This window comes from Corvus kubaryi, unplaced genomic scaffold, assembly GCF_017639235.1.
Source record: "Corvus kubaryi isolate FWS band 111438036 unplaced genomic scaffold, C.kubaryi_AGA036_p1.0 65278, whole genome shotgun sequence".
Lineage (NCBI taxonomy): Eukaryota > Metazoa > Chordata > Aves > Passeriformes > Corvidae > Corvus > Corvus kubaryi.
Window position 1 is genome coordinate 59,100 of NW_024581885.1, and position 69,777 is coordinate 128,876.

Sequence of the window (69,777 nt, forward strand, 5' to 3'; positions counted from 1 at the left end):
TGCCCAGGGAGGTGGTGGAGTCCCCATCCCTGGAGGTGTCCAAGGAAGGACTGGACATGGCTCTCAGTGCTCTGGGCTGGGTGACAAGGTGGGGATCAGGCACAGGTTGGAGCTGGTGATCCTGGAGGGCTTTTCCACCCTCAGTGATTCTGTGAAACTTGGATTGGGCCCACAATGTTGTGTGGATGCTCAGTAAATTCCTGCCCTCTGGGGCCAGGGGCAATGGGAGATGTCACCTGCTCGCCCCTGCAAATGTAGAAGTTCCACGTTGCACAACAGGCAGTGCAAGGAGCTGCCAGGGAGTTCTGCTGGGTTATTTCAGTCCTTGGTCATGGTCAAGCAGGAATTTGGCTAAGGAAGGGCTGGAGCCAGGTGAAGCTGTGGCACCACAGGAGCATCCCTAAGCCTGATGCTGCTGGGATGGGATTCAAAGCAGCCTGAGATGGGCTCTGGCAGGTGCAGGTCTGCAACCATGTGGGAATGAATAATTTGGGAATGACCGAGGCAGGAGGTGATGGAATGGTGGGGGGACAACCCTTCCCTGACCTTGCCCCAGTGAAAATCCAAGCCATGGATCAGGGGTTTCAGTCAGCCTGGTCTGCTTGAGGGTTCCCTGCCCATTGCAGGGAGCTGGAATGAGATGGTCTGGAAGGTCCCTTCCAGCGCTGGGGACCTGCTGCAGGGAGTGGGTGAGCAGGACACAGCCCTGACTCCCTCATCCCAGCCTGAGGAACTCCTGTTGCTCTTGGCAGCTCCCAGATCCGCCAGCATTTTAGGAAGTGCTGGATCAGCTGGATCACCTGTGCTATAAATACCTGTCCTCTGCCAGAGCAGGGCTTGGAGTCAGCAAAACATTCCAGCACGTGCTCAGTCACACCCAGCCCTTGGCAGAAGTTGAGCATCTGCTTATTTTTAAGCCTGCACTTCTAAATTTGGGGGGTTGGGGTGGTGCTGCCTTGGGATGGCCAAGCTGGATGTCGGTCGTGATGGGTTTTGTTGCCTACCTGGAGCTCCAGGGAATGCTGGCTGCCCTCAGCTCTAACACTTTTAAAGAAAAAAAACTAGTGCAAAGCTGTAAATGTGGGAATAGACATTCCCACAAGTCATCTGCTGTTAATTTAAAGTTGAATCGATTCATTTTAATCCAAAAGCAGCAGAGCAGCTTTCAGCCTCTGAAGACCATTGAATATTACACTTGATATCATCAGCAAAAGGATTGCAGGGCATGTTTTATTTCACCAAGAGCACTGAGTGCTTTGCCAAACTCTGTCTCCTGAGGGTCACTGCAAATGTGCTCTCCTGCTTTTCATACAATGTGGTTGTGCAACTCCTTAACTATTCCTGCAATTTTAGCTTGGAGGACTCTCTAACACAAACGTGTAGCTTGGTCTCACGGACGTATCTCCCCCTAAATTAATAAATGTATGAGCAACCTTCCTTCCAGGGCCTGAAGGGGCTCCAAGAGAGCTGGAGAGAGACTTTGGGTGAGGGATGGAGGGACAGGACATAGGGGAATGGTTTTAAGACGAAGAAAGTTAGATTTAAGTTGGATATCAGGAAGAAATTCTTGGCTGTGAGGGTGGGGAAGCCCTGGAGCAGGTTCCCCAGAGAAGTTGTGGTTGCCCCTGGATCCCTGGAACTGTCCAAGGCCAGGCTGGATGGGGCTTGGAGCAATCTGGGATAGGGGAAGGCGTCCCTGCCCATGGCAGGGGGTTGGAAATGGATAATCTTTCAGGTCACTCCCCATCCAAACCGTTCCATGATCCCATATCTTCACCTGTGCCGTGGTGCCACAGGAGATTTTTACCTGAAATATGGGAACCAGTCACTTCTCAGCAGAGACGGTGCAAAGCAAAGAGCTCACCCAAACTCCTGGACAAGTTGGACTGTGCCAGGTCCACGCTAAATTAAATCAGGAAACAGCAAATGGACATTGCTTGCTTTAGATCTTCATTTACCTCTTCTTCTGCTTCATGTGGAGCAAAGGCCTCCGTGGGAAGCAGGAACATTGGGCAGCTGCCTCCGAGCACTGGGTGTCTTTGCCATGTTTGATACCCTGCAGCTGCTCGGGGTGGGTTCATTATCTCCTTAAAGCAGGAATTCCTGGTTTTACAGGGTGATTAGCAGGCTGATGGAAACACGGGGAGAGCAGAAACCCAAATACTTATGCAGAGCCATAAAGCGCTTCCCAGAGCTGGCCCCACAGCTGCAGCAAACACTGGTGGTTTTCCGGGTGATACATTTTTCCTAAGGGATAAATTGCTGGAATAGCTTGAAGAGAGCATTGCCTTGTGCTTGCACGTCACTGTGCAGGGCAGAGCTGCACTGACAACCAGCAGTGGGGTGGTTTGGCCTCACTGAGCTGCTCCCAGTCAGTTGTTGTTGTCCGGGTGTTGGCTCCCTGTAGGAGTGACGGATGTGGCGGAGCCGCGCCGGAACACAACAGCTTGGCTGGGACAAGGGACAACCTCCTGGGGGCAGAGAGCTCTCAGATTTTGGGTGGCTGTAGGTCTCAGCCCATGGATGTACTCCAGGGCTGGGGTGATTCCGTGCATCCTTCTCCGGCACATGGATGCTCATCCTGCCCACGGCAGTGGAGCAGGTGCCAGCCCAGCTCACGCACTCTGGATTTAATAAAGATCCATAGTGTTGCTGCTGAAAAGTCTGAATCAGTCTAGTCCTGCTTGATCTCTCCCTCCCTTTCAGCCTTCCCAGCTAATAACGGGCACATGGAAGTGATTAACGAAGCCTTGTGCGGCTGGTCCTTGTTGTTTGTGCTCCCTCAACGTGAGCTTTATCTCCCAGCACGAGGGGAACGTGTTTGGCACGTTGGACCCGCCGGCTTTGCCAGCTGCAGGGAGAGCACCAGCTCCTCTCCACACCCCTGGAGCTGGGAATTAGGGATTTTTGCCTGGTGATAAATGTGTGGCTTTAATAACCAAGATAAGCACAGTCTTTGCCTGCTCTGTGCAGTCTTTGTGTGACTTCTCGTTCGCTGAGCGATGCCCGGGGTGGCTTTGGTCTTGAGCACGTTCTTTGTGACCCTCCATGTCCTGCCATCCATCAGCAAGTCCTGGTGGATCCATGTCAGATGCCAAAATTGAGGGGAAAATCAATGAAAATCTTAGAAGAACTTTCCACATCTCTTAAGAAATCTCATTTTCTTTGACAAACATTTACTAGAAAGTTGGAGCTCGGCTCCATGTTCTGTCCCGCTGGCAGCCAGTTCACAAAGTCATCCAGAAATTGTTTGGAAACCCTGTTATTGACAACAGTAACCATTAACACACCCAATGAGCTGAAAAATAACGCACATCTGGGAGAAAATAAATGCAGAGCATGCACGTGCTTTATGGAAATAAAAGGAAATTAAGAATCATGGAATCACAGAATGGTTTGGGTTGGAAGGGAACTTAAAGCTCATCCAGTGCCACCCTCTGCCATGGGCAGGGACACCTTCCACTATCCCAGGTTGTGCAAAGCCCTGTCCAAACTGGGTTTGTAAGACTGAAAATATGGAATTATGAAGATGGTGAGGAATCCTGCTGGGAGCTTGAGGATCTCACCCAGTTTCAGGTCTTGAACCGCGATTAAGTTCTACCAACTTTTTTCCTTTTCTACCTCTTTTTGACCCAACTTACCCCAAACCCTTCTCAGCTGAAGAGCACCCCCCTGGCAGGGCTGCTAGCATGGCTGGATCTCCTTGGAATTGTTTGCATAACTTTGGATGTGCTCTTTAAGTCTGGAGTGCTTGTTTTGATCTTTGTTTCAATAATACTTGGAGTGTTGATCCATTACGTGGTTTCCTACAGCCTCCGAAGAGGTACAAGATAATAAAAAAGATATTGTTGAGTTTAGGGGTTTCTTTAATGAATTCTCTAATTGCCATCATTAACCCAGCGCTGCCAAGGCCACCACTAAACCATGTCCCCAGGTGCCACACGTCTTCTAAACACACAAAGGGCATTTTGTGGCAATTACAACTTAAAGGATTTTTTATCTTTCTTTGTGGCTGGAAGTCTAGGAGCTTTTGGGCACTTCCTAAATGCATTAATTTATGGGAAGAGCACCACTGAGTGATTGGGAGCTGGGGAAAATCCTCTCAATGTGAAAAGCTAAACCTAAATGCAGAGACTGAAGCAAATCTCCATGTGCTGGCAAAATGAGATGGTTCTGTTTTCCTTTCTAATTCCTGGGTTTACAGGAAATAAGTTAGGAACTGTCAGTTAATAATCCACAAAATGGTAGCAGAGGTCAAAGCACAGAGTACCCATGGCCATCACATCCATCCTCTTTCCCTGTTCTGTGCTATGCACCTTGGAGACACCCCCATTTCCTTGGCGTTTAACCAAGCCCAGCTTCACCCCCTGGGAATGTTGTGGGGGTTCTCCCTCCAGGGATGCACCTGCTAAGAGGTACAAGGAAATGTGGTAGGACCCCATAACATGGGAAGAAGAGGTGAGCCAGCTTCTCAGCATGAAAGGGGGACACACATTGAGTACAGAGTCACACAGGTGTGTGAGGACTTAGGGGATCTCCCCACCAAAAACCCCATGTCTGTTGGACCACAAAACCCAGGCAGAAGAAACACCTGGCGCTCCAGGTGTTGTTTTTCAGGTTGATAAAAGAGGAAAGGAGCAGTTTTACCACACAGACAACACATCTCAGCAGCACCCAGGGCAGCACACACCTCTTAAGTTCCACTCTTTGTGCAAAATCAGCCTAAAGTGGGCTGAAGTTGTACTTTTGTTTAGAAATAATAAATGGCAGAGAAATGCACCCAGCAGAGATGGTCTCATCTTTGGGCTGTTCCACTTTACCCTCATCCACAAAGTACAGGAGCTGATGCCTTTGGAATATTCCCTTGGGATTGCCTGGAGTGGTCTTATCCAAGGCAGACCCATGGTTCATTTACTGGGCCAGCAATGAGCCACAGAGATCCTTTCCATTAATAAAAAAATTCCCATTTCTTCATCAGCATAAGATTTAGTCCCTCTCCTTGTTCTGAGCAACTGTTTGACTCTTTGGAAGGAAGTGGTCAGGTGTTCTGGAAATTCAATTAATTCCCTGGGTCACAGGGTAGTTCTAAGACAAGGAGTTAAACTTGTTTCCTTTTCCTTTGTTTTTAAGCTCATTTTCATTGTGTCCAGAGCATAGCTGAGATAAGCTCTGCAGTAAACACACACCAGGACCAAATTCTTCAAGGAAACATATTTTTGTCCTATTTTTTTCCTTAAACCAGAGCTTTAACTGGATCCTTGTCTAATTCTCAAGGTCACTGTTAAATATTTTAAATACTTGGTGAAATGCCAAAATATTTTCATTGCCTGAAGTTTTCTCTTTGGAGAATGCTTGCAGACAAGGAAATGTGTCATCTTCAGCAGTTGTGTCAAAGAGAAACCTGCCTTGACAAGCACTTTTGTGGCTCAGGAACTTGACTAAAGTTTTGTTTATGATGAGTAGGACCAAGTGTCTCAGGATGTGTTTAATCACCAGCAGCAGTATTTAATTTACTTTAATTTAATGGATCTAATCTCTGCAGCAGGACTGTGATTATTATAGGTTTTAATTATTAGGGAAAAATGGTTTTATTGCTGAGGTTTGTATTAAATCTGGGCTGAAACCATCTGTAGGCCTTAGACAGGCCTGGATGAAGCAGGGGAAGGCCTGATGGCCCCTCGTGCTTAGGGCACGTTCCCTCTCTGGGAACATCCACAGGGCTGGGGAAGGCAAATGGGACAAATTGAGAGAAAAGTGGATTTTTCCTTTCTTCACACCCAGCTGTGGGGAATCACTTTGCAGTGAAAGCCTCTCCAAGGCAGGGCAAGAGCTCCTTGGTGGTTTGGGTCAGGCCTTAATCTACAGTGGAATAATAATGCCTGAGCACGCCTGGATCTTGCCACAGCTTGGTTTTATCTTTTCTCAATTTCATACTCAACAAAAAAGGAATTAAGATCTTTCTATGATACCCTTTCACCATCACTTTGCTTGAGGAAGGAGCTGAGGGAGCTTAAATGAGGTTGGAGTTTGCATCAGGCCTGTGCCAGCTCTGCACTGAGGGTGGAGATTGATGAAAAATGCTCAAAGGATGAACTTATGGTTTGTCTGATTGGGAATTCTGATTTGCTCAGAGGAAGGAGCAAACAGAACTTTCCAAAGTTGGATTTTGAACAGATGAGACATTTGTGCTCCATTTGTGAGAGCAAGGGAGCATTAACAGAAAAGAATTGAATCTGACCAAACCCGGTCATTTTTATTTCCTTCCAAGCCCTAATTTTGATTTCTGCAGGTGATTTACAGTGAAACTCCAAAGCCTCTGGAAGCATTGGGCATTATCCCCATTATAGGGCTGGGCTGGGTTTCATTCCCCTTGGGTTTTCCATGAAAAAAGGTGGTCAGGCATTGGCAGAGGCTGCTCAGGGCAGAGGTGGAGTCCCCATTCCTGAGGGATTTAACAGCCATGTGCATGTGGCACCTGGGGACGTGGCTCAGGGGTGGGCTTGGCAGTGCTGGGGGAATGGTTGGACTTGATTATCTCAGAGGGCTTCTCCAGCTTAAATGATTCCATGAGTCTGGGCTGGGGTTTAGAGGGCAACGTGCCCCATCCTAATGGACCACTGGCTGTGGGGACAATGTGGGGACAATTTCCTCCCAAGTGTGGGCATTCCCGGTTGGCTCTGTGACAGGGAGAAGGGCACTGAGCAGGGGAGAAGGGCAGGACGCGGTGTGGGCGTGACATCTGCCACTGTCACCACCAGAGTGGCCTCTGATGATGGGCAGGGAAGGGCTGCCTGGAGGTGTCTGCTCATAATTAATCAACAGCAGCAATAATCTTGAGGGATTTAATGAGAAAGGTTACAAAACATGGCTTGCTTTGTAGAGAAAACAAAGATTTTTTATTTTGCAACTAATTAATCCCTTCTTTCCCCCTTTCTGGCTTTTTTCTGCTTCCCAGGAAAGAAAAGAGTAGAAGTTGGGATTCTTTTCTTCTTTCATTTCCTTGCCCTTAATGAAAATTCAGGGAGGCCATAATTCACATGAGCACATCCCATGGAGTGAGGGGAGAAGAGCGAGGGGAGAGGGTGAGATTCCCAAGATTTAGCAGGTAGAGCCATCACCCAGCCCCAGAGGAGGATGGAGATCTGATGCCTTTTGGGGCTCTTGGCAGTTTTGGGGTATTGATGTGGCGACAAACTGGCAGAGCTTTAGGAGAGAGGCAAAAACCTAAAAACCTGACTGCCTAAAAACCTGACTGGATAAAAACTTGTCTGCCTAGAAACCTGTCTGCCTAAAAACCTGACTGGATAAAAAAATGACTGGATTAAAAACCTGTCTGCCTAAAAACCTGACTGACTGCCTAAAAACCTGGCTGGATAAAAACCTGACTGGATTAAAACCTGTCTGCCAAAAAACCTTCTCTAACCAGCAATAGAGATGGTTCTGGGGAAGCATCACGGGGGATATTATTTCTTTATGATCTCTTCTCTGGCCTCCTCAATATTTGTTTTACGCAGCTGCCTCCAACATCTGCTTTTCATCTCTGCTCTCTGTCCATGTAGGTATTCAAAAATGCCTTCCTTCTTTCAGCTGCTTTCTGGGCCTCCTGCCTTGTCAATGAAACGTGCAGATAATTGAATTCAAAAATCACTTTAAAACAGGTTATTGAGTCTTTTACACCCAAATAATTAAAGGACTAATGTCAGCTGCCTTCTACACAAAGGAAGATGGTGAAAAAGAGCAAGATGAGCCTGAAATTTCTCAGGAACCTGAAAGGAGGCTGAAGCCATTCTGTAGTTCCAATTTGAGGTGTTTTCCCACCTTTCTAGCTGATGGACTTTAAGCATTTTCCCAGCCCCTCCTCTGTGCACACAGAGCAATCAGATCCCAAGCTGTGGTTCAGCCTTTGAGCCCTGGATCCACCTCTGGAGCATTGGGATTCCCAGGAGAGCAGCTCCTTGTGGTCAAGCATCCAGCCTTGGTGTCACAAATCCCTGATTCCTTGGCCTTTGGCACCGGTTGGCATGAAAACGTCTCAGTCCTGGCACGGCAGGTCCTGGCAGCTGCCTCTGAGCCCTGGCACAGCAGGTCCTGGCAGCTTCACCCCGCTGGGAGGGGGGGTTGCATGAGTGGGGGTTTGCAGTTATTCCATCCCACTTTCGGCCTGAAATGCTCTCCCTCCTCCTCCTCCCCGGGACATGCGGGGTTGTTGCTCTTGGATTAAGGAGCTGCAGCTCCGAGGGTTTTCTCAAAAGCAAATACAACTTTTGACCTCAGTGAGGAGCAGATTTTGCCTGGATGCAAGGCCAGCAGCTCCACGAGGCTCCTGGTGCCTCCTCCCTCTCATTCTCACTGCAGCCTCATCGGAGAAAAGCCCACTTTCTTCACAGAAAATCCCTCTCCTTTTGATGTTTTTCCCATTCTTTGTTGTTTTATCTCTTGGGCAAAACTCGCCCTTGGAATAACACCCCTCCACACAGCAGTATCTCTGTGTTCCTGGGGCTGAGCTTCTCCTGCATCTTGGATCAGCCATGGAACAGGCAAATCTGCATTTTCTCATGTAGGTGATCAGCAGTGAGGTTTGGAGCCCTAAGACTGAAAACTGGGTAGAAAATACTCCCAGGCTCAGGTGGGGTGGTCTGAAGTGTAACCCACCTTCCAGCCCAGAGGGAAAATGGGATTTGCATCCCTTCCTTCTCCTCCTCCTCCTCCTCCTTCTCCTCCTCCTCCTCCTCTTCCTCGGAGTTACCTGGGCAAACAGCCCATCATAAGGAAAGGAGACTGGAAAAAAGCTGCCAGGTCATGGCTCTGATGTCTACAAAGTGTAGGGGATTTTAAGGAAAGTAACAAGGAGCAGAATTGGGGCAAGGTGGGATCAAGGCCTGCAAATCCTGGAGGTCCCCAAGCCCTGGAGATCCCCAAACCAGCCCTGAGTGGAGCCCTGAGGTCAGTGTCCACTGGGATTCACATCCCCTGGTTTTGTTTAGCAGGCAGAGGAAAATCTCTTGTGCTTCTGCATCTTCCTCCATCTGAAAATGTAAACCATGGTAAAGTATCTGCTTATAGTGTGACCTCTTCACTTCAGCAGGGGCTCTGTTCTGGGGTGAATTCCAGCAAACCACGGTGTTTACAAGGAAAATGCCTTTTTTCAGTGTTCTCATGCCCATGAGAACATCCTTGGGGGAGAAACTGGAGAGTTTTCATGGCTCACCCAGGAAAGTTGAGGGAAAATATATTCCTACCCCACTGTTTTAAAAAATAAAAGAAAAAAAGAAATTCACTAAAATCAGTTTTAAGTAATTGTTTGGTATCTCCTGTGGTGATGCATCTGCTCTGAGTTTTAAACAGTGAGGTGCTGGGTTTTCCACCAAACTCAGCCTTGCAGCAAACAGGAACAAACTCAGCCCTGCCAGGGCTTGGAGCTGGCAAGAGGTCGGGTGCCCCAGGTCATCATTTCTGAATTCCAGGAGGGATTTAGCCCACTCTGGGGACAGGGCTGTGCTGGGCAGACAAAGCCCTTCCTGAAGGATTCTGGCTCCCCACCGTGGCAACAGCACGAGTTGGGCTGGGGAATGTGCCAGAGGAGGCAGCCCGGGGTGATGAGGTTGGAGCTGCACGGGAAGGTGATGGACGGCCCTTGGAGCAGCCTGGTCTCGTGGAAGGTGTCTCAGCCCATGGAGGGGGGTTGGATTAGGCGACCTTTAAAGTCCTTTCCAACAGAACCATTCCGTGGTGGCCAGTGGCAACTGGGCACTGGGAGTCGCAGCCCCTGGGAGCTCCAGCTGCTGTTCCAGGAGCTGCTTCTGCAAAGGGCTGAGGGAAACCCTGCCTGTCCCTGACAGTTCCTGTGAGGGACAGGCAGGGTCCCACACTTCCCCATGGTCACCCGGCTCTGTAAACAAACTTCAGTGTGCCTGGAGACAGATCACAGCCTGGGACTCCATCCCTCTGCTCCTCAGCACGCTCAGGGAGAAGCCAAGAGCAATAGATTTATGGAATCCAAACATCACAAATGCAATTTATTTACACTGCTAAGGCCGAAAGGAGAAGCAGATGCTTCTGGTTTGGATGCCTGTCCAGCCTAGTTTCAGGAAAGCATGGGGGTCAGTGTGAGGGAAAGGATGGACTCAAAATGTTCAATGTGTCACCCCCAGTGACAGTCCTTGTCCATCCCTGTCACATCCTCACAGTCCTGTGTGCCTGAACACAAAGTTCAGCTCTCCAGCAGCAGCCTCCAGAGCCACCCCTGCACCCACAATCCCGTTTTCCCTAATTATGCTGTAAGATATGCATCCAGGATACCTCCAGCAGGGCCAGAGGCTGGGCCAGAGGGTTGCAGAGCAGTGCAGGGCTCTGGCTGACTCCGTGTGGCAATGGCTTGTCCTGGCTCAAACCGTCCTGGGGGCAGAGGAGTGGACAAACAGCCCCTGGGGGGTTTATTTGGCACAGCTGCACCGTGCAAGGGAGAGGTCCCAAAACCAGGTCTGAATAAAGGGGAATTGTGTGGCCACTGAAAGGTGTATTTGGAGATCAGATGTGGAGCTGGCCATGACTTGCTGCCTCCTGTGCCACATTGTGGGGTCACAGATTGATCCCTTGGGAAGGGACCTTAAATCCCATCCAGTCCCACCCCTGCCATGGGCAGGGACACCTTCCACTGTCCCAGGTTGCTCCAAACCCCGTCCAGCCTGGCCTTGGACACTCCCAGGGATCCAGGGGCAGCCACAGCTTCTCTGGGCACCGTGTGCCAGGGCCTCCCCACTCTCACAGGGGAGAATTCGTTCCCAATATCCCATCTAACCCTGTTCTCCTTCATCCCAAAACCGCTCCCCCCGTCCTGTGCCCGCCTGCTTTTGTCCGAAGTCTCCGGCAGGTGCCCCAGCAAAGCAGGACTTTCCTCAGGGCTGGTTTGCTCCATCTCTGGCCCAGCAGAGGGCACGATGTGCAAGCGAGAGCGGCGATCCCCGGCCAGGAGCGGTGCCAGGAGTGATGCAGCGAACAGGACCCAAAGCCAGAACGCCCCAGACGGGACGCGCCAGACACGGCGTGTCCTTGGGGTGGCCGGGGCCGCTCACTGCTGCCAGCCAGGGGCCAAACACCTTCTTGCACTTTCGAGAGCGCTTGGTTTCGTTATTCAACAGCCCCGAAGGTCCTTTAAATGGCTTTTGGAGAAACAGCTGTGAATTCGAGCAAATGGAGCCAACATCTGTTAGAAGAAACCAAACTGCCCCTAATTTTCCGGAATTTTGATCTCAAAAGAGGAACGTTTCCCAAAAACATTCAATGTCTTCTAACACCGTCATTTACTGCAGGGAGCGAACCCATCTCCTCAGTTCAGTCTGCTCTGTGAGTTGTGTGAGGTCTAAATCCAAGTGTTTGGATTATTGGTGCTTCAGAAAACTCATCTCTAAGAATGACTCAGTCGTAGAAAAACACCTTCCTGTCCCAATCTTTCCTTCTCCCTGGATTATTATCAAACTTCCTTTGAAAGAAGCTTCCCAGCAAAAGTAGGAGAAAAGTTCCCTTCTTGCCTTAATCATTAAGTAAGGTAAACATGCTGTGTAACCTCAGCCATGTAATTTAAGGATTTTGGTCATCCCTATGACACGGGAATTCCCCTCTCATGGGCACCATTATGTATCTGTTCCGAAAATTCTTTCATTTCACCTTTCTGCTCACATGGTGCTGCTGCAGTGATGCAAGTCCTGGCTGGCGCTCACTTACAAGCAGTGAAATCTAAACAACTTTTCTTCCAAGAGGCAAAGTTTACACAAATCCAGTTCACACAAATGTCCTGGGAGAGCCTCTTGTGATAGGGAAGTGCCTTCCTGCAGCTGCCCCATGCCAGCCGTGTCCTGCCCATCCGTGCTTCCATTGGAAATCCCTGTTGCAGCGATGGGTCCCTCTCCCTGCACCCCAGAAAAGGCTTTTGTGGTTCTGGAGAGGATGGACTGGGGGGTTTGGCGCAGGAAATAGCTCCAAGATAAACACACGGTGCCCAGAGAAACTGTGCCTGCCCCATCCCTGGAAGTGTCCAAGGCCAGGTTGGACAGGACTTGGAACACCCTGGGATTGTGGAAAGTGTCCCTGCCCTTGACAGGGGGTGGGTTAGAGGAACTTTAAGGATCCTTTCCCACCCAAACCATTCCATGATTTTGTGATTTCAAGCTCTTGGCAAAAGCAGACTATGAACTCTTTTTCAGAGAATGACCTAACTCCCCAACCACAGCTACATCAAGCACCAGGAGCCAGCCAAAACCACTCAGGGAATCGTATCCAAGTGGAAAATAAAAATAGCTTGTGTGTTTTAGCTGAACTGTAGAGAAGCCCTCTTTATTTCAGGGATTTGGAAACTTCCGATGAGGATGTGAACAAAGGGCATGGAGGGTCTGTCCTTGACTGCAAAGTGCTTTGGGTGTCCCAGATGAGCAGATCTCTCCAAGCCTGCTGTTCTTACCCAGAATTTCCTTGTGGAGCATCTCCTTCCCTTTCAGCCTGGCCACTGCCACAAACCCCAGCTGCTCCCAGCAGGACACTGGGTCATCAGAGAATCGCCAAGGTTGAAGGGATCTCCAAGATCACCGAGTCCAACCCGAGCTGTTCCATGCGCAGAGGTGGCACCAGCCCAGGGAAAAGCCAAAGGCTGCTCACTCTCCAGGGAAATCACTTCCTCCCCTTGCTGCTGGGTGTGCACAGAGCAACTCTTGGCCCTGGAGGAGAGCAGGAAGGGCTTCCCACCACAGCATGTGCTCCCATGAGGAGCACAGCGAAACCACCAGCGGCCCCTGGGTCTTCTCTGGTGGCTGTCTGCTGACAGGGGGAACTCTTCCATTTATCAGTTTGATCATCCTGTGCAGGGTTTTGTTTCCTCTCCATCTGCAAAGGTGACCAGAAGTGGGGCTGATGGGGACCAGCTGCCAGGAACTGCACCACAGCAAAACTGTGAATTTGCTGAGATAGGACAGGAGATAGAACATCCCCCAGTGTCACTGGGTTCTCTCTGTCCCTCTTTGCCAACCAAGGAGTCACATGTGGTCTAAATGTTCACTACAAAAATCTTGCCAGCAGGGGCTGTAACAAAATAATCATCTCCTCTAGATCTCTCTAGCAGAACCTCAGCAAAAATACATAAATAATGCCCAGGCTTTAACAAAATAGATTTTTATTAATTACAGCACTTCAAGTAACATTTCATCTCTCCTGGGAGTGTCTCACTTCAGGCTTCAGGAGCGAGAACAGGTTATCTCAGTGCATCAAGTTATTAGGACATCCTTCCTGCTGACGGGATCAGCTTTGTTTGGGAATGTTCCTCCAAGGGTTTAATTGACTTGCTTACATTTCTGCTCTGCTTTTACTGATCCCCAGCCCTTGGCAGAGCTTCCTTTGGAGTCTCCTGAGAGGCAAAGTCAGCACTCAGCACTCGCTGCTGGTGCCACAGCCATGAGCTGAGGATGGCAAAAAGATTTGGGGATGGCATGAGGATTTGGGGATGGCAGAATGACCTGGGGATGGCAGAACGATCTGGGGGTGGCAGAACGATCTGGGGGTGGCAGAATGACCTGGGGGTGGCAGAACGACCTGGGGGTGGCAGAACGTCTGGCAGAAGTTCAGTCTGTCCTCATCGCAGTCTGTACCTGGAGTTGGGAGGTGTCTCCCACATGAAGTCAGGAGGATTTGGAAGTGCCCACAGCCACGTGTGCTTTGGGCAGTGTCAGAGGTATCTGAAGCACTTTGTGCTTTGCTGACAAAATCCCAGAGTGCTGAGGAAATTCCAGGAATTACCAGCTGGGAACAGCTCTCACACATCCACCCAAGCCCTGGTGTGGTCAGAGGGAAATCTGTGGCCGTGATCTTCCACACCACTGCCACGAGAGGTGGGGCAGCTCTGCTAATCCCAGCAAATCCCTCCCTGCCTCTAAACCCATGGCCATGGAATCACTGGAGATGCCTCTGGATGCAGCATATGCAACTCTCCACCTCGAAGGGCTGCAGCAAACAGCTGCATTCCAGCTTTCCACCTCTTTATTCCTGGAAAAGGATGTGAGAGAAGCTGTTTCCTGCTTTGCTGTGACAACCTCCCAAGAACAGCTCTGGGAATGTTCCAAGGTATGGCAGCTCAGCCCCGCTCTGTCCCAGGAATTCTCCAGGTGGGGCTGATGCCACGAGCCCACCTTGGGCATCTTGGTGCTCACCTTGTCTCTCCATCCCAACTGCTGAGCCTGGGGGCCACCTGAGTTAGGAATATTTTAGGACATAGATCCTGTCTTTAGTAAACAACTACACAACTCTTGGCTCAACAGATCCCTGAGGAAGCCATTAAGCAGCCTTATTATAGAAAAAACCATGGCGTTGATTTACATCCATGAAATCTCTTTTGCTTCACCTGTACAGTGAATAAAGTCTAAATAAAGACACAGCAGCTGTGGTTTCTCGATGCCAAGGGGCTCCTCAGCCCCAAACTCTTCTCAACTGAACAGCACCAGGAATCACAAAGGTTTAAACTCCCTGGTGAGCCTTGTTCCTGGTTATTGAGCAATTTCCAAATGGTTTGGAATTGCCTTGAAGAGTCTTGAGTTGTTCCAGCATTCCCAGAGGGAACACGCCCTACTTGGATTTCAGTCTAGACCTGGGAGACATGCTGAAAAATATCTTGTAGTAGATATACACGTTGATAATCCTTAGCAGAATTCCCAGGATGTAGCTGAGGGACCTGAGCAGGTCTGCGGCCACGCTGGAGAGCTGGAACAGGAGCCCCAAAGGGCCACGGGAGGGAGCGGAGGCGCCACTGGCCCTCAGGTGGTCATCCATGAGGAACAGGGCGCACTCTGCGGCCACCAGCGTCCAGATCACCCTGCATATCATCCTGGCATTCCTGACTGTCCGTAGGGGCCGTGACTCCGAGGGCAGGAAGGTGATCAGATAGGCCTCGAAGGCCACGCAGCTGAGCAGGACACAGCTCACGTGGGCGTTGGCCGTGAGGAGGATCTGCACCAGGGCCAAGGCTCCAGGAGAGACACTGGCACCAAAACTGCCCAAAACCATGTCAGAAACAAGGCTAAGGAAAACCAGGATGTCTGCCTGGGCCAGGCTGGAAATGAGGACTGCAGTGGACTTGGAGGAGACCTTGGCAGACTGCAGGAGGATCATGGTGTACGTGCTGCCCAGCAGCCCCAGGAGGGTGCTGACAGCGTTGGAGGAAGACAGGACGAGGTATTGGATATATTTCAGTGCCAGGTACCTCCTGAGATCTTTCATGTGGTCTCTCTCCATTGAAATGCCAGTTAGGGAAGAATACCTGGAATACACATAAAAAAACCCCGATGATTAAATGTCAAATTAGCAGGATGGATTCCAGGCAAATTATGATGGACCTGCACTTGTACAGGCACATTCCGGCGTCAAGAACTGCTTGGAGATGATGCCAGCTCAGGATCTGAGCTTGTGTTTACACACTCATATCTTAAACAGGAATGAAGTTTGTAAAGCACCTGGGTATTTTCAGGTAGCAGCATAATTTGTGTAATAGTGCACCGAAGGGTGTGAGTTACCCCTGTCCCTGAAAGGGAGGAGCCAGAAAATGATAAGCTGCAGTTCCTAGAAAACACTAAAATCATCTACAAATTCAGTTCTAATAAATAAACAAGGAAATTGTTATCTAAATGGGAGAGAGGAGATAAGGAAGAACAACGTGGGTTTCTCACAGATAAAGCAAATTGATTGAGCCCAGCTTCCTCCTGCAGCAGGGTGATCAACCCTGGTGGGAACCAGCCAGTGTCACATAGCTTGGATTTTCTGAAGAGTTTCAATATTGTTTCACGAGGCATTTTTAGGGAGGAGCAAGGTAAGAAATGTGGCCTAGGTGAAACTATGGTTAAGTCATACACAGCTGGATGGGAAACCACTGGAAGGCTCATTCTCAGGAATTTGAGGAATGATGTGTCAGGTGGGGCTCTGCAGAGATCTCGTGTTCTGTGGTTTTCATGAACTGCAAGAAGGAACCCAGCAGAATTTAGGCCTTGGCTGAGGTGTGCGACCAGTTTTGAGGCCAACAGCTCAAGAAAGGTGTCACTGAAGAAGTTTCAAGGAGGCTGAGCCTCAGAGATTGAGCCGAGTGTAACAATTCCATTTCTCTCCTATGGAGCAATTATCTCCTTATGTAAATTCCCAGAATTCCCAAAGTCAGCACTTTGGAGCTGGCGTTACAGAGCTTTTCCAGCACATTACCCTGCAGGTCAGGGTGTTTGCTTAAATCATCACCTGGGTTTAATTTTGCTGGGATGATGGGGAAATGATAATCTCGCGTGGTTCCCGTGAAAGGTATGGAGCCAGCTTTTTGAGACTGGGATTCCCATTGTTTGTAGAGACTTGACTGGTGCCAGGTTGACTCATCTGAGATTCACATGTGCCTGTTCTCCTTTGTCTTTGAAGTGTCTGATACAACTTGCTGATGAAATACTTTGGGGAAGAAGTAGGAAAAGATCTCTCCCTGTATTTCAGCTGAGTCAGCTCACCCTACCCTCACTTCCCACAGTGATTAAGTGGAAAAATTATTCTGCATTTTGTGGCAAAAGCAAATGATCTTAGAGGTCTCCTCCAGTCTTAATGACTCCATGATTGGTTTGACCCTTTGTTTTGATGCAGAGCACCAAAGAAATTCTGATCTAATGCACAAACCCTGAATCCACAGAGCGGAACTGATGCAAGTCCCCAGCTCCAAGTGGAGGAGAACCAAGCCATGACAAGTACACCCGAATCCTGATTTGTTGTGTTACCTTCAAGCAAGTTATTCCTTTGAAAGGTACATTAAGAATCTCCTGACATTATTTTTTTGCTTGCAACCTGTTCCTGTGTCTACTTTCATCAATTACATTATTGAGGAGGTAAATGACATGCCTTGATAAAGACCTTTGCTTGTTTTAAGACCACCATCCAAGGGCTGGATTTACAGCTGGTCTTGCCCATGGGGAGCATTTGAACTCAGAGCTTCTGCACTTCAGGTCCTACCTTACCCCAGGGTTTGGTGATGAGTCCAAGGAGGAGCGTTAGGAATCAGGAGCAGCCGGAGAAGTCGGAGGAGGTGCCTGGGGCGGGACCCTGAGGAGTTCAAAATGTGTCTCCCATCCTCTCTTCTTGAAACTTCAGGATTTTCCATAGTGCTACCAGCACTTTTCTGAACACCACAGTGTCCTTTGGAAAGGAACTGGAGCTTCTGGCTGGAAGATCCTTCCTGCTTTCTGTGGGACTTGTCAGAGGTGTCTGTCTCTTCATTCCACGGCGCCCCTCGAGGCAGGATCGCTGTCAGGCTCCCTCCTGCTCCCTCCACCTCTTCCACACTATAATTTAGGGGTTAAAACTGGCATCCAGAATGCAGCAGAGCGAGGTTTGATTTCCTCCTTCACCTCAGGGGATCGAGATGTTTATCTCGGGGATTGTCCTCGTGCCTCCAAAGGAATCTGGGCACAGTGTGAGAAAACAGGTGACAGCCCGGCCGAGGGGCAGGGATCAGGAACAGCCCCGTGGGTCACCACACAGGCACTTGCACGTGATAGGGAAGAGACATCCCAGTTCCTGACACTTGCTCCAGGTGCTGCTTGGATACATCTGCTTCTGTGAATGAAGCAGAGCTGGGAGATGTTCCCAGGTGCTGGAGCTCCCTCCATGGAGAGCTCCAGGGGCCCCTGGCAGAGTTTTGGCACTGCAAATGCACACCCTCCATGGGGACACGGGCTGGGCTGTGGCAGGAGGAGGCCAGGAGTGCTGCCTACCCCACAAGGATGCTGTGAAGGCACAGTCCCTGCTCCTGTAGCCAAATCAGTGCCAGAGACACCCTGGGCATGGCACTGGTCAGACACAGCCTCTGCACAGGCAAGAGAAAGGTAATTTGGGGTGAAGAGCAGGTGCATGAAGAAAGCACCAGCAGGGGCTGAAGCCACAGGCTCCTCCTGTGTGGCTCACCTGAGCTCCCACTGCCAGGATCCCCATCCATGGCTTCCTCCAGTGGGAAATCCCACCAGCCCACAAAGAGATTTCGTGAGGAGAGAGCAAACCCTTCCCTCTGCCTGCACCTGGGGTGGCAGGTGGGATCACACCTGGGATGGGAATAGGAGTGGGGAGCTGTTTCCTGAATTTTCTGAATGTTTCCAGAATGGCCACACTCAGTGAAGGAGGAAACCTGAGCTTCACCCCTTTATTTACAGTTTTCAAAGCAGCTCTTGTGGCCTGGGGTTCAGGTCACCCACAGGAGGATTCCTGCACACGGACAGGGACGCTTGGACAGTTTTTGACCAGATGAGATCTCAGTTCAAGATCACAGAAGGTTTCCTGAACCAACACTTGGTGTTTCCAGTGCATTATTTTTTTATCTCCACAGAAATCTCTCTGGACACACTTCCCAAATTCCAGTTAATAATAACTCCTCATTTATCGTCAGTGCACTGTTGTAGTCTGAGGAGTACCCAAAAATACCTCCTGCTCTTAAACAAGTAATTCCTTTCAAAATTCCTCCTGGAATGGTGTCAAAGAATACACAGAAGAGGAGAACAAATTAGAAATGCAGATTAGCCCTGAATATCCCGACTAATGAAGTGCTATTCCGTAGTTGAAAAGGAAAAATACTTACATTTGCTGGAAGAAGCAGCCAGGGATAGTTTTCTGCATGCCTGCACTCTGTGTGATGTCTCAGCAGAGCCGAAAAGTGCCGTTTCCCTTGGATGGATTCCTGGTTTTTATACAGAGCACCCCGTGTTCGGCTCCACGTCAGAGCTGGGGCCGCGGGATTTGTTTTGCTGGGCAACTTCCTCCAGAGCTGGTTTCACAAGGATTACTCACTTGAATCATGGCACCCATTAACTTTCAGCTGTCTGGAAAAACTGATGGGCTGCGTGGAAAAGGAGCCCCAGACACTTCCTCAGACACAGGGAGCGATCCCGGGCTTGTCTGGGCGCCACGAGAGCCAGCGCAGGTTAGCCATGAGAAAAACCCTCTGAGCACAGAAAGGATGTCCCTGGCACGGCTGCACTGGGCTATCCCGGGAGTGTTTGTGTTGGCGTTGCCGGGGATACCCAGGTTTGGCGCTGCTGACGCTGCACGCCCTCTCCTCATTGTTCTCCGGGCGGGACGTGGGGCTGGAGCCCAGTTCTTCCCTGTTTTGGGAAGTTTCCTCGCGAGGCATCGGTGAGGAGCAGAGGAGCATCGCACAGCCGCCGTGGGGAGCAGCAAACGGGTGCATCCCCAGCCACGGGAACACCGAGCACAGCTCCAGGCGTGCGGTGCCCATCCCATGCCTGCAGCCAGGACAGGGAAGCAGGGATGAAAGGCAGTGAGGCTGCCTCGGTTTCTGATCAGCCAGGAGGGTTCACTGCCTGTCCCGCACCAGCCCTGCCATCCCCCCCAGCGCTCCCTGAAGCCATGGAGAGCTGCGGAAGGATAAAGCAGCTGAAATTCCGGGCGCTGCAGAGCTCTGGCGCTCACCTGAGGATGGGGCAGGGAAGGCAGCCCGGTGCTCTGCTCCCCACCTGGAGACACTGGGGGAACATCTGCCACAGCCAGAGAAAGCCCTTGGAAACAGGGATTGGGCTGAGTGGCAATTCGTATAATTTGTGCTCGGATTTAATGTGTAAATATTCATTTCTGTATCTGATTTTAAGGAGTGTGTTTTGCCAGGGACTCTCTGTAGCAGTTTTGTGCTTCAAAAGTTCTGCTATACTACACAACTTCCATTATCTTTTACAACTCCTGTTCTATTTCACAACTCCTGTTGTATTTGCTTATTTTTCTTGCCTGCCACGATGATACAACAGAACAAGTGGCTGCAAGAGCACAAATTCTGCAAACTCTCCACACTTTTCTCAGCAGCTCAAAATTTCACAATGACTTGGGGACAGATAAGATGAACCCTCCACTTCCCAGGGCACCACTCTTCTGGTGAGAGCTTCCCCTGTGTCACCCACTCCGTGAAAACATCAGGGAACTCCTCTTTTGGGGGAGGTGGGAGGCTGAGATGGGCGGTCTGAGCTTGGCTGTGCCCAGTTTCACCGGCCATGGGGAAGGTGCTGGAATCTTTAATCAGCTCTCTCATTTAATCTGTTCATCTTTACCTCCCCATGGCTGGTGGCTCCTCTTCGAAGCCCCTGGTGCCTCCACAAACAGAACTAACACAGCTTTCCCCATTAATTTCTGTTTGCTGGGAGCTGGCTCCCAGTGTTTTTCCATAAGCTGTTTATTTTGTGCTACACCTTTGTTTAAAGGCCGTGCCCAGCTCCCCACAGTGATTACAGTGCCCTTTACAGCTGAGGAATTTCTCTTCCCTTTTTTACCCCTCAGCAACTGAATTTAATTGGAATTCAGCAATATGTAAGAAAATTTCACGTTTCTTCTGCCTAAAGCACTTCACTTTTGATCCATGAGGGTTTCCAGCACTCTTCTCATGCCATCTCATAGAACCACAGAATAATGGAATCACAGACTGGTGTGGGTTGGGAGGGATTTTAAAGCTCATCTCATCCCAACCATGGGCAGGACACCTTCCACTATCCCAGGGTGCTCCAAGCCCTGTCCAACCTGGCCTTGGACACTTCTAGGAATGGGGCAGCCACAGCTTCTCTGGGCCCAGGGAAATTACACCATCTGAATATCTTGTATTTTTAGGAAGTTTTCTAACACGCTTGAAGATTTCAAGGAAATCGAGGGAGGACACTTTTCTTTGCAAATAACTCTGCAGTTTGGTCCTACAAGCCAGGCCCTGGTTCCTGTTCCTTGGGGGTTATCCTGTTATCTGGTCCTGCTGGTGCCAGCTGCCATCCTGATCCCTGGGCTGATTGATGGCTCTGCTACTGACAGTCTGGGCTGCTCTTCTCATGCTTTACCTTGGTTTTATTTTCTCTTGGGTTGTTTGAGAAACCAGAACAATTCTTGTCAGATCTTCACCCAAGGTGTCCTGATTTTCCCCTCATGAGGGGTCTCCTGTCTGGACATCTGACTTGACATCATTTCCCATCTTTATTATCCTCAGAGAACGTGCATTTCTTCAGCACTTTTTGTGATTCCTCTCTGAAGTTCTCCACAACTCCACAATTCCTCCTCTCCCTCGCCTCTCAGAGTTCAAGAAGCTCCTTTTCAAAGTCAAGCCCAGCCAAATGATTGTCTCTTGTGTCTGGAAAAGGGAGAAGGAGATGCTGGTCAAGGATTTGCAGGTACGAGGAGGGGTTGGGTGACAAAGGGCAGACTCTGGAGGGCAGGAGTGACCTGTCACAGCTCCCACTGCCACCGAGCCATGGCCAGAGCTCCACTGGCAGCAAAGCATCAGGAGGCTGCCCAGAAGTGCTGAGCTGACCTTCTCAATGCCCTTCCTGATGGGAAAACAGCAGATTCTGCATGCTGGAGAAGCAGGAATTGGCAGGGTCAGCCCTGTCCCTGTTGGCTCAGGTGTGGATGTGTGACCTGGGTGTACCCTGCCCCTCTCTCAAGAACATGAGTTTCCCCTTTTCACCTTCCCAAAGAGCTCATCAGCAGAGGAAATCATCATCCCGCTTGTTTTATTGCCATTATTCTCCATTTTCAGGGTAGAAAAGGAAATTACCTTTTAACGAGAGCAAATGAGGGATAAAGCATTACTAATAGAATGTTTATTCCTTGTGGACGGGAATTTCAGCCATAAAACAGGATTTCATCAGCCCCTTTTGCAGAGCTGGCAGGAAAGATTTCCTTAGAGGGAGACAGGGACAAGGTTGATGGCACAATCCTTTTTGGTAAGGCGCAGAATGGATCAAGATCACAGAAACAATGCATAAAGAAGTGGTGGTGATTCATAAAACTGGGGGGAAGAACTCAGTACAACGAGTTTAGTGCAAATATCGGCGTGTTCTAGCTTCCTCCTTCACTAATTCACATTCCCAGTGTGGAAATTATCATGCAACAGCACTTTGGGACACGCCCTTCATCCAGGAGCTGAGGTGAAAATTCCCCATTGCTGCCCTTAGCTGAAATTTTGGGAATACATTGAACAAGTTTGGGAGTTGTCAGCTGACAGCTCTTCCAAGGAACAGTGTGGGGAGTGCCCCGCTCAACGCCTCGGGGCTCTCATCCGGCAGAGATCTGCCCCTGCCTGCTCCTGCCCCTCCTTGCTGGGAGGGAGCTCCTGGATTTCTCCCTGTGCTGTGCCATGGACAGACCTTTGTGGGGTTTATTCTGCTCCTGTCGGGGTTTCCCCTCAGCCTCTCACTCGTGTCCGAATGCTCCCGCTCGGATCCGCCTGGTTCCAGTTAAACTCTGCGCTGTCCTTTAGTCACAACATTCCTCTGCTCAGCTCATCTCCAGGGATGAGGCTGGCAGGAATTTCCCTGGAAGACACAGATTTCCTCTGTTTTCTGCTGAACTCGCCCTCCTTCCCCACCCTCACATCAACACACGCTCACCCCATCGTGGCTGGGCCCTCTCCGTTCCCATCACGGACCAACAGCAGGAAATCATTTCCATGCAGGGTTTTCCTCAACCACAGATTTCGTCACTTTTACCATTCCAGTGCTCTCCCCCATCCCACCAGGAGGGAGCCAGAGGCCATGTGGGGCTGGGATTAATCCAGGACACGGTGCCAGGGCCAGTCCCACAAGGAGGTACCAGCCTAGGGAAGCTCAAGCAGAAGTGATGTCATCCCATGGCTCATCCAATGCAGATTTACCTGGAGTAGGGTTTCTCCAACCTTTACACCGTGTTGTAAAGTGAGAGCAGAGCAAACACTCGTTGCAGTGGTGGGGGGTAAATGCAAAGTCATTGGAAAAGCCCAAAGGAGCTTTTGGGATTGGAAAAGGACAGTGAAGGAGTGGCTGGAGCGTGGCAGGATTGGAGCAGGTGAAGCCTGGGCTGAGCAGGGATCTCTGAGAGCTCCCTCAGAGCCCAGCTGGGAATTGCAAACCACCAGGGACAGCTCCAATGCCACGATCCATCTCCGTCCGGATCATCACACAAAGCAGCCCTTCCTCCACAGGCAGCTGAAAGAAGTGCATGAGGAATTAATTCCTGGTTGTGCCTCAGTGTGTCCCAGAAATCTCTCCTGGATGAACACTGGTTACCTTCAGCTGGTGGGGGGGAGGGAAGTTGTCAGAAAGAAAAATTTATTATTTCTTTAAGAAACAACTTAGGAGATATTTCAAGTGTTATTGTTGCCTGAAAGAATAAAAGAGGAAATAAATTCTGTGCTATTCCATGCAATTCCTGTATTAGTGAATGTGTTTGCTTTGGACAGATGACAGGAATTAGGAAAATGTTTCCTAGTGGGACCACACAGATGGATAAAAATAACTTCCATAGAAAACCAGATAATTGAGTGAGTGACCCAAGTGTGCTGCTGCCAAACTTCAGGAGATCTGAGCTGCCAACCTGGGAAAATCCTGTTGGAAACACAGCCTCAGGAAAATCCTCCATTCCCTGCAAAGGCCAGTTAGGATTTGGGGTTTTATGGCAAAGATGGAGTTTTTATGGCAAAGACATAGAGTTTTGGGAAAATTGCTTGAGCCAAGGTAGACCAGCCAAGGCGTTGGTGGGAGTGGAAAAGAGCTGGGACATCTGTAGCTCCTGTGGTCCAGGGGAATGGGAGGAAATAGAGGAAAATGTTGGTTTCTGCTCAAGGAAATTCTGGTCTTCAGAGCAAGCTGGTATCAGGATTTCTGGGCCTTATCACTTGGTGGGTCACAAACTCTGCTGAAGCTGATAAGAGATCTGGGGGCAGGGGGAGAAGCATATCTGTTCAATGGGGCATTGCCACAGGTTTGGTGGGGTTTCTTAGGGCCTCATGAGAGCTTTTCAGAAGAAAACTGCCTTTCCCTGCCAGCTGAAGCTGCAGGTGGTGTCACCCAGTGTCCCTACAAACCCAGGACAGTGCCAGTGGTCCACAACGTGCACAGGGAAGGCTGAAGGATTCCCAGCTTTCTGTAGCTTTTTGGGATTTGTTCTTCCCTTTCTTTGGAAGAGAGCAGTGGGATGTGGAAAATAGGACCTGTGAGCCACCTGTTGCTCCTGGCAGTGGCTGTGGAGAGCCAGAAGTTCTGGGAGCAGATCCATGGCAGGGATGAGCCAGGTGCTCGTGCTGACACAGCCTGGTGGATTCGCTGGACCAGCTACTCCTTCCCAAATCTGTCTGGAAAACAAAAATAAAATCTAAATACTGATGCTCCCTTTCCATGGAGCCCTGCTGTGCTTCAGGAAAAAGCATTGTGGGAAAAATCAGAAGGAAAACACAGCAGAGAAAGAATAATGGGAATAAAGCACAACTAAATAAATAACGAGGAAAGCCAAGCCTTCAGCTGAACTAATGGCTTGTGGTTCTTGCAGGGAAAGGTTGGGAGCCAGGAAAACATCTGCCTGATGCTTCTATAATGCTGTTCTAATATTTGAAGGCAGGGATGAGAGGCTGAAATTTGATTTCTGAAGCAATGGAGAGACTTGAATGCAGATGGATAAATTACAAGATAAGGCAGAAATCAGTTGTCAGCCTGGAAGCTCAACAGAAGCAGGGCTCGTGTGACTCAGAGGGCCTCAGATGGCCAAGAAAGGCAATTTTGATGATATAGGGTCTGCAGGGAGCAGGAGGCAGCCAGAAATCTCCGAGACTGCAGAGAGTTTGCACAGAATCTGAACTCTCCCAAGAAGGGGCAGGGGGTGGGGGTCAGTCCAAGGCCTGACCTTGCAAAGCCAACGGGGTTTTGAGACACAGACAAGACACAGACTAAACAGAGCGAGCTGTGCTGGGGTGATTTATATCTGTGAGTCCTCAGAGTGTGGCCAAAAGGAAACAAAATCTCATAAACATTATTTCAGGGAGCTTGAAGAAAGTTGGGGAAAGACCCGAATCCACCAGTGGCACTGACTGGAGTGAGCTGCACCTCTCTAACTCACAAAATGATGGCTCAGAAGCAGCACAAAGAGGGGTTTCAGGTGTTTTTTGGCAATGGGCGATGAGCTCCAGGCTGTACCAGGTGATGGATGCAGGAATCCTTCAGCTCCCTGCTTCTCAGCACTTGGAAGTCCATTGGAAAGGGCTAAAAAGTCATTAATTCCAACAGAATCACGTGCCAGTTTTGCAAAAGCTCCACCGATATCAGGGTGAGTTATTTATGATGCCCCCCATCAGAGTTGTTCTTTGCTGGCAGTATTTTTGTGTTCTGTGGCATCTCCAGATGGATGGGAACAGCCACGTTCTCTTTGGTCTTGAACTTGCCTGAACTCAGCCTCAACATGGTCATAAATCTTTAAGTTATTGTATTTACATACAAATATTTGAGTTATTAATATTAAGTTATGCATTTAATTGCTGCTGGACTGAACTGGAGATCAATACTCATGGAATGTTGGTCCCAGTCCTGACTGTCCCCAGCAGGGACACCATGGACACCAGCCTGGGCTGGGATCGTCCCCAGCCTCCACCACCTCCTGGAGCACCTTTGAGACATCACTGATGTCAAGGGAGACGATCTTCCGTGTGATAGAATTTTATATATACTATATTTTTAGGAAGAAAGCTTTCCCTCAGGCTGCCTTGGCTACTCCCCTGTCCTTTCCCAACCCAGGTGAATATTCCATTCTAAAGCCTACTCCTGGCATTTTATGGGCCTGGGCTGCACAGAGCAGTGGAATCCTGGCAGAAAAAGAGTAAAAACCTTCTCCAGTGAGAAACCCCAAACAGCCATTCTTGGCACAGGAGATAAGAGCAGGCACTTATGTAACTGAGGGATGATTCAAAGCCCAGAGGAAGCGTTTTTGGGCCAATCAGGAGCTGATAGCTGGCCTAGCCTGAGAGCACACAGCATGAAATCCAAGCAGAAAGGATGGGACAGAAGTTTTGGAGCAAAAAATGGAAGCACAAGCAGCTCAGTGTGGTGGTGTAGGGTGGTGCAGACCACACAATTCCTCGATCTGATGGAAAATGTGAATTATTTTCAGGCAGCTCTATTGGTGACATTCAGGAAATGAGAGGTTGTAACGATTAAAACCAAAACTTCGATTTCATGAAGATTTCTGGTGATATCTGCCGCAATCTGCTGTAGAAGCAGAGCTGCAGGAGGGCTGGAGGTGGGCACTGGAACATCTTTTCACAAATTCCTGGTGCGTGGGGTGTCCTTATCTGCCCTCAGCTCTGCACAAAGGGCCTGGTTAAGTCATCACCCATCAGGGGCTTTCTCTTTGCATTTTTCCTTTCAAGTCAACAAGGAAACAAAAAAAACCCTAAACCATCAAGATGAGAGCTTGAATGCTAAAAGAACAGGAAGCTTCTGACACTCCTTCGTGTGGTGCTCTCAACCAAACACTTTGCATATCTGATGCTCCAGATCCGTCATTCTGGAGGGCTCAGTTCTAGTCTCCAACTCTCATGCTGCAATTGCAAACCCTGCCCTCGAAGAGCTGGTGGAGGAACCAGAATGTTGTTGCTGCTGCTGTGTGCTCCAGCTCATTCTGCTCCAAAGTTGAATTTTCAGGTTGGCCTTGGCTGCCCTGACACTTCCCTTGGCTGAAGAAGCCGGGTGTGTCCAGCCCCAGGTTCCACCATGCCTTCTCCTTTCTCAGAGAGCTTGATTAGGCTTTTCCCATGTTACTTTGGCTGGTTTTTAATGATATCCTTCCAAGATCTTATCTCTCTCCCCATTCACACAGGGTCCACCCGATACCTGTTGTATTTCTTTGGGAATTAGAAGCCCAGGACTGAGCTCCAAGGCTGCTCCAAGTGATCTCAGTTTGGATGTGGACATGGGGCTTTCCCTGTCAGTCAGGAACAGAATCATCCCCCTGGTGCAGATCATTTTACCACATAAATACAGCCAGAAATCCAGGGATGTCACCCTAAAAAGAAATAAAATGGCACTTGGGCACATGGTCTTGGCTTGGCTAAGATAAATGATCTTCAGGGTGTTTTCCAACCTGAATCATTCCGTGATTCCAGGTCTCCTGGTGGTTAATGCGTAGCAACTGAAAAATGAGATTTCTCCTGAGAAGTTGGTCTTGTCCTTGTGTTCCCCATGTCTTCCCAGGGTAAAACTGGGAATGAGAACAGAAAGCAAAGGTGCAAATAAAATAAAATGGGAATAATTAAAAGGTTCATCCCGTGGCAAAACATGTTTGATCATCAAAGATTAATTATGGAGGTTTAGCTGACCAGGCATTTCTTCTTAATACTTTTAAGGAAAATCTGATTTCCACATGGATGTTTCCCCACAACTAACATGGAGCTGCTCTAGTGAAAGACAGGATTTGCATCCTGATGGATTTTTCCTGAGAAAAAGCCTCTGGCAGGGGCTGCAGTTTTATTCCAACGCGAGATGCTGAACATGATCTCTGGGATTCTGTGGAAAATACTGGGTGTGTGCTATGTCCCAGATAATTCTCTGGCCATCCTCAAAGCCTGAGCAGCAATGTTCTATCACAAGATACAGTAAATAAATACAGGTGTCAACTGCCACCAGTGACAGCTGGACTCTGGGGATCTTCGAGCTCTTTTCCAGCCTTGGCTATTCCATGATTCATGAGTTCACATGAAGATGAATTTGCCTCTCTGTTTAGATTTGAACAAATTTCCAAGTGCTACAAGCCCTGAAAATAATATTGATGCCAAAAATCCTCATATATTCATGCTGTTTATTCCAATGCCTTTCCCAAAAGGGAATGCCAACTGGCACAGGCTATTTCTGGCTTTTCAGTTTACTTTCCAAAAGAAGATTAAAGCAAATTTTCTCCATGAGGAATGTTTGTTTTTGTACTGTTGAGATTTCCGGGGGGGATGTTTGCGTTCTCATCTTCCAGTGACAAAGAATTCTGTGGGGTTTGTGGCGAGAAAACTCTGCTGTCAAAGGATGAACATCAGAGAGTTAAAATGTTGCTTTTGTGGGTGAGAAAGGCTCCCATTAGCCCCGTCGGGAGGGTTAAAGTCACTGGTGACTTGCAAGGACCCTCACACCCAGTTCCAGCCTGAGGGTCAATAATGCACCTTTAGGTCTGTCCCATTCTGGAAAAAAATACTAGGGTGAAAGAGTAATTTGGAGAGATTTGGACATAATACAGATTTTCCATCAGTTCTACAAAACCAGGAGCATTCATAGAATTTCCCAGCTCCTCATAAAGGAACCATCAGGAATGGGAAAACGTTTTCAGGCTGTTTTTCCTTGACTGTTCCATCTGAGAGGGCTGCTGCACATTCCCTGAGCCGTTGGGACTTGTGAAAGGCTGGAGGCAGAGCTCAAACCCAGCCCTATCTGCCCCATCTGCTGCAGCTCTCGTGTAAAAAAACAGGAAGGGGAAGCAGCAATGGGCTCTATCAGAACAGCATCTCCTGCCAGAGTGGCTCTTTGTTCTCACAGGCTGACACATTGGAACCACAAAAAAACCCCAATCAAGGAAATGCAGCTTTTCAAGTCAGCAGTTCAAAGGCTTTTGTGAAGGCTTTAACATTTTTCTGAGGTGGTCGATCAGGGACTTGGGATGCTTTTCCTGGCACCCAGCACTGCTGGACTCGGAGGTGTTCAATGCCCGGTGCAGCCCATCCCATAATGACGCTGGAGAGGTACAAATTCAAGCCTTCTCTTTCACGAATCCACATGTAGAGTGTGACCAGCTGGTTGCACATGGGTCAGTTCCCGTGCTATGCCGGGTCCTTCACCAACCCAACCACAGCAGAAGGATGGCTCAGGGTCCTTGTCTGGAGGTTGGCCTCACGAATCATCCTTTGATTGCAACATCCTCTCCATTTGCACAAGGTGACAGGATCGGAGCAGGTTTGAGGGTCCCTAAAAGCCCTATTTCCAGAAGTTTTCTTTGGCAGAAGAACCTGAAATGTCTGTCCTCTGTCCCAAAGCTCCCTCCAAACTTGGAGGGGATCAGTTTAGGGTGGAGTGGAACTGCAGCACCAGGAGCTGTGGCAGCGGGGGCAGCCCTGTCCCTGTCCCCACACCCTGTCAGCTCCACTTCCCAGAAAATGCAAACTCTCCCTGTTGGGTTTGCATTTTGAGAGAAAACCCTGTCAGGGAAACAGAAACAATCAGTTATCCCTGATGGATGCCCTTGTCCTTTCCCAGACTTGTCATCCATCCCCATCCCCACCTCTTTTCCTGGGGAGAAATCAGTGCCTGTGACAGAAGAGCATCATTCTCCAAATGTTTGGGATAACAAGGGTGGGACTGCTGAATGTGGTCTTTGCACTCAGTCTTGGGAACAATTTATTTTATTCATCTCAGTAGAGCAAGAGCTTTATCCCAGAAAATGTTGATTGGAGACCATGCTGAGGGTGTCCAACCATCTCCCCATCTTCTCTCAGTCCTCTTTCCTCAGCAGCCACTCAAAAAGTTGTATTTGTAGTAGGACTTGAAGGGCTGAGTGACAAGGGCTGAAGTTCCCTTCGTAGGAAGTTCCCCAGCTCTGGTCTCCCACAAAAACCAGGGAATAGGGAGCTTTGTCGGCCTCATGGCTTGGGATGGAGCAGCTTCTTGCAGCTGCGAGGGTGGGTCACTCATTAATATCAATCCCTAAAAACCAAGGGGAGATGGGGGCAGTGTTGGAAGTGGGACATCAACTCAGATTCCCTCCGTTAGAGCCAGGTGCTGATAACACCAAGGCATGGGTTTGATCCCTGGATAAGCCATTCCCTTAAAAGCTGGGCTCGATGATCCTTGTGGGTCTCTTCCAGCTCAGAATATTCTGTGATTCTGTGAATTCCCTGTGCTGAGCCCAGGAAACAAACAGACCCACGTTCAGCTGACAATAAGGGCTGATCCACTGGAGAAGCAGCTCCCACTGAGGGACGGGAGCCGTGCAGACTGATACAGCAAAGGGATTCCACATCCTTGGCAAGCAGAAATGACTTCCCCAAATAAGGGGAAGCACAGGAGGAGGGAGCCGAAGGCATCGCACAGCAGCTGCTGACAGCGTCGTTCCTCCGTGTGGTTTTGTGTCACCCAAACGCCGACTCAGGCAGCCCGGGGCGGACTCCGGGCTCGCCTCCGCGCCGGGGGGGATGGCCCTGAGCCAGCACTTCCCGGAGCACAGCGCACCTGTTTCAGAATGACTGCGGGCTGCCGGCCTTCAGGACACAGGATTCATTGCATTGAAAGGCTCTTCATCTCCACTCACACTGGGGGGACGCCTCCAAACCTCCCCTTTCCCTCCGGTTTCCCACCCCTTCGCAGTGGAAGCGCATCCCTGCCAGATCCAGGGGCGCTGTTCCAGTGCACTCCCCTCATTAACCCCCACCAAAAGCTTTCCATCCTCCTTCCCTCTCTTTTTTTCCCTTCTGCTTTCCTCCTGTGCTTTACTTCACTTCCAGGAGGGACATTCCTGGGATGACGACTGAAGCCACGCACATTCCACGTGGGGATGGCTGAGTCCAGCTGATCAGGGCAGGCAGAGCACTCCCAGGTCTCCATGCCCGATTTCAGGCATCACCACAGTCCTGCTTTTCTGGAGAAATCCTGCAGCTGACATTGCCACTGGGAGTCCCCTGCCGGTGTCACACAGCCCAGCCCACGCCAAATACCTTGGGGCAGGTCTGAAGCTGGGACACCATCCTTATCCCACAAGATTCCAAGAGAAAGGACTTATTTTGGGAAGTCACAGGAGCGGAAAGAGAATGCAACATTGTTAACAAGGTGTTTGCTTCCACACTAAACCCCACCTTTCTGCTCTCCCCTTCTTAAACAGCCAGAGTGGAAGAAGTTGCCAATGCTGGAGGGATTTTTCATTCGCTCTGGGAAGCATTTGGGCATTTAGGAAGTTGTCTGGAAGTCCTGCAGTAAAGAGATAAGCAGTGTGCTGGATCAATGGCGTTTGGGATACTTGAGGAAAGGCTCAACTTCTTGGAATCTGGTGCCTGGCTGAAGCTGCAGGAATTTGAGGGCCAGGGGAGAAGGCAATGGAGGGTCAGTCAGTGCTAAGTGACAACCCTAAAGCATGGTCAGGTTTTTTCCAGATTTGGATGGTCCCAGACAGATTTCCAAAGCCTCATTTGTGCCTTTATTCCTTATCCCATTGTCCTGTGGAAAGGGAATCAGAGGTGTTACAGCCTCAGCATCACATTTCTCTTATCAGAACTGATGGGGATCACTTTGTTGGGGTCTTCTTCACCCTCATTCCTTCAGGAATTCATCCATCTGGAGCAGCAGCAGCCTCCTTGATCCCACAGCAACCTCAGCCTGACTTTGCAACTAGAAATTTTCCTGTTCGTGAGAGTGAAAGGCAGAAAAGAAAAGAGAAAAGGGAACCGCAAAAAAAAAAAAAGAAGTGGGAACAAAAAGAAAAAAAAAAAAAAAAAAAAAGGAGAAGGAATAACTGAGCAGCAAAAAGCAGAAGGAATGGCCAAAAAAGGTACCAAAAAAAGCAGAAGGAATGGCAGAATGGAGTAAAAGCAGAATGTGCACCACAAATAAAGCAAACTCCAGAGGCAGCTCCCAGCACAGGAGATTGGAGGCAGTGCAAGGAATTGTCCAGTCTCGGAGGCTCTTGGACCTCCATCCTTGAAAGTCTTCAAAATCAGGTGGGACAAAGCCCTGAGCAGCCTGGCCTGGCCTGGCCTGGATCAAGCAGGAGTTGCACTAGAGATCTCCTGAGGTCCTCTCCAGCCTGAATTATCCCATGATCCTGTGATTTGACTGTTTCCAGTATGCTGCCAAGCAGCTCTTGGGAGCTGGACAGGCTTCCTGGGCATGGGTATGTGAGGAAAGGTGGGAAACTCTTGGGAAGGGCAGAGGGAAGAGGTGCATTTCCTTCCCACACACCTTCACTCTTCATGGAGAGCGAGGTCAGAGAGAAACTGCCACATCCACAGCACCATGGCTTGGAAACTCCAAAAGCTGCCATAAAAATGGAGTTGGGGCAGGAAAATGGCTGGGAATCCTCCCAGCAGGTCACACAATGGCAGCACCGAGGGAGAGCTGGGCTGGGGTGGCTTCACAGCAGGAAAACGTGGCATCACTGCTGCCAACACTTGGAACAGAGCTGGGCAGGCTGAGCCTGGGGACACCAGCACCAGGTGGGGACCAGGGATGTCCGTGAGGACAGGGAGATGTCCATGAGTGACCCACAGGGTGAGTTCAGCAGGGCTGGCTTAGCTCATGGAATCATGGAATGATTTGGGTGGGAAGGGACCTCAAAGCCCATCCAGTCTCACCCCTGCCATGGGCAGGGACACCTTCCACTGGACCAGATTGCTCCAAGCCCTGTCCAACCTGGCCTTGGACACTTCCAGATGCTCCAGTGCCACTTGGAGCTGTTCCCACATGGATAAAGGTTTCTTCCTCCAAAGAATTCCCCACTGCCCCAGAGAAGACAAAAGCTGCTGTGTCCCCCTACCCTGAGGGCTACAGCTCCCTGTGACCATCCACATGCCAGCCAAATCCACTGGGGATGGGAGAATAGAAGAATTCCCTAACTCCTGAGCTAAAGGTGGGAGCAGCATATCATATATCCTCAGAAGAAAGCCAATATAATTAATTGAAAATTCAGGGTGGGACAGCCCACACTTAAAATATTCGAAGTTGAGAAAAGTAATACTTCATTTGATACAGCCTTGGAGTTTGTTTGGTTTTGTTTGGTTTTTTTTTTTTATTTTTATTTTTTTTTTGGTTTTTTTTGGTTTTGTTTGTTTGGTTGGTTTTTTCTTGCAAAGCCACAGCTGTTTAAAAAAAGAGAGACAAATAAACTGTATTTTGGGATGCTGGAAGAACAGACTGCTAAATTCATGAGAATTCTGGTTTCCCTCCGATGAGACCAAAATCGAAAAGTCTCATAAAAACTATTTCTAAACAAGGTTGCTAGCTCTGATATCAGAGATGAGCTCCCTGCCAGTTACAAGCAGGAGTAAATTACTCCCAGAACAAAACCAGGGAGGGGACCCCGTCAGTTCACACCAGACTAGGGGGCGTGGGCACGGCTGGGATGCTTTCAAGTGTTATTTCCTAGGAAGGTGGGAAAACTCTGGAAAAGCTGAAGGTTTCGGAGTCACGATGGGGCCGGGGCGGGGCCGGGGGCGGGGCCGGGGGCGCGCCCCGTTTTAAGAGCGGCGGGGGCGCGCCTGGGACCGATCGCGCCCGCTCCGACCCCGCAGCGCTCCGGTAAGGGCTGCACTGGGGCTGCACTGGGGCTGCACTGGGGCTGCACTGGGGCTGCGGGGTCTCGGGCTGAGGGGTGGGAGCTTTGCCTCGGTGCCCGCCGCTTGGCCATGTCCCAGTTTGAGCCGCTCTATATCCCCCGGAGCGCAGCCGCGCCGCTAATGAGCTGCGGCGTTAATTAGCGGCTGATCGCTCCATTCCTGTCCTGTGCCCCCGCTCCGTCCCCTCGCAGAGCGGATTTGGGGCTTGTGAGGGGCGTTTGGTGTTTTGGGGCATTCCCGTCCCTCTCCGAAGGGGGAATGCAGCGCCCGGAGCGTTCCTCGGGATGGGGACGCTTCGTGTTCGTGCTTGGAACGAGCGACAGCAGCGATTTTGTGCTTTTGAGTTGTGCAGTTAAATTGAGTGTAATCTACTGGGGGCCAGAGATGCTCCGAGGGCTGGAGCCCCTCTGCTCTGGAGCCAGGCTGGGAGAGCTGGGGGTGTTCACCTGGAGAGAAGAAGGCTCCAGGGAGAGCTCAGAGCCCCTTCCAGTGCCTAAAGCAGCTCCAGGAGAGCTGGAGAGGGACTTGGGACAAGGGATGGAGGGACAGGACACAGGGAATGGCTTCCCACTGCCAGGGTTAGATGGGATATGGAAAGAAATTTTTCCCTTTGAGACACTGGCACAGGGTTCCCAGAGAAGCTGTGGCTGCCCCTGGATCCCTGGAAGTGTCCAGGGCCAGGTTGGATGGGGCTTGGAGCAACCTGGGCTAGTGGAAGGTGTCCCTGCCCAGGGCAGGGGTGGAATGGGATGAGCTTTAATGTTCTTTCCAACACAAACCAGTCTGTGATTCTATGACAAACTCTAGATTTATCTGTGCTGCATCAGACTGGGAGAATAGCAGTTGTTTAGGGTTTTGTTCCCTTTGGGAACGTTTTCTCATCCTTTGTGGTTCCCTTTCACTTGTGCACATTCCCAGTGAGCTGAATTCACCAACACACAAATAAATGGTTTGGTGAACCGTGACTGTAGAAATAAAAAAGTGGCAGAAGCAATATTTGCCTTCAATTCACGTTGCAAATGTAAATATGATTTCCCTCAGCTGGGAAATGCTGTTTTGTGGGATTCTTGTTGTTTTTCACAGATACATTTCTGGGTGTGATGTTCTCTCACACTTGAGCAGTTTGATTGTGATCACCAGGTTTCCTTTTGGTTGCAAAACTCAAATTGTGTTTAGAAATTCAATAGAAAACAAGTCTTGCTTGTCTTTTGGACAAATACCTTGAGTCGTTTTTTAAATTGTGGGCTGGTTGCTGGACTTAAGGCCATTATATATTAAAGCATAAAAGGTCCTTGACACATGGACTGGTGGCTTTGTGCAGTCCAATGAGGATTTTTAGTGAACATCACCCCCTGTACCCTCGGTGGTGACAGTCCCCTCGCTGACACCTGCTGAGCTTTGGGTCATTTGTGCATTGTAGATAACCAAAGGACTCTTTTGAAAGAGTACAAACACCAAAATAGCTGAAATTTGACTGACACGTGGAAGCCTTGAGCATCCTAGAGGGGTTCTGAATCCTGACTTCAGTAAATCCCAGGGACAGACAGAAACTCTAATGCTGCCAAGTTATTTTTATGGATGAAAATACATTTAACAGCAAATTTGAGCATTTTCATGGTACAGTTGTGGGTTGTCATGGCTGATCTTGACCCAGCTTCTGCTTTTGTTGTTGTTGTGGTGTCGTGTTTTTTCAGCTGGCTCTTTTCCTGCAGTTCTGATCTTGCAGCTTTTCATGGTCTCAGGCTGCAAGGGAGGTTCCACGTTTGAACCATTAGAAACTGAAAATTAATAAAAAAAAGAGGAGAGTCAGGGCTGAACAGTTATTAGGGTCCAGGACTGCTCCTCCTATTTTAAATTCCATAGTGCTGTTGTCACCTTCATTATCCCTCTCTGCTGTTTTACTGAGTAGCTGCCTCAGTTTGTGAGGAGTTAAGAGATTTCCTGGTAATTTAATGTCCTGAGGACTTGGCCTTGAGTTGCACCAGGGGAAGTTTAGATTGGATATTAGGAAAAATGTCTTCAGCAAAAGGCTGGGCAAACCCTGGAACAGGCTGCCCAGGGAGGTGCTGGAGCCATCATATGTGCCAAAACACATGGATGTGGCACATCAGGACATGGGTTAGTGGTGATCGGGGTGGTGGTGCTTGATGGTTGGACTTGATGATCTCAAGGGCCTTTTCCAGCTGTAAGGATTCCATGGTCCTGTGATGCGATTCCATGACTGTCACATTTTGTCACTCATAACCAGTTGTTATGAGTGAAGAAAGGTGGATGTAGTGGGGGATGGATCAGATCCACATCCCTTCCCAGCTCTCTCGTTAGTGGGATGACAGGTTTTTTCCTCTTATTTCATTATGGGTACTTATTTTCCTGTGCTGCTTTGCCTCACCTGAGTTTTCACCCCCAGGCCTGACACCATCCCCAGGAGGAGCTGGTGCCTCAGCCGGGCACCATGACAGCGCTGTCCCCCAACCTGTCGTGCCACCACTCCATCGACGACTTCCGCAACAGCGTCTACTCCACGCTCTACTCCATGATCAGCATCATGGGCTTTGTGGGAAACGGCGTGGTGCTGTACGTGCTGATCCGCACCTACCGGCAGAAAACGGCCTTCCAGGTCTACATGCTCAACCTGGCCCTGTCCGACTTCCTGTGTGTGCTCACCCTGCCCCTGCGCGTCATCTACTACGTGCACAAGGGCCACTGGTTCTTCAGCGACTTCCTGTGCCGCCTCTCATCCTACGCGCTCTACGTCAACCTCTACTGCAGCATCTTCTTCATGACGGCCATGAGCTTCTTCCGCTGCATCGCCATCGTCTTCCCGGTCCGCAACATCAGCCTGGTGTCGGAGAAGAAGGCGAAGTTTGTGTGCGTTGGCATCTGGGTGTTTGTCACCCTGACGAGCGCGCCCTTCCTGCGGAACGGGACGTACCAGTATGGCAACAAGACCAAGTGCTTCGAACCGCCAGAGAACTCCCAGAAGACAAACCTGGTGGTGATCCTGGATTTCATCGCCCTCTTTGTGGGCTTCATCTTCCCTTTCATTGTCATCACCATCTGCTACACCATGATCATCCGGACCCTGCTGCGGAACTCCCTGCGGAAGAACGAGGCCAACCGCCGCAAGGCCGTGTGCATGATTGTCATCGTCACCGCCACGTTCCTGGTGAGCTTCACGCCGTACCACGTCCTGCGCACGGTGCACCTGCACGCGCTGCGCCTGCGGGGCCCCGGCTGCGGGGACACCGTGTTCCTGCAGAAAGCCGTTGTCGTCACCCTGCCCCTGGCCGCTGCCAACTGCTGCTTTGACCCCCTCCTCTACTTCTTCTCCGGGGGCAACTTCCGGCAGAGACTCACCACGCTGAGGAAGGCATCTTCCTCTAGCTTGTCGCAAGCCTTCAGGAAAAAGATCTCTGTGAAGGACAAGGATGAGGAACCCTTTGGAGAAAGCCAGAGGGAGAATGGAAGGGCAGCAGTGGCCCCTCTGTAAGGAGGTTAAACCTTCCCCTCAGAGTTCTGGTGGGGGATTGAGATCTCAGAACTCTTCCAGAAGATGGGATGGAGGCTTGCAAGCCTTTGTTGATGTTAAATAACTGTGGACAGTCCCTGGTTTGTGGTACTTGGTGGCAGAGCCACTGCTGGGGCTGGGCAGCCCCTGGAACCCCCAGAGCTACATGGGACAGAGCAGCCACCACCAGCAAACTGTGGAGCTGCTGCTGAACTCCCAAAGCCCCTTCCAAGGCTGTATTTGGGCATTTGCTTCGTTCCACAACTCTCCAAGAGCATTAATTCCCCAAGCCAGTGGGAAATGTAAACAAAGCTTGCAGCGGGTGGGGAGCTCCTGACAAACGAGGGCAGAGTTTTCACTGGATCTTCAAACAGCCGCCAAGTTATTTACACAGCGAGGTCGGGATAATTCCTGCCCTGCTCCCAGCTGCCTCTGCATTTTGGTTTTTATGATCATTATGTGTGTTTTAGGCTCCCAGGGCTGTGCCTTGGCTGCAAATCAGGATGGGCCCCTCTCCCACCCCCACCAAGCAGCTCGAGATGCTTTGGTGGGCAGCACATTTGCCAGTATTTTCCCGATTTCTAGAAAAATCTGTGGGATCAGTTGTAAAATTGCAGTATCCTACTGTGCAGGGTAACTCAGGAAGAAGGATAAGAGGGAAACTTATTTCAGTGGGACTGGTCCTGAAGTGATGGCTGCACAATTCAGAGTATCGCTCCAGTTTTTGGGGAAGTTTTAGGTAAAAGTGGAGCTCTGCGTGCTCAGAGTCAGATTTGCCTTTCTCAACTATTGGCCAAGGGTGTTACATTAATAATAATAAAGCTCTCTCTAGGATGTTTGATCCTGTTCCAGAGTGTTCACCTCACCCACACCTGGCAGCAAAGAGGCAACACGAGGCCCTTGGAAAGATCTTTAGGAAGAGCTGGAGATCCAAAATCTGAGTCTGGATGAGATGTAATGCTGAAAAAACATGGGGCCATGTTTCTTCTGTAAAGAAAAACTTCAAACTCTTAGATGGAGAGAAACATTCCCGTACTTTTCCAGGAGATCTGCAGGAAGGTAGCACTCCTGCCTCTGCTGGAGCAGAGCCTGGCCAGAGATCTGCAACACATCCCAGCAGAAATAGAAATTCTTGTAGGATCAAAGCTCTCAGTTGGAGAAGGAGTCGATAAATGAACAGCAAGTGTGTTTGGATATGGTATTTATGATTATATGGTTACTCGATGTTATCTGGAATAAAGAAAACAGTTTTAGTAGTGAAGAATAACAGTGAGCAAAAGGAGTTTGGCTTGGAGAAATTATCTGCACACATAATTAGAGTGTGAATTCACAGCCCTGGCTCAGAAAAGGCACTTAAAAAACCAAATTCACCTGCAGGACAAATGTGAATTTCCAAGGAGATCTGAAATTCCTTTGTTAAATTTGAAGGATAAAGTGGCAGAGGGCTGAAAGCTGCTGCTGTAGAGGAGAGTTAGAGACCCCATAAACCCCCAGAGGGCAGAGCCAAGAGTTCAAAGCCAGAACTGCAAATCATTCAGGGAAAGGAATTGGAAGGATTTCCAATTTTTTCAGGGAAAAAGTGGAAGAATTGGCTAAAACTCCTTTTCAGGGGTCAGCATTGAGTAGTCCACTTGTGTCTCAAGGCTTTAAAGGCATTGTGCAACTGTAAATAAAAATCCTCATGGGAAACAGAGTTTCAGAATATGCAGGAATAATATGTCCATTCCTAAAGTTTAATATACTGAACAGTAAAGCTAAATGTGTATATATATATGTATGTATATATTGCAAAGCATTTTTATTGTACCAGAGGTATTTTTTTAACCCTTTGCCTTTTTTTTTATTTGAATGAGACAATGGTAATGGCAAAGGAAATGGCAGCTTTTTTCTTTCTCTTTTTTTTGTGCAATAGGAAAGCCTGTTTTAAAAAACATTCCTGAAAATGAAATGGAAACATTGCAAGTGAAATTTTAATGACTGTTTTTTCTATGGCTTGTTATAAAGTCTCTGTTAAAGATTCTTCTTCCCTACAATAAAATTTTACTTGCACACAGCACCAGGGTGTAATATTTGCTAAATAATAATAATTTATGGTGGTGTAATAAACACTTAGAGAAGCACAGATGTTGCTGAGATGTTGGGGGAGTTACTTTGCTCCAGTCAAACTGGCCTTTGCCGTAGCCCAACTTCCCTGGATTCAGGCCACCACTTGGAGCTGCTGTCTGGGGACGTGTTAGAGCCAAAACTTCAAGGGCTTCAAGACTTCTGATGGTCTTGGTAGCCCTTGCAGAGGTGGAGCAGCCCAACAAAAAGCAGCTGGAACCTGGATAAATTGGGATTTACAGCCAGAAAACATTTGGAAGAAACTTGGAGGGCAGGGATTCTCTTGGTGAGGGGCATTTTTTGTCTGTTTTGTGTGGTGACACATCACAAATCCAGGTTCCTGCACAGAAAACTCTGCTGAGGAAACCTTCTGAGGGAACGTTTTCTCCTGGGCTTTTCCCAAAGCAGGTGCAGGGGCTGTTCACTTATAAAGCTCCAGCCCAGAGCGGTGAGGAAGGACTTTGCCATCAGCTGTGGGTGCCAGCCGGGCGATGTCCCTGCCCTGGGGACACAGAAAAGTGCCACCCTGGCGGCACATCCCGGGCAGGTTTTGCTCAGGAGTAGGAACCTGGAGAGAAAGCTGTGCAGAGAAACAGGAATTGTTACTGGGATGAGGCAAGTTAGGAGTTGCGGTGGTTTTAGGGGCTGCGCAGCGTGACAGGAGCTGGGAAGAGGGGACCAAGTGTCACCCTGGTGCAGCTACAGAGAAAACGAAAGTGAATGGGTTGAGTTTTTGCTTGAAACTGGGCTTTTTCTGCTGCAGTTTCTGGTCCGAGGGTGTCCCCTAGTGCTGAGCCACTCCCGGAGCGGCCGCCTGTGGCTGCCGAGGTTTCCTCTTTTTATTTAGTCCAGCCCCAGCTCCTCTCCTGTCCTGCTTCCTCTGGTGTTGACCCCCTCGTTCCTCCCCTCCCACCCCTGCCTGCATTTTATTTCACAATCTTTGGGTTTCCCTCTCTGCTTTCCTTTTGGTTTTTCCTATTTTTCAGGGTGGATGCTCCAGCTGGGAAGGACACAGCCACGGGAGGACCCAGTGTCCTCCTCCTGCCTTGGGCTCCAACTGCACACTTGACTTTGCCTAAAAACCACTGATTTTCCATAGGATGACTGTCCCAGTATGGATCTGGGAGCTGATGGTGAGTACAGCCCTTGGGCATCACCTCCTCATGACAGTTTGGCCTGGGTGTGTCTGGGAGGGTTATTTCTGACCAAACCAGTACAGCTGTGGGTGAAAAGCTCTGCCAGACACTGGTTATCTATATGACAATGGAATGGTCCTGCCTGTCTCCCACCAAAGGAAAGGGAGCTGCCCCACAGGCACAGCTGGGAAGTTCAAAAACTGCCCATGGGATGAGCCCACCCTTATTCCATAAACTGCTTCCCCATAAAACTCCTGCAGGATGTGAGAAGCCAACAGCCCTTCAGTTTAATGAGCAATAAAGTCCAAGCACTAGCAATAAAGAGAGATTTCCTCTCATTCCCACTCTGAGCATGGTGCCTCCTGCCCCCCCTTCCCACCCCCCCATCCCTGGGCACGTATTTTGGGGCTGGAGGGGCTCAATCCATTCCCACTGCCTGGATTCCCCAGAGATCTGTGCACTGAGAAGCTCTGGGTCCCTTAGCAGGAGTTAATTCTCCAGCTGAATCTTAACTTAGCTTTTTGTTCCCCATTTCCACTGTGGTCTGACATTGGGAAAGGGGTTTCTCCCACGTGGCAGCACGGAGAACACCAGGCCCTTTAATCCTTCACCTACACAGGGTATGACCTGGTAAGGGGCAAAAATTAAGAAGCAAAAATGAAGGAAAGCCCATCAGATTCTAAAATACCATCAGCACTAAAATGTCTTTGAAACATTCAGTAAGCAATAAAATGTCTTAGAAACATTGCTGAAAGCAAACCCGAGGATGAAAAGCCCAGCCTGATACTTGGGGTTACAAATCCCTCTTGGGATCAGCAAGGTTGGGAACTCAATCCTGCTTCTCCCAAACTCTTAATTCCAGCTCTGCGAGCGGCCACACGTACAAACAGCTATTTGGAATATTTGCAGACTTCACTGGAGGGGGAAATGTGCCCGTTTTGTTCCTGTCAATGTGGTTTCTTACGCTTCAGAGGAAACCAGGCTGCTCCGGGAGCAAAGCAAGGGCCCTTTGTTAGGTCAATAAATACATTCCTATGGATCTTCACCGGGTTGGGGATAGAAGGAGGTAGCAAAATCCCACGATGTTCATCATAAATAAAAACTCCAAGTCCAGGATCACTGCTGCAGGTCTCTGCTGGGGGTGGCAAAGACTAAACAGAGTTCGGTTTGGGTTTGGCCTGTTAAAATCCCTTTATTTGTGAGGAGCACGACTCCCTGGTGATCTGCTTGAGTTTAAATTCAGCAAGGCTGAGGTCACTTGGGTTGCTCCACCTGGAGAAGAGGGGACTGAGGGGAGACTCCTCAGGAGCTGCAGCTCCTCCTGAGGGGCAGCTCCAATCTCTGCTCCCTGTGAGAGGGGCAGGACCCCAGGGAATGGATGGAGCTGTGTCAGGCCAGGTTTAGGCTGGATTCTAGGAAAAGGTTCTTCCCCCAGAAGGTTCTGGACACTGCCCAGGCTCCCCAGGGAATGGTCACAGCCCCAAGGCTGCCAGAGCTCCAGGAGCGCTTGGACACCGCTCCCAGGGGTGCACAGGGTGGGATTGCTGGGGGGTCTGTGCAGAGCCAGGAGCTGGACTCTGATCCTTGTGGGTCCCTTCCAGCTTAGGGTATTTTATGATTCTAAGGCTCCCTGCAGCCCCATGAGCCCCCCAGTAACATCTGCAGGGTTCTAGGACAATGTCACCATGTCCCTGCTGTGGGAATCTCTCTCCACACAGGACAGGAGGTTCCTGCAGGTGTTTTGTCCGGCCAGCCCAGGACGCTGCAAAAGGCTGACTCGAAGCTGCTGGGTTTGGGAGCAGTTATTGCAAAAGGCAGCCTGTGGCTGGACTGTTAGAATTGCATCTGTCCCAGGATCACAGAGGCTTTATTTCCTTTCTGAGTAACCCTGAGACAGCCCCTTCTCTCTGCCCTGTCCTCCCCACATTACTCACGGCAGGAAGCTGCTTACGTGAGTGAGGGCTGGAAAATGCTACACTGCCCTTTCACCACGAATTTTCAAGGAAAGTGGAATGAAAAGTTCCCCCAAACTGGCCTTGAGCCGCTGCCTCCTGTCAGCAGCATCTCCTCCCACAATCCTCACGTCCTTCGTCACCCCGACTCACTGTGCCAGAGGTTCACAGGACTCCAGAGCTGCTTTGGGTTCCTCCTCGCCCTTTCCCAGTGCTCCGGTGGGAAGGGCAGGGCAGCAGCTTCCCTACAAACCTGGAGCAGCATCCTCACCTGTGGGGAAGGGCTTGCGGTCCCCAGCTCCAGAGAAGAGACTGGAGCAAGGCTGAGACCCCTCAGCAAGGGCAGCCCAGCCCCAGTGCTGAGGTGGTCCAGACCTGTCCCGGAGAAGATTCCCAAGCCATGCATGAGGAATCCCAGACTGGGCAGGACTGGAGGGGGGCAGAGGCTGAGCTCAGGTGGATTTTCCTCTCGGGATGCAGTGTGATGACTCCAGTCAGGGTTAATCACATCCTGTGGGAGGAAAAAGAGCCCTCAAGGATGTGAACTAATGGAACAGAGGTGCTGAGGAACGGATGTCAAAGCCCTGGGGGACAGTCCTGCACATCCTCAGCTCCCAGGGTAGATCCTCCTGGGATCTGTCAGGAGCCTGTTCAGATCCAAATTGTGCCACTCACACCAGCTGACGGTAGAGTTTGCTCCCACTGTAATTAAAACTAAAACTAATCAATAGAATCCGAGGTTGTTCTGATGCACCAGCAGACGTCCCTGGTGCATCTGCCCGTGGCAGAGGACACTGGAAGCACTGGGCAGTGCTGAGCAGGAGCACCCAGAGCCGCAGAAAGTGGCACCAATGATTCAACTCAAATTAAATGTCTAATTATGGTGACTCTTTCCCATGGTGGGGATTCTGCTGATGAAACAACCCCAGCAAACCTCCGATATTACACTGAGCTTATGTAAACTCAGGCACGGATCTCATCAGCCTCCACAGCTTCCAGCGAGGTGCCTGAGCTCGTGGCCTCCTCCACCAGCACTGACCCCTCAGCAGAGCTGTATATTTTGATTTTTCCCTGTTTATTTCTACTGGATGTTCCTCTGAAACAACTGTGTTTCAACAAGGACTGCTGGAGGAGGAGGCAGCTCTTACACTTCATACTCAGAGAGGGCACAATTCATGGGTAAAGTGACTCTTAGAAGGAAGCTGGGAAAAGTAGAAATATGGTTGATTAGCCACCAAAGCTAGAAAAACAACACAGCCAGAAAAATACTGCCCTCCCATGAGCCAAGGAGAGTGATAACGCAAAGTTAAAGCTGAAGTTTCTACCCCAAATGTAATTCCATAAATGCTTCATCCCTGCTTTCCCTGGCAAATTGAAATTTTGACAAAATACCAGCTCTTTATCCAAACTACAAGAATTATGTCAATACAAGCTGCAGGGGTTGTAGGGAGAGGGAGAATTTGGGCTGAGAAAATAGTAAATTGGGGAATATTTTTGTTTCTATTTTATGTTGAACTTCAGGGGCTTTTCCTTAAGTTCAGTACAGCGACACCACAGGAGAGCACCACCTTGCCATTCTAGCTCACACAAACACAGTTTGGGCTCCTTTTGGATGGAGAGATCTATATTTAAGGACTTTTATTGATTGATTTTGTTTGATTTTATATATAAATACATTAATAGGACAACCACGGGCAGCGGTGAAAAGGCAACGCTGAGCAAGACCCTGATGTTGGTGAGGCATTTTCCATCCCTTTTCCCAAAGCTAAAGGAGTCAGGGCCCCCTAAGGAGGCGCTGACAGCATTTTATCCATCAGAAGGAGGATTTTAAAGCCACGTAACCTTTGGGAAGAGCAGGGATTAACAAACCTCGCTGAGTGACACCGTGACAAAAGGCCAGCCCTGCGCATGTCCCACACGCGCTGCCCGAGGACACTGCTGGCACCGTTTGGGGAGAAAAGATGAAGTAACAGCAAAGAGGGGAAGTGAAAAGCATGTTGCTTCATTTTTAATGGAACAAGAGTCCTGTAGTTCTCTCAACGTGTGTTTGTTTTTAGAGAAACTTTTGGAACAGGCACTGAGGTGACGTGTCACTGGGGGAAGGATTTGGTGGCTCTCCGGGGTGACCGGTCACAGGAGACCATTCCCAGGTACAAATATTCCATGTTTGGAGGCTTTCCCCTGGCTCCAGTAGAAATGTTGAGCATGAAAAAGATCAAAGAGAGTCATTCCAAGCTTTTTACTGCACGAGGTGGTTCAAACACATTGTCTCAGGAGGTGGGAATGGGGCAATGCCACTGCTGGAAGCCACCTCATCCCTTGCCAAGGCAGAGGAACTCTGGGATCAGAGGTCCCAAATCCCTTCCTGGCACACAGGAGTTCTCACCCCCCACACAAATTTGCCCTCCTCCTGTTGTGCTTATCTCACCCATTATCTCACCCCTAACAAGTCGGGACTCCTGAGTGCCGGAAGTGACTTATTCCTGGTGTGCAAGTGAAGCAGAGGGGCAGGGGTTGATGCTGGAGCACCACGCCACTCTCCACCACCTTGTCCAGCTGGAAAGTTCATCCTGAGCTCACCACCAGCTCAGGATGAGCACCAGGGGTGGTGGCCAGGAGCACTGCCCTGCAGAGACAGCTTCAAGGCACATCCCAGGAAATGTCACAGCTCCATACTCCACTTCCACCTCCCTTTATTCCTTCTGCTTTTCTCACAGATGATTGGAAAATTCACTGCTGGAGCATCACAGACAATCCCCACATCCATCCCCATGGATGACCCCAGCTGGCAGCTGCTCCAGTCCCATTTGCAGCCTCTGGAGCCACCAAGTCCCTTCTCCAGAGCAGGGGAATGGCAAAGCCAGCGCTCCTGGAGCAGAGCCTTTGGAAGGGCTTCCCAAGCTCCCCACTCCCAGCAGCCTCCAGCACCAGGCACAGCAGCAGGGAAGGCAGCGAGGAAGATTTTTCATAGCAAGAGAAGATGGGGAAGATGGGAAGGGGCCAGTGTGGGGTTTTTTTCTGCTTTCTCTCCTAAAGTGTCCTCGATAATTCTACTCACAGGTTGTCTCCCGGAGATCTGCTCTGCCAGCTGAGAAATGCTCCTCGTGCCACCACCTCACATGGAATATCAGTGCTTGGACCTTCCCTCTGAGGGTGGGAAACCAGATCCATGCCAATCTCAAACTGGAGATGATTACCCCCAAACAAATAAGTAGGTTTGAGTAATGGAGACAACGTGGAGGTTTCCTGGAGGAGCCAATATTTGAATTCTTCACAGCTGCATCTCTGTCTTTTGCTGGGTGGGTTGTTTTTTTTTTTCTCTTAGCCTGAAGTGCTCCCAACTGCCTCATGCCATATGGCTGCTTCTTATTTGCATCCCAGACCTGATTCATGGCTCTGCACTGATATATATCAGATATAAAATGCTTGTTGGAGTGGGGAGAGTCCCTTCTGCAGTGCTGAGGACACCGATCCGATGGTGCTCCAGCTCCAACGTCTTCGTGGCTGGAAGAGGAGCCCCCAGTGCAGAGCAGGGGCCCCCAGGCCTCCATCAAGTGAAAAATAAAAAATAAAACAAAAAAAAGGGAATGGAAACAATCATGAGGAACGGGGTTATTGTAGGAGAGAGCAAGTAAAAGAGGTTGTTTGGGGACAGGGAGGAAAATGCCAGATAGGAAAGAAATAGAGCTCTGAAGAGAGACAATGGAGAACTGGAGTGAAACAATTGAAGTCCCATGTGGACAGGGAGCAGGCAGATCATGGAGCATGGGCAGCTTTTCCCGAAGGTGCCGCAGCTTCCAGCACTCTCGGCCCAAGGATGGACATCAAACCTTCCATGCACAGAGCTGAGGGAAATTTTGCTGCCAGTGTGGTGGGAAATGGGTTTTCACTCCCTAAAAGTCAGGTGGGGGGAGTTAAAACAAGGGCAGCAACCAGAAAAACAAGTGAACCTGTGGAAAGGTAGGAAAGCTGCTCCATGTGCTCAGCAGGAAGGAAACAGCCCAAACAAAGGGAGGAGCATCACATTGCACCTGACACAGGAACACTTCAGGTTGTATCAGTCCTCCACTGCTGAGGGCTCACCTGCAGCTCCCCTGGATGTGCCCCTTCAGAACAAGTTAAAGAAGAGATCAGGGTTTCAACAACTGAACCCTCAGCCTTTTGTCTGATGGAAAAAATCAATTCCAAATGTGGAGATTTCAATACAGGCTGTAATTTTTGTTACAATTCAGATTTATTCTGCTTGTTTTCTTTCCTTTTTTTTTTTTTTTTTGCCCTTCCCCTCCTCTCTGTTCTGCAGACATTGGCTCTGGTGCCTGTTCTGCTCGCCAAAGACCTTTCACAGCTGAATTCCATGCAGGGAAACGAGCCCCTGCCCACCCCAGGGAGTGAAATCCCCTGTTTGGGATAAAAACAGAGGATTCAGGTGCTTCTGTAGCATCCTGGAAACATTCTCTTCATGCAGAGCAGCAGGAAAGCGCATCAGAGATGGTTTGTTAAACAGCTTTACTCTGATTTATAAGAGCCTTATAAATGAACTTATTTTGGCTTTCTCCTTTCATCACCAGAGCGAGGACGAGGATCCTCCAGCTCTAACGTGTTTAAATGATGGTTGTTTTGGTTTCTGAGGCTCCAGTTACTCGGAACTGTGAGCACATTCCCAGGTAAGCAGGCCTGACCCAGCCCTGGTGTCCCTGTGGCTGGGTCAGCTGGAGCACTGTCCCTGTATCCACCTGGCAGCAACTCTGCTCCTGCTCCTGAGCCATCCCGCTGCTGCCATGGCTGCTGCCTCTTCCCTGTGCTCTGGGGGTGTTGCAACACCAGGGAGCGAGGCAGGATGGGCTCCATCCCACAGGAGATCCTGTTTTCCGCAGCAGAACGTTCTGCTCTGGAGCAGAAGCCCCAGCAGGTGCCACGTTGCTTCCCAAGGCCTCTGCTTGGACCTGCCCGTTCCCAACACTTTCTTGAGGCACAGAGTTCTTCAGCCTGTTTGGATTTGGGTTTTTTTTTGTCTTTCTTGTTTGCTTCTTGGCTTGGTGCAAGAGTTCTAGAACTATGGGTAAACACAGCCAGTGTTTGGAACTGGACTGAAATGAGATGTTTGATTCCTATCGGGGCCTTTGCTGGATAAATTGAGGAGAAACGGAGCAGAAAGACCTTGCAGAAAGTAGGAAAGGTGTGTGGGAGAGATCAGGCAGGTGTTCCACAGCCTTCTCCTCACGTGACAGCAGCTCCAGACTGGGGCTGAGAGAAGTGAGGAACAACCTCCCTACTCTAGGTTTTTACCATTTACAGGTATCCAGTGGCAAGGTGGGGGCTCCACCCTCCCTCCTGCACAGGAGAGGGATGAGGGTGAGCTCAGCTTTTCCTCCCTGCTCACAGAAAGATCTTCAGTGGGCCAGGGTTTAATTCCCTTTTCCAAACAGCCCCTGCTGTGCTTCCAACCTGCAGGATGGGGCAGAGGGAGGTGTGGGAGCAGCTCGAGGTCAGGACATGCAGTGTTTGCTTGTGGGCTCTGCCACATAAAGAGTGAAGGAATCATAAACCAGGTGTTCCCCAGCACTGAACTTCATCCCTCGCCACCTCCAGCAGCCATAAATACCGGCAGCGTTTGTTGTGGGCTGCGCGGGGCTCTTGGTTTGGTTTTTATGGTGACTTTGTGCCAACAGGTTTGTGGATTCAGGGCTGATGTTCAGTGGGGTTTTATGGGAGAAGGTCCGTGCCAGGAGCTCCTGGTGTGGAGTCAGGGTTCTCGGGCGGTTCTGGGTCCTGCTTGGAGAAAGAAGCACAGACAGCAAAACGTGGTGTCCACCTCCATCCCCTGCCAGGCTTCCCTGCCAGGCCATTCTAGCCTGTCCATACTGATGCCAAGCACCTGTATTTTCTTCTTAATACACCTCTTGTTTTGCTGTAAGGCACCACCAGAACTGAACCGGGGCTGAAAACCACTGCGAGGGCAGAGAGTCCTGGCCATATTACTGAAGCCAGAAGAAAATCTCCAAACTCGGTGTAATTTCTTCAATTAAAATGACATCAATTTTCGTGACACAGAGGACAAAACTGGTCATGGGTGCTGGCACCACCCTGTGCCAGTGTCACCTGCTTGTCCAGTGAGTGTCTAATAGCCTTAAATCATTGCTGCTGCTGTTGATTTGCTTCTGCGGTTCAACAGCAAAGAAACAGCAGCTGGATGGGGCTTGGAACAACCTGGGGTAGTTGAAGGTGTCTCTGCCAATGGCAGGAACTGGATGGGTTTTAAGGTCCCTCCCTACCAAACCATCCCAGGAGCCTGCGATTCCGAGGAACAGGGATGAGGGCACCTGCAGAGGAGAAGGCATGTCCTGGCGACCTTTGAGGAAAACCCCCTCTCCCAGTGCCCTTCAGGCTTTTCCCATTGTGCTGCTTCCCAAACGCACAGCCCACAGTGCTGGTTTGCTCCCTGTGGAGCCGATCCCCCCCTGGAGAAAACACTCGGGGTGTGGAAGGTGCCGTGCCAGCACACAGGGGTGGAAAATCTGCTCCAGCATCGCTGTTTGCTCCTGCAGATGCCAGCGCAGCTCCCAGCAAAGTGCTGCTTGAGGGAAGTTTGTTTGCCAGGCTGCCCTGCCCCGCTCCCTCCTGGAGAGCACACAGCAGGAGTTTGTGTGTAGCCAGGGAAAACCGAGGGAATGTGTTCTGAGGCCGCGCTCGCAGCTCCCAGCGAAGGCAGGCGAGGGGAGGCTTTGCTAGACACGAGTTCAAATAACCAGCATGGTTATTATTGTAGTCCAAGGATGGAAAAATAAACATTTTTATTATGGGCTGGAACTCAAACTCCAGGACGGCTGCTAATCCCCCTGATAAGTGGGGTGTTGGCGTGGAGGGGGGGTGTGCATCCAGGTTTTTGTTGTTCAAGCTCCCCAACCCACGTTCAGACTGGGATATGTTGTAGTTGCAATATTCCTCTTATCTTTCTTTTCTCCCCTCTCTGTCAAAGGCTTTTCTTTTCCACTTCTTTAATATTTTTCTTTCCCCTTGCCCGTTTATTTGTATTAACTCACCTAGAGCAGTTGAATCAGCAAATTAAAAAAATGAAATTGCAATTCCAAATTTTCTAGTGGAAGAATGAGCATGTTTTTGGCACTGCTTCTTGCCATTGTTTTGTAAAGACAGATTCTCCTTAATTCCCCTTTTCCATTTCAGAGCCGGCCCTTCCTTTATAAGCCCAGATTTCTTCCCATTTGTCCTCTCTTTCCTCCCTCCTGACTCATTTCCACTTCCCATTTCTTTTCTCTTTCCCTTTCCTTTTACCGAGTGTTCTCTGATCTTATATTCTGCTATTTTTAATTCTTCCTTCCCAGGCCTGGATCCACCCTCGACTGGATGCCCTCTTCCTCTCCAGACTAAAGGACAGTCTGGGCAAAAATTTCCTCAAAATCCAACTTTTCCCAATCCCGTTGCTGCCTCTGTGTGTGGAACCTGCTGTCCTCACGCGGTCCTTGTGGCTCTCCAGGAAATTCAAAATAAAGTTAAAGATGCCCTCAGCCTTGTTCCATGTAATTCCTGACCCATTTAATCAGAGCCTTCCTCCCAGGCAGTTTGGTCTCTGTGCTCCTCACGCCAAATATTTCCTCCCGTGTGGCTTTTCCGTCTGGAACATCCCGCCTCTGCCTCCAGCCTCACCTCCCTTTCCAGTTCCAGCTGTAAAAAAACAGCTTTCCTCCACTGTCATCCCGTGGCAGTCTGGGTGTAGGCAGCAAACTTTGGGTCATTTCTTTTCCATGGTGTGGGAATCGTTGTCGCACTTGGAGCAGCTGGAGTTTTAAAGGAGCCCTGGAGCCTGTGGGGCGTGCGCAGCTTTGAGACCTTTCATCCCGAGGCTCACTGGAAACGAGCTCCAACTCCAGAAGTTTTTGCACCGCTTTGCTGGAATGACCAGTGAGCACCTTGTTAGGATATAAGAGCCATTTTAAATGGAAATGGAAGGGGGAAAATTTGATTCAAGGAAAGCCTGGGGGAAAAGGATTTTTCCGCGCTGTGTTATTACCTACAAAGGGATTCTTGTCCTTATCAAAGCTGGGGGGTCCAGGAGCTTTCAGAGCAAAGAATGCTCAGCATTCCCTCCCAAGGACCTCCTTTATTCTGGATATCAGGCACAGGACATCACCACAGGGGATCACAACCACCACCAGTCACAACATGTAAGGTTTAGCTGGCAATGGATAAATACCGAGCCTGGGAAGTCAAAACAGTCCTTGAAGTTCTGCTTGAAGCAGCAAAGTTCATTTGGTGCAAAGCGTTTCAGATTTCCAAATCCCATCTGGTGGGTCTCTTTCAGGAGATCTCCCAAAAATTAAGCCCAAATATTTCACTTCAGAATGAAATCCTCAGGGCACTGCAGATTAGGTAGAGCCTGTGGAGTTCTAAGATTCCTGAGATGCAGTGCTGAAGATTCCAGGAATTCTCTCAAAGGTGAAATTATTAACCAACTTTTTGTTCCTAAAGCAGGCCTGCACTCACCGGGTCCTGTGCTGGCCTGGTCTTCCACATTTCCTGAGGTGTTTCCAGACTTAAATGGGAGCTGGAATTAAAGAATTCCATTTGGGATCACCAGTGAAAGTAAGAGTTTAATATCAGGGACAAAAGCATGGTGAGACTCAAAACAAAGGAGCAGATTATTTTTCCCCTAAATCCTTGTCTGAAGGTTTCAATCTATTTTACAGGCAAATTTATACGTTCTTATCAACCAGAATAAAACATGGGATGTGCTGATCCACACTGTTCCACAGGGCAAAGAATCAGGCCAGGAGTCACACGTGTGCTGGAAAACTTGTGGAAGGGGCAGAAAGAAGAGGAAATTTCAGTGCAGAGATTTTTTACCCATTATCTTCTTAGGAGGAAAAGGTTTCTCCTGCCTTTTCCACCTGGAATTGGCCATGGATTCAGCTACAAAATTTTGCTTTTCAGATGCAACAGATTTTATGTTCTTTCGCAGTTTGCTCTCAGTTAGCAGGGAATATATTCATCATTTTATGGGTCGATATGAGTAAAATAAATGGTAAACTTATTCTGAGAGCTTTTTGGCCTTTATTTAACAAGGTAAACTATTAATTGCTTAAAAATTCAGCAGCCACCAGCACTTCTGGCCTTTCTTACCAGGGCCTGCTTGTTGAAAAAGATGGATGGGAACTTATTTTAGTCCTGTCCAGCACAGGGTGTTCATTATGGCAAACCAACTCCTTCCACCAGTCTCCAGAGAGAAATTCATTAAGGGGCAATTTCTTCTATTTGTCATAAAATTTTCTACATTCATTATGAACACATCTAAGATCAATCCAGGGGTAAACACAAGCCCATTCATTTTAAAAGGTTAGTCTTTCTATGTCTATTATATGGATATATATACACACATACACATTTATTATATTGCATATAAATGTCAAGTGTGACCTTTGTCTGCTGTGATCCACGGTTTATGTGGGGCTTGTATAAAAGCACAGCTGTCACATTTATTTTACATCCACATGGAGCTGAATTCCACACAAAATATCCCTGAAATTGGTGCTTTAAGCAAGTTTGAGGCACATTTTTAAAAACACATCAATGGCAATATATTGGTGTAAACTGCTTGGTGGAAATAAGGTGAAGAGAGTAAGATTTATTGGTGCATTAATTGCCAGGGAAAAAATGGATGTGCCAGAGGGGGTCTGCAGCCCAGGAGGGCTTTTTCAGCCCTTGCCCTTGATCCTCTTTGGAGCAGGGCTCGGGATGCTCTGGGGCTGGACAGGGGAATGGAGCTGCCTGTCAGGATACACAGGATCATGGAATAACAGGAATATTCAGGTTGGAAAAGACCCCCAAGACCATTGAGTGCAACCATTCGCCAGCACTGCCAAGGCCACCACTAACCCAACATCCCCAAGTGCCACATCCACAGGGATCTTGAATCCCTCCAGGGATGGGGCCTCTGGGGTGGGATGGTGCCCTGGACAGCCTGTGCCAGTGCTTGACAATGTTTTCCGCAAATAAATTTTTCCCTAATATTCAAGTAAACCTCTCCTGGCACAACCAGCAATGAAACATCTCCTCCTTCTTCTCTTTGCCGGTTCAGTCGGGGTGATCCCCTCACTTTCATGCTGTCACCACGGATGCTTTTTGTGTTATGACACAGTTTTAGGGTTCAGGCACGTGACGCCCCAGGCTGGGAGGTGGAACCCCCCACCCATCCTTGTCGTAGCACGGGGGGGATGGAGACTGGAGACCCCCGAGGGGGGCAGAACGCGGCTCGGTGACACAGGTGGAGCACTGGGCTGACTGGTGGGTGACAAACAGTGTCTGGGGGTGACACTGCCCAAGGGGGGACAGGCAGTGACCAGGGGACGGTGTGCAGGGGTGGCAGTGCCCGGGGGGGACGGGCGGTGTCCGTGAGGCACAGACAGTGCCCAGACAGGTCACCCGCCCCCAGCTGCCACCACCCCCGTCGGGGGCCGCCCCCCCCGCGCAGCTTTCGGCGGGCGCGAGTGTCCGGGAGCCGCGGATCCGCGCCGGCTGTGGTTGGCGCGCCCGCCCGCCCCCGGCCGGCGGCGGCGCAGGCGCGGTGCGCGCATTCCATGATGGCGGCGCGGGCGGGCGGCGGGCGCTGAGGCGGCGGAGCCCGCGGGGCACACGGTCAGTGCCGGGGGGAGCGCACGGGCACCGCCGGGGGCCGCTCTCCGGGGCCCCTTCCCCGGTCCCCGCTGCTCCCCGGGGCGGCGGAGAGCGGCGGTGCCCAGCCGGGGCGCGGTGGGCAGTGCCGGGAGCGGAGCCCCGCGGAGCGGAGGGCGGTAGGCGGCGCGGAGCCGGGCGGGGGCGGCTGGAGGGACAGGCGGGACCCCGGGGACGGGAAGGGTGTTCTGAGGCGGGGGACAGCCCCGAGTATGAGGCAGGTTCGGGGGTGGACGTGGCGCACGGGGCAGGTGGGGGCAGGATCCAGGGGGATCCGATGTCCCGGGACATGGGGCGGGATGTGGTACCGCGAGGAGGATGGGGTGACCGGGATGGGATGGGGTGCTGGTGGTGGGATGGGGTGTGCCTGGGATGGGGTGTGGTGGTGGTAGTGGGATGGGGTACCGAGGATGGGGTAGGATGGAGTGCCTGGGATAGGGTGGGGTGCCCGGGGTGGGCTGGAGTGCCCGAGGCGCATGGGGTGCCGGGCAGGCAGGGCTCAGGGTGTCGGCACAGACGGCCGGGGTCTGTCCGGGTGCGCTGCCCTGCGGGGCGCGGGCATCCCCCCAGGAGACCCGGCGGGTGCGGGGTACAGGGGTTCTGGGGAGCAGCTGCTAACCGGACCCCCGGTGCTGGGGGGGCCCGGGCGGGGGCTCCCGGCTGAGCCTGCCCGGATGGGGTTAATGCCAGCCCGCGCCGCGGGTCGCGCTTCCCTCCGCTGGTTCCCGCTCCGCTCCCCAGCGCACAGATTCTCGGTCTCCTCCTTTCCCTCTCCTCTCCTTATCCTCCTGTTTCTTAGGCCAGGAGGGGCTGCGATGTGCAGTCGTCCCCCCCAGGTCCCCCCTGGCCGCCCCCCCGTGCTCCCTCCCCGGCAGCCGCTGCCTGCGAATGCCACGTAGCCTTGTAGTTGTTCCCCTTGGCTGCTCCGCAGCTCCGGTCCCAGACACCTCCCCCGGCTCCTCCTGGGCTCGGGGCAGGGGGAGGTCACTCCTGTCAGCCCCTGCCTGGCTGGTGACCATCTTTTGCCCTCCCCCTTCCCGCTGTGTCCCCCCCCCCCCCGCCTTGGGGCAGCAGCAGTGCGGACCCCACTGGGGCCACTTTGTGCCCACTCCTATTTATGCCTCTCACAAAGGGCTGGGGACTTCAGCAGCGGGTGCTTCCCTTCGGGGACAGTCTCCAGGAATTCTTTGCCCCCAGACTCAGCAGCCCCTCTGCCACCTCAAATCTGAGGTGTTCCTGTGCAAATCTCCGAAAACAGGGCAATAATGCATTGCTGGCAGGTGTATTTGCTCCCTCCAGCAGCTCGCCCAGCTGGTTTCTGAGTTTCGTTTCTCTTCAAAACTTGGTTGGAATTATGGACATCTTCTGTAATTAATAATTGAGGTTTCAGTTTCTCTCCGTTCTGCTGATACTTTATGTCTTCCCTCTGTCCTGTGCTAGTTAAATTTTTTCACACTGGCAGCCCTTCCTTGCTTTCCCTGCTGCCTGATTGGGAATATTGACACACAGATAAATTCCCCAACAGCCCGCTCCACGTATGGCTGTGGCCTGCGATTCCTGATGTTTTCCTAATGTATTTATCTTTACAACACTCAGTTCAATAGGGAAATACTGTCTCAGTCACAGATGGAAAGACTGAGGCACCGAAATATTTATGGCCCAAGGTCACACAGGAAGTATGTGGTGAGGCAGGGAATTGAATCTAGATTTCCTGAGCCTCAGATTAGCATTTGAACCAGGGAAGCATCCTCTCTGTATTTTAAGCCAATGAATTGACCTTGGAGTTAAGATCCAGTGTAGAAGAAAGTACTTTGTGTTTGGTTCAGTATCTCTGTGAGTAAGAAGAAAGCCCAAGTTGCTTCCCACATTCACATTCCTTCCCTTGGTTTATGTATTTTGTGAAAAAGGATAAGGTGGTAAAATGGGAAAGATACTGACTTTCTCAGGGCTCAGTGTGTGATCATGGGTGTTGAAAAGCAGCCAGATATTACACTCTCCTCTCCTTTTGGGCTTTTTACCTTCCTGTTTCCAAATCTTGGAAAGTTTTGGAGCATTCTCGTTGTGTGGGAATCATTTGTTCTCAGCTAGGATCAAATAAATCTCATTTTCTATGGAGCTGAACTAATTCAACTGGATCCCAGATCTCAGTTTGGGATTCTTCATGGAGCAGCCTGTGGATAAACAGAGCTGGTACTGATGGCTCACACACCTCCTGGAGCAAGCTCTTACAAGTTATTCACTCAGCTGTAGCTCAGGATTGTTGCAGCAAGTTTTTGGAAAACCTGGCTTTAGCTGGAATGAAGCAGCACTTTGACAATGCAGTGGAATGATTTCAGCTCCTTGGGCTGGGGATGTGCACAAATACCAACTTTCCCTGCTTGGAACAGCTGGTTTTTGGTGGTGATTTGGTAGTTCATTTTCCTACAGTGGTTTTGAGGAATTGGATGTTAGAATGGTTTAAAACAATAGCACCTGGTGGATTCACCTTTAGAGAGAATAAAGGTAACTTGGGCTACACAAATCCATTTCCTGCCACAAGCCTTGATCACAAACTGCACCTCTCTTTGATGTTGCACTGACACCAAATCTGGATATAAATGTTCTATATGACTCTTTTCATGACCTTTTGTTTGGCATTTTTGGAGGTTGGCATTGGCATTGTGTTAACTGTGGGGCTTGTCCCACCCCTGCCAACAATTGTCATCTTTTATCGTTATTTTTAGGAAGGGTTTTGTGAGTCCTTAAAAAAGCCAAGATTTCATGTGGACCGTGCAGACGGGAAAAATTCCAGCATTCTGCTCCCCCATTCTGCCTGGCCTTGGGTGAATTTCATGCAAATTAAAATCTATCTTTTAAGCTTGAAAGAGTGGCATTTTTATTTGGTGACTTGCTATTTCCACAACTGGGAAACTTGTCAGATTTAGAAGAAAATACGTGACTGGGAAGACATTCCTACAATACTGTGCATCAAAGTCAGGAGCGGGTATGAAATATTGTAAGAATTCCTTCCCTAGTTCCATATTTTCTTAATTTCCTGTCGTGATTTCATTGACTCGGAGAAGAATTTTAAAATTATCTCTGAAAGCAGATGAGAAAACCTCAATATTAGTAATCCTGCAACAGGGAAGAGGCTTGAGGAAAAAAATGACGTTTCTCACTTCTAATTTTGATCTGTCTGAAAGCGTCAGGTCTGAACTCTCAGTATTTAAACCTGGGGTTGCTCAAGGCTCTGGGCTCGAGGCTGGGGGATGTGGGAGCAGGAACCTGTGCATTTTTTCACCTGTTTTTTAGCACATTGTCATGAAGCTTCCCGAGGTCAAGATGGTTGGTTTTCAGCTGTTATCTTTGCTGCAAGCCAGACCTTCACTGAAAAGTTTTGGATTCCTGAGTGAGGAGCACACACTGAACTCTTTATTGCATTCTTGAAGAGCTTATTGTAAAAGCAGCGATAATTTATTCTTTCAGTGGTGCTAACACAATCCTTTCTGTGTATTGACCAGCACAGACAGACCACTGGCTCCCAGCCCTTCGGCCCTTTCAATCCTAATGTAAATCTCCCCTTGTTCCCAGGATCTTGATTGATGTGGAAAATGCCTTCTTTTGCCCAAGATTCACTCTGGGCCCTGATGCTTTATATTCGATATTTTTCCGGTGTATCATTTAAAGTAGTTCAGGAGGAACATTTGTTAGGTTGAGACTTCAGAAGCATCTTCAAGTGATGTCATCGGTGTGACTTGAAGACAGTATCACCTTTTTGGTGAGAAGGACAATGGATTGCTGTGTGGGAGCTTCTCCAGGCAGCCTCAGGAGCCACTGAGGACTGAGATTTCTTGTGGTGTTCCAGTAAAACTGCAGAACACACTGCACCTGCCTGGGCCTTATCTTTAGAGATTCAGGAGGAATTTCTCCATGAAAAGGGTGGCCAGGCATTGGCAGGAGCTGGCCAGGGCAGTTTGGAGTCGCCACTCCTGGAGATGTGCAAGGAAGGACTGGATGTGGCGCTCAGTGCTCTGGGCTGGTGATGAGGTGGGGATCAGGCACAGGTCGGAACTGGTGATCTTGGAGACTTTTTCCAAACTTAATAATTCTGTGCAAAACAGTATTGGGGATTGACTGATCCCTGCAAAAATTTCCTATGTTTGGACAGCCAAAAGAGGGCTCAGTGTGTGAATATTTTAGGAAGTGTTTTAGTGCTGGATGCAGCTTGAGAAAGGTGATGATTTTTACATTATTAAATACATCTTCAGTGGTTTAACTGTCTCCTGGAGCTGTTCATGTCCTTCTGCTGGAGCATCTTTAGAGAAGCAGTTTCTAGAATAAAGCTGTGCTGCCCCATAGCAGCAAACTGGGATTGTATTTCCATCTTTATGTACAATTTATGTCTTTTCCTGTCCCTTACCAGAGGGTGAACGTGTGCATGACAGTTTAAATTTTGGTATGTTTGATTTTTCTGTCCTTATTGCCGTATAGAGGAGTAGAGCAGATAGAGCAGATACATAGAGTAGGTAACTAAGTAAATACAGTTATATCCAAAGGACTCCCCGCTGCCTGTCCCCTCCTGGCTCCTGCTCTTTCCATGAATCTCTGGTGTTCTCTGTGCCTTGTTTTCCTTCAGATTCCATGTTTGCCAAGGCACTAACATGATAATGTGGGGTTTTTTTGCCTGCAGAAAGAAGCTTGAGGACAGCACACGTTGCTCACTCTGCAGCAGGCACTGGAGCACTCACCAGGAGGAATTCCCAGTCAGGAGAGTGACAACGGTAATTACACAGAATTTAGGATTCTCCCAGATTTTATGAAGTGTTTATTTTCTTATTAAGTCTCTAAGTAACACTTCAAGATGAAATTAATGTATTTGACAGACTTCTAAACTTAGGACTCTTTTTTTTTCTGGAAGAAATTTCTGGATGACTTCTTATCAAATGGAAAAATTGAATTAGGGAAGGAAGAATTGATTGAGTTCTTGAGGTAAGAAGAGTTTCAGGTTCCACAGGAACATTATTGATTTTTTAAGGTGGCAGCCTTATCTCTATTTTCACATTTCTCTTTCTCCTCCCTTCACCCACTTAGCTGGAAGTTTTCTCTTGGAGAAACTTGGAGAATTGCATAATTTGCTTTGGATAAAGACAGTAAATTCTGTTTTTAGCCAAATGCATTTCCTGTGTAGAGAACAGCTGGAGTGGGTGACAGCATTCTGGTAGTGCCTTGCTCAGATCCTTTGGTTTTAGTTGGAAATCATGGAACTGAGTTCCTTCTCATGGAACTGGTCAGGTCATGGAATTGATGTGCTGGAAGAGCAGAAAGGAATCTGTCAAAAACTTGGCGAAGAATGTTGGAAAGCAAAACATGATCAGCAGTTGGATTTCGTACAAGAGATAAAGAAAAAAGTGATAATCATGCTGTATTCCCTGGAGCTGTACAGGTGTTTCAGGAGGAAAATCATTTAAGGAGGTTAAATGCAAGTTTATAAATTCAGATGAGGTTTTTTAATCTGCTGTTCCATGCCCTTTATTAAAGAACTTCAGCATTAATGTCTTTCATGGAAATCAGTTGCTTTCAGTTCTGCTAAGTGGTGTTCGGGTGAGCACTGATGTGTCACTTGGGTTTGTCCTCTCCAGTTACTTGCAGGAGTGAAGGCAGAGTTTAGTGTTTGCATGGGAGGAGTTCTGGTGCTCCTGAAAGGCTTGCAAGATGTTCATGTTGGTTTTGAGCACATTCTGCTGTTCCAGGAAAAGCTTTAATCTGGTCACCCAGCTGTGTACTTTTGTCCATTTGGAGAATTATTTTGAGGAACTGTTTAGGTTTGGAAGATATTATGTGAACAGCATTCTGGTGTGTTGTAAAATGTCACTTTGCTTTTTAATGCCTGGGGTTTTTAGAATATGAACTTGATAAAAACTTACATAAACTGTCATCCTTAGGTTTTCCAAAACTGCTAATTTCTACTTAGGCGGTGACATAAAATTGTGATTAAATTCCCAAGCTTCCAGCAGGTTCATTGATTTGCAAATAAATATTCCTAGCTCAGAAACAGAAGCAAATGATTTCAGTGTGTTGCCACCCATCAGCTGAGCTGTGGCTGTGGTTCTGGGCTGGTCCCGGCCAGTCACCCAGACGGAGGGAAGTGTTCCTGCTCCAGCCTCATGGCAATGAGCTCACACTTGCATTTTCCCCTTGCATTTTCCATGAACTAAAAAAATGCACGTGGTCCGATGCCATGAGACTGCTCAGCTGTGGTAATTACAGTCATTTATTGGTGTGTTTTAGCCCTGAGTTTAAGTATAACCTGTTCTGACCGGCCTAATTTGACCCAGTGCTCAGCTAAAGTGTTACAGCCCCAGCCTCTGGTGTTGTGCAAGGAAAAGTCTTCAGCTGCTGTATCGAAATAATTCCTTCTTGCTCAGAGTTTGCTTAATCTGCTCCACTTTGAAGAAATCCTTTGCTTTTGCTGGGTTTTTCTGCTTGGTTTTGAAGTCCTGGTTTAAAAGGGTTGTTACATGAGAGAGGCCTGTTTGTGCTGCATCCAGTGCTCCGGTGATGAGCAGATCAGAGCTGGTGGAAAATCAGCCTTTGCTTCCTTAGAGCCTGCAGAAACCTGGGAACAAACTCCTGCTTGTGTTCCACCTGTGAAGTCCTGATTCTCCTTCTGTTTTTGGGTTAGACAGCAGCTGACTGCTCTGAGCTGTCTCATGGTAGGGAGCCTTTCCTGGAAATTATCTTGTTGCTGTTGGTTTTAATAAACTGCGTGATTGCCCTCCCTGAGTTGAGTTTAAAGTAAATAAATTGGTGGAGATACAGAATGCAAACATTTGGAAAAGAGCTTTTGGATCACCTCTGTCTCATAGCAGCTGTGAGTGTGTCTTCTATCCCATACTGCTCCCTAAATTTGTGGAGGTATCACCCAGATCTGGCACTAAAAAGGCTCAGGTTTGGTGCTTTCCTGGCTCAATCCCAGGAGGTTTCAGTCAAGTTTGGCATAGGACAAAGCAGAGCAGCCCAGCTCAGGGTGCACTTAAATTCCCCAGTTTTCCTGGTCCTCACTGGAAGATTCTTTAAAAAGCTTTTAGATATCCTTAATATTTATTCCTTGCCATGAGCTGGGTGTTCTGGCTGGAGGGAGGGACTGGGATGAACCAGGTGCTGTGGAATGATGTGTTCCTGTTGGAGGGAACGTGCCTGCACATACAGCAGCTATTCCTTTGGGTTGCTTCCAGGCTTTCAAACAGAACTTTTCCCCTGGAATCTGGTAAATGGGCAGAACTCCTTTTGTTTTCAGGGAAAAAGTTATCATAAAATGGCTTCAATTTTAACTTCCACTTTATGACAAATTTGTCTTGTAGGGGGGAGTTGTGCTCAGTTATGCAGATCCTTCTCCTGAATTTCACAGCCTTGGGAGCGGGTGCAGCTCCCTGTAGGAACTTGCAGGTCCCAGCTGGCAAACCTTGGCACACTTGGAAGTGCTTTGTTTCATCTGCCCAGCTCTGTGTTCCTTCCAGGTGTGAATTCCAGCTGCCTTTTTGCTGACCAGTTCAGGTCCAAGAGAGAATTCCAGGCACACACCAGGGCTTGTGCTCTGTCTTGTGCCTCTGGGCAGAAGTTTTTTGGGATTACTTTTCCATGGACTATGGTGTCTACTGCTTCCATAGCTTCCACAGGATTTAGAGAACCATTTGGATACAGAATTTCCATAGTATATGGTTAGTGTGTAAATATACTGGTTTTCTTCAAGGCCTAAAAAAACCTAGAATAATGTGGCTTTAAATTCACCATTTTAAACTTGGAAAATCATATTGAAAATAAGTACATTGTTAAATTGCATTTAATAAAGGTTTTTTCATCTAAGCTTGAAAGTTTTTTGCTTTGTTTAGCTTTAAGACATTGAAATGAGCACCTTGGCTTATTCCAGAAAGTGTCCCCTTCCTGACAGGTGGAAAAAAGGTAGTTTTACTTTTTTTTTTTTTGGTAACAACATTTTTGCAGCTAGAAAATTCCTTAATCCCTTTATTTTTTTAAGTTCAGATAAGAATGAAGCACCTTAATGGTTCAGTCCTTTGAGGTGCTCAGTTCTCTGGAATATTTGTAGAAGCAGGATTTGGATTAGGACAGGAATATGACCTTTCAGGAACTCCTCTGAGTTTTGGCTTATGGGACTGGTCACTTAGAAGCAGCACACAAGTGCTCAGAATTCAACTCTGCTTTTCTGGCAATAAGAGAAAAGCCATAAAAGAACTAAAACAACGAAGGAAAATATTTATCTAAAAGTTATGTCATGTTTACATTACAGAAACTGTTATTGCCAACTTTACAGGCCTCCTAAATGAATAATTCTGAGGACAGGCATGGCCTTAATGTGAGCATAATATTAAATAACAGCTCAAATCAAATCTAATGCACTCTGGGCACTGACAGAGCTTTTCTGCCCAGCTCCCAGCTCTTCCCAGTGGAGTTTCTCTTAGGAAGAGCAGCAGAAAGTTGTTCAGCCCCTGGAAAAACGTGTGTACGCCTGGAGGGTGGGCACTGGCCTGTCTGTCCCTGGAATCCTGAGGGATGGAGTTTCAGGCTGGAAAACGATCCTGAAGTGCTGGGGAGGTGCTGTGGGAGGATGCAGGGGACAATTGTTTGATTGCTTTCCTGGCACGCTCCCTCAGGAACCCGATCCAGAGGGATGAGGGAGGGAGGATGAAAGTTGATAGGATCCCTCAGGTCGGTGGCCTTGGTTTGTTGGATCTGCTGTTTGTGGGTGTTTTTAGGGATTTTGATATCAGGGAAAGGAGGGCTTCCATCCCAATCTTAACCCTCCTCCAGGGAGAATTTTAGGAGCATTGAGGCCTGAGAGATGAGCATTAATACTTAATTAAAAATCATTTGTAATTTGGTCAGTGCTGAAAGCAAATACTTGGAGCAGAGTGTGGAAGCCTTGTCCTGTGTGTGTGGAGCTGGGGTGGAATTTTGTTGAGGTTTTTTGTTTTCCTGGGGTCACAGACCTCACCAGGGTCAAAGCCATCCCTGGGTCAGGCTCTCGCAATAGTCGCAATATTTGATCCCATTTGTTGGGTAAATCCGGAGGGACATTTTCAGGTGAGCTCTCTCAATGTTCAGAATATTTGGGTCCATTTGTTGGGTAAATCATGAGGGACATTTTCAGGTGAGCTCTCTCAATATTAAGAATATTTGAGCCCATTTGTTGGGTAAATCATGAGGGACATTTTCAGGTGAGCTCTCTCAGTGTTAAGAATATTTGAGCCCATTTGTTGGGTAAATCGTGAGGGACATTTTCAGGCTCAAGGCTGTGTTGCCCTCCTGGCTGGAAGCCAAATTTCCCGCAAGATGCTGCGACCTAATTCCCTCGGGGGTCGTTACAAATGATTTCCAGGATTTTAATCAAAACATGGATTTAGTGGGGAACAGATGACTTATGGAGTGGGGGTGGTCCCTCCAGAGCTTGGGTTGTAACTGAGCTGCTGTTAAATCTCTCCTTGCCTTGATCTTGCTCAGATCTCACGTGTGGTCCTGGGGCACAAACTATTTTAGGACTGGGATGGTACCTCCAACACCTTGTTAATGCTGTTTATTGGAAAAGCTTGGGTAGGAGAGGGCAGCTTGGGTCTTTTTTCCCCGATTTTTCCTGCTTCAGAATTGCGTGGGGCATATCTGGGGTTTTTAGGAGTGATAATTAAGGTTGGATCTTTTTGGCAAGGTTATTCCTTAGCCTGACATTGGGGATGGCTTTGGGTTGGCTCTGTGGTTGTTCTTTTTAACAGCCTTTTGGAGCTGAGTGATGGAAAGTTGAACTGACAGAGTGGAGTGTGCGTAAAATACTCAGAGCCTCAGTTTGCAGGAGACCTGGATTTTAAGGCATGGCAGTAACACTTCTTTATCAGAGAACATGGGATTTTTCCTGCCACTTAGAGAAAATAAATTGGCTATACTTTTTATATATTACATAATATTTATAATAATAATTAGTAATTCTGTCAGTATAAAAAGGTGTAAGTAAAGCTTTAGGTGTTTATACAATACTGCTTTTAGTAAAGAGCAGTATGAGAGTAGTTTACTTCGGGCTGGCAGGTTGCATAAGGCACTGAACCTGGAAATCAGGAAGTCTCTGCTGAATTTCATTCTCTCCTTCCTGGACACATTGTTCTTTCTAACTCAGGCATACTGTATTTAAAAAAAAGATAAAGTTGCCATTTAAGTAATATGCTCCTTTCTCATCTTAAATCCAGCACTTACTGTAATGAAAATCCAGCCTTTGGGACAGTTTCTGTCTGGGATTATAAACTTATTTTTCACTGTTTATGAAATCTGTTTGGTTTCTGCTCTGGACAGTGGAATGGAGCTGATCCACTCCTGTCTGCAGTGTTCCTCCCATTTAGTCTGTGTGAGATCATGCTGGAGAGAGGTTTTTAATATAATAGGAAAATAATATGAGACAACAGGAACTTTGAAACTTGTTAAATCCATAATGCTGCAACACATTTGCACAACAGATAATCTCACGTTCTGTTAACAAGACTAAAGGACACAGTTCAAATGAAAAAGTTATTTTTTCAGTTTATTAAATTTTTCTTTTTTTTTTTTGTATTACGATTAAGAAATAAACAACCTCTTTGTTCTTACATGCCCTGCAGTAAATACTTGCAAATTCATTGTTAGTGCCTAAAGAGAAACATGTCTGTAAATTGTAAATTAAAACAGGAATGGTGTGTTTATCTTGGAAAATTCTTCTGGCCATAACCTTTCTTCCAGATATGGCTGTGGTAATTTTGATGTTGTTTCTCCTGTGCCATTCAAGTGGAAGTGACAGAGCTGATGTGCTGCCTCATCCTGAGCTGCACACTGGAAATGGCTGAAGGAGGCTTAGGAATACTGGGAGTTCTTCCCAGAAGTTTACAAAACATTGATGGAGTCGTTATGGTTGGAAAAGACCTCTAAGATCCCCAGCTCCAACCATTTGTCTGTAACTGCCCCCATGCCCTGGAATTACTCATCATTCCACTTTGGATCCAGACCATCAGAGACAATTTTAGAGTTTCCGACTGTCTTGTGTGAATCCTTGCTGTTTTCCAGACCTGAGGCGGGATGATCCCATATCAGACAGCCCTCATGAGCTCCCTTTCCTCTGCTCCATCCGTCAGGGAGCTTAAGAGCTGTTTTCCATGGAAATGGGAGCCCGGAATCAATGAACACTGAGCGGCTCCTCGGGAGCTGGCCGGGCTCCAGCAGCTCTGCCGGGGAGGAATTTGGGCTGGAGCAAAGGGAAGGCCGATGCTGGAGCCTTCCAGAGGCTCGGCATTTTTACTATGGCAGGAAGTGAGGTCAGGCCCAGCCGCTGTGGATGGGAATTGTTTACTGGAAGGGCAGTCCTGGAGATTTTCTGTTTTTCTTAGAAGCCTTTGTAGGGTGAGTGTCCCTGGAAAATGTTGCCTTCCTTTGAATATGGGAACCATGACCATGTTACATGAGACTGTTGAATTACTCTAGAACACTTCTCAGAGCCCATTTTTACAACATGGATTTGGTTTATTTAGTTTAAAGTATGTTTTATTGGGAAAAATTACCGTATTTCAGCTTTTTAGATGTGTGTGTGTTGAATAATCTTTGAAAACAAAAGCTCAGGCTGTTTAACTTAGAAATGTGTTGCCCGCTATCACTTCCTTCAGCTTCAGGTTTGTTTCTGAGATGATTAATCCCAATTATTTTATTTTTTTATGGCTCTCATGCTCTGTGGGCTGAATTCATCCCTCAGCTCAGCCAGGTTTGGGAATGACCTTTAGCTGATGTGTAGTAGAAACCACTGCAAAGAAATGAATCAGGCCAGAAGTGCCCTTGCAAAATGTAACCTTTCTAAAATTTAATCAGTTTAATTCCACACTGAGTCAAAAATCTCCAGGACAGGGTGACAAAGCTGTAGAGACACCTCTACAAATTCTGCTACTGATTCATATTTAATGAGTCACTAAACTTCAGTTCATTCCTATAAATTACAAAGTTTGCCTGGTCTTTAATGCTTCCAGATGGGATTTTTCCTGCTTTTTTTTAGTTATTTTGGTTTATTTATTATATATTATTTAGTTTATTGTTATTTTTATTTAAGATTTTTATTTATTTAATTTAAGATTTAGTGTATTATCTTTAATGTCAGCGCAGCCTCTTAATTCCCAGGACTGTACTTTTTTCCTTGTTTTTTTTTCCCCCTGACCACTTGAATAGTTCCTGGGGGTGATAAATCCCTCACTGCCAAGAACAGACCACGGCAAAAGCAGTTTGAGCTGCTCTTCCTGAGATTTGATGGAATAAAGTGGACCAAGCAGCTCTTGGATGCAGTTCTCCCTGTGGGTGGGTTGTTCCTTCTGGTCCATGAACACCCCCAGCTGGGTTTGCCTCTCCAAGCTGACTTGGTTTGGGGGAAATCCAAGGCTTTAGGGAAGCCTGGAATCAATGACAGAGTATTAGGGATGATGTGAAACTTGGGAACTCGGGAGTGTTGGTGGAGGAGAGGCTGGACATGCTCTGGTCCCCAGGAGCCCCAGATTCCAGGGTTTGTTCCCAGCATGGGCAGGAGGAAGGGGGGAGTTCTGCCCCTCTGCAGAGCTGCCTCCAGCCCTGGGCTCCCAGCACAGGAAGGATGTGGAGCTGCTGGAGAGAGTCCAGAGGAGGCCACAGAGCTGCTCCAAGGGCTGGAGCTCCTCTGCCCTGGAGCTGGGGGTGCTCGCCTGGAGAAGAGAAGGCTCGGGGGAGACCTCAGAGCCCCTTCCAGGGCCTGAAGGGCTCCAGGAGACCTGGAGAGGGACTTTGGACAAGGACCTAGAGGGACAGGACACAGGGAATGGCTTCCCATTGGCAGAGTGCAGGGTTAGATGGGATATTGGGAAGGAATTCTTCCCTGTGAGGGTGGTTGGGCCCTGGCACAGGGTGCCCAGAGAAGCTGTGGTTGCCCCTGGATCCCTGGCAGTGTCCAAGGCCAGGTTGGACGGGGCTTGGAGCAGCCTGGCATAGTGGGAGGTGTCCCTGCCCATGGCAGGGGTGGAACTGGAGGAGATTTAAGGTCCCTTCCAACCCAAACCATCCTGGGATTCTGTGATGCCCTGACTGGGAGTGTGGATGGAGGTGGGTTCGGGATGCTGGAATCTCCCCTCTGCCCCTGTGGTGATTGTCCTCCACCTTTCCCTTGGGAGCAGCCTTGCCCTGCAGGGAGGGCTGAGCAGGACTGGATTCCGTGCTCCAGGCCAGCCGTGGGAGGGTGTTGGGAAATGGCTTTTCAAGATAGAGCTCTGTCTTTGTTTTGTTTTGCAGGAAATTGTGCTGAGTATGTAATAACTTTTCAGGAATTCTCTTTTTATTTGCCCAAATACCACCTACTTCCTCGAGTTAAATGGACGCTTTGGGGAGGTGAATCTGGGAATTCATTTCCCTGGAAAAGTTTTACCTGTTCAAGTGGGGAGGGGTTGAGTCCCACATTCACTGACTCTGTTCCCTTGGAGGGCAGGGTGTTTTTGCTGCTCTTATCAGTGTTTTCAAGGAATGAAGCAGTGCTCAAAACCCAAAATAACTTGTTTTTTTCTAATCTGTCAGGACGTCCTTCTTTGTCCTCAGTGTTCTGCCACTTGCAGCCACCCCAGCCCAGCTGCACAGGAAAATATCAATGTTCTGAGCCAGGTGAAACTGCCCAAAAACCTCTTTAGATGGTTTTGTTTCTGTCACTACTTCTATTTTCTCTGACCATGTGGCCATTGCTACTAAGACACAAAATTGGCTGTTTTTGGAGTTATCATTAACAGTTTAAAACCAATTGTATCCTGATACTCCAAATACTAAATTCTTCCTCTGAAAAATGAAGTCACAGCACTAAGCAGGCAGAAACTGTGTGGAGTTGTCCATGTAAATTAAACCCTCCCTGTGTCATTAGGCAGGAGATGAAGGGTTCTAAAAACCACGGGAATGTTGGGGTTCTGCTCTACAATTTGTCCTAAGGAGAGAATTAAATTCAGCCAAGGCAGGGGACGAGCAGAGAAACTCCGAACCTTTATTTGAAGTTGCAGAGGATGAGCACAGAAACTCTGAACGTTTATTTAAAGTTGCAGGTGCCTTTGGGCCCTGTTTCAGAACACGTTTTTCTGCAGCTGCTTATTTGGGGTAGTTGAATTTCAATGCAGATGGAGTTGCCTTTTGGTAAAGGGGTTTCCCCTTTATTTTAAGTACTAATTTCTGGGTTTTTTGAGATTCAGAGATTCAGGGAATTCATATGCATATATAAAATAAAGAATTTTCATTTTGCCTGTGTGTTGTGAATTCCTGTTACGGCTCTTAAGGCTTAGATCCAGCCTCAGAAAATGGGAGAGGTGTAGAGGAAGAAACCTTTGCCTGAATTTTACTGTTCCAGGCAGGGATTTTTAAGTGGAATAGCTAAAATTTGTGTCCTTGGCAGAGGCAATTCCAAACCTGACAAAAAGGAGATTATGTTATTCAGGAAACAAATAGCATGCTAAGGCAGTTCAGTATATTTATTAAGTGTATTTAGGCCAAACTTAGTACAAATTTGATCTTTGAGGTCCTGTCCAGCCCTTGCACCTTGCAGTGATGTTTGGCTTCTTAAAATTGTTACTGGAGCTGCCCTGGAAAACAATTTCCTTGTGAAAGGAGCTGGGTTTGAGGAAGTCTTGAGGAGTTTGCTGTGCTGCATTTTGTGTCTGTGTGATTGATTGTTATCTCTGATTTTGAGATGCTTTTGCAAAGAAGGAATGGGGGTTTTATCAGTGGATTCCACGAGCTCCTTTGCCTTGACTTGATAACACAGGAAAAATCTGTAATCTCAGCTTTCTTACTGATTTTTCTGTACAAAGTGAGTTAAAACCAGAAGAAATGATATTAATTCTATTTCTCCTATTGTTTCTAATTTGCTGGAAATTGAGACCTACGGGTACAGAATTAAGCTGTTTTCCTCTTTTTTTCTTCCCCAAACACTGCCCTTTCCGTGCTGCTTGTGGAGAACTGAACAAGGATTTGACATTTTTAAACAGCCTGACTTGGTTCATGCACAGATTTAGGGGGGTGTTTCGTGGTTTGCTTTTTATTTTTAAGGAATTGGCCTCTCCTAACCACATTTTGCCTTCTGGTTTATGGGAGGTAATGGGAAAGGAGAAGGAAGTGTCAGCATTTCCTGTATCCTGTTATCTTGTGCTTTTTATGGATGCTGGATTAACTATACACTGAAAATTCCCTACCATTTGGAGCTTGTAGCTTGACTTGCTCTAATGACTATAATTAATTTGTGTCATGTGTATTTTGACTTGCTCTAATTACAGATTATTCTTGGAAGCCCACGACTCTGCAGCACTTTTCCATTCACATTTCTCCATGGTGCTCAGTCAAAGATTTGGGGACAGAGTGGGGTTTTATGTTGTCTTCAGCTTTGTTTTCACCATGACAGATTCTGTATTGGAGAAATTGCATGGTTTGGGGGTTTTTTTTGGTCATCACTAAAATGTAAATGTGCTATGTGCATTAGTTAGCCTAAAGCTTGGGGTCTGGAGTGGAAGCAGTTTAGGAATTTGAAGTGCAAATTTAGGAATAAACTGCTGTATAAATGTAAATTCCTCTACTGTGTAATTGCTGTGCTGAGGTACCAATTCCAGCACTCGTGGCATGGCAAGCTGAATATTCCTGATGATTTAAGGGGAGAATTTGGGGAGAAGGATATTTATTGCTTCCATGAAAGGAGTTAGAAGTGCAAAACAGGATAATATTGGACTGTTTGGGTGCACTGGGAATATTCTGAGTTGGCAGGGCCCCACAAGCCGAGTTTGTCAAACAAACAGGGAATGATTTAAGGAAGGAAGAGCCGGATCTGACCCTATCCCTGTGTTTTCTTGGAGCAGGTGGTTGAGGTGAGCAGGTGTCCATGAACAATCCCAAGAAATGATGGCTGACCAGCCGCCCCCCCTGGAGGCTACACCTCTGCTGAATGAAGTGCCACTTCTACCTCACATGGTCAACGGAGACAGCATCCAGCAGGCAAGTGAGCCCTGAACTGGGAGCACTGGGAGCAACTGGGATCGTGGCTCCACAAAAACCAGGCAGCTCTGCTACTGATCTGCAAAACTGGGAATGGATGTGGTTCTGAGCACTGATGTCAGGAGTTAAACAGAAGTGCAAATGGAGAGAGGAAAAAATCATTCAGCTCCAAGCCAGGGGACAGGTGTGAAAGGAGGGCTTTAAAATGGAGCTGCACACTCCAAAAATCAAAGGAAAAATTAGGGGGTTAATAAAGGTTTGGAAACTCCTGTGAAATAATGAATAAAGATTAGCAAGGGATTGCAGAGGAAATCTATTACAGGAAAATGAAAGGAAAGACCTTGGCTTCCTGGTTTTAAGTGTCATCATTAATAATTACGGTGCAGTGGTGAAACCTGAGTGTATTTAGTTGAAACTTCAGAGCTTTGTTTAGAGCTTTGTTGAACACAACCCTTCAGAAGTCCCTGGTAGTATTAGACATGCAGGTAAAAGTGGCAGCAGAACAATTTTGAAGCCCAAGTATGTGTAAATGGTCAGTAAATGTGAATTTAGTGTTTGGCAGTAAGAGCTGAGTGTTTTGTACTACAAATACTGGGAGCTCTTCCCATCCTTTGAGGTCTGATAGGCCATAAATGCAAAAGTTTAAATGAGATCTCCTTCAATTTGTCATTGTTGCAGATAAGAAGGATAAATCTGTGTTGTTTTGGTTGTGTGCTTGGAAAAATGGGCTTTATTGAAGAAAAAGTCCTTTTCCCTTTGTGCCTCAGACTCTGGAGATGGAAGTACAATGAGGGTGTCTGGAAATGAGCAAAGTCTCTAAGATGTTTCTGAAGTTCTAGTATTAGAAGGTGAAATTTCAGCCCTGCCCAGCTGGGAGGTGACTCAGGTGGTTCAGGTTTCATGAGGAAAAGAGATCAAGTAGATTTAATTGGCCCCTGTCCCCAGAGCTGTGTGTGTGGGACATGGAGGTGACAGTCACTGGCATTTTTAGAACCTAGAGGAGACTTTGCAGTCAGGTGAGATTAAAGAAAATGGAAACAAAAGTGTTGTGTCGTGGAGATGCATTTGAAGAACAGATTTGAAGTTTAAAAGAATCTTTTAAAGAGAGTCTTAACTTAGAATCTTTATTAGTGCAGAGGATTTTTAATTATTTCACTGCCAGTGCTGTGAAAGACGGGGCTAATCCTTAATTATTGTACAGTGATTTGTTTTGAGAAGTCAGACTTGTGTGTTTGGCCAATTCCAGTTAATCCATTAGTTTCATTTCAC

At 48.6% G+C, this 69,777-nt stretch overlaps 3 protein-coding genes across 8 annotated transcripts in view; 2 read left to right on the forward strand and 1 right to left on the reverse strand.

Moving 5' to 3' along the window:
- Positions 1 to 13,142: 13,142 nt before the first annotated feature.
- On the reverse strand, positions 13,143 to 19,017 carry LOC121673193 (G-protein coupled receptor 183-B-like). Of its 4 annotated transcripts, XR_006019156.1 has the most exons (4): positions 18,617 to 19,017; positions 17,007 to 17,450; positions 13,576 to 15,292; positions 13,143 to 13,537 (listed from the first exon to the last, which is right to left on the reverse strand). XR_006019156.1 is itself a non-coding variant. In XM_042046294.1 (3 exons), exons 2-3 carry the CDS (start codon positions 17,147 to 17,149, stop codon positions 14,602 to 14,604), a joined length of 834 nt encoding a protein of 277 aa, XP_041902228.1. In that variant the 5' UTR covers positions 17,150 to 17,450; positions 18,617 to 19,017; the 3' UTR covers positions 13,143 to 14,601. The 4 variants fall into 4 exon arrangements, 3 of the variants coding, with proteins under 3 accessions (XP_041902228.1, XP_041902230.1, XP_041902229.1); XM_042046294.1 differs by having other exon boundaries at positions 13,143 to 15,292; XM_042046296.1 differs by having other exon boundaries at positions 13,143 to 15,292; positions 17,002 to 17,450; positions 18,617 to 19,014.
- Positions 19,018 to 33,027: 14,010 nt separating this feature from the next.
- On the forward strand, positions 33,028 to 38,676 carry LOC121673197 (cysteinyl leukotriene receptor 1-like). The gene is made up of 2 exons (XM_042046299.1): positions 33,028 to 33,074; positions 35,520 to 38,676. Exon 2 carries the CDS (start codon positions 35,565 to 35,567, stop codon positions 36,600 to 36,602), a length of 1,038 nt encoding a protein of 345 aa, XP_041902233.1. The 5' UTR covers positions 33,028 to 33,074; positions 35,520 to 35,564; the 3' UTR covers positions 36,603 to 38,676.
- A 13,708-nt stretch (positions 38,677 to 52,384) lies between these two features.
- Positions 52,385 to 69,777, forward strand: part of LOC121673191 (fibronectin type-III domain-containing protein 3a-like) — a 38,997-nt gene continuing 21,604 nt past the window's right edge. Inside the window, exons 1-3 of one of the 3 annotated variants that reach the window (XM_042046290.1) lie at positions 52,385 to 52,458; positions 57,164 to 57,254; positions 68,373 to 68,508. In XM_042046290.1, the coding sequence (XP_041902224.1) occupies positions 68,413 to 68,508 (96 nt within the window). In that variant the 5' untranslated portion in view covers positions 52,385 to 52,458; positions 57,164 to 57,254; positions 68,373 to 68,412. Of the gene's footprint in view, positions 52,459 to 52,491; positions 52,614 to 57,163; positions 57,255 to 68,372; positions 68,509 to 69,777 lie in introns of those variants that run through there. The other 2 variants (XM_042046289.1, XM_042046291.1) reach the window with 2 other exon arrangements.

Bases quoted from the DNA above. Each gene is read 5' to 3' on its own strand.
- LOC121673197 (XM_042046299.1), top strand. From the start codon at position 35,565: ATGACAGCGCTGTCCCCCAACCTGTCGTGCCACCACTCCATCGACGAC.
- LOC121673193 (XM_042046294.1), bottom strand. From the start codon at position 17,149: ATGGAAAATCCTGAAGTTTCAAGAAGAGAGGATGGGAGACACATTTTG. The intron at 15,293-17,006 runs GTAAGGTAGGAC...TGTGTATTCCAG, and splicing joins ACTCATCACCAAACCCTGGG to GTATTCTTCCCTAACTGGCA.